Below are 72,089 nucleotides of genomic sequence, written 5' to 3' on the forward strand. Positions count from 1 at the left end.
TGCTTGTCGTCCGCTCTTTTGGAGGACACCGGCCCGTAGACCAAACGTAGGCCCGGTACTTTCGATAAGAAGTAAGTACAGGCCTCAAAAGACTTAAGTTTGAAGGTTGGTAAGCAGGTTTGACGTAAACAGTAGATACAAGGAGATGTTGATCATTGTTACCAGTGGCCATCACCGACTTGTTATGCCTGATTCACTAGGTTAGATTCTGCTTGCGATTTTCAGTATCGACGTCGACCATCTCAGTTACGGGTCACGCTTTTGCAGTCCGAGCGACGTCGCTACTGAAAATTGCGAGCGAAATCTTATCATGTGAATCAGGCTTTAGCGTGCATTCTGCGGCGTCCACGCGGAATGAATCGCCGCATGTCAGATTATTCACGCGAAGTTTTGCGGTGTAACGAGCCTCGTTAATTTCGCTGACGCCGCTCAAGTAGTCAGACATCGTTTGGAGGACGTAGAATCAACAATTCCAACGTGAAAAAGAGCGCGGGGACTCACACCGACGCCGACAACATCGCATTTCAATGGTTTGTTTATGGGCGACGGCGAGCATCTTGCCCACACGCGGCGCCGGTGGCGTCCGCTAGGAGCGCTCCGGGCGCTCCGGTTTGTTTGTAAACATGAGTTGGTGTATTGGCTGATATCAGAACGGCTTGTGTAGCCGGCCTCATGTAGTTCTCCCTCCCCCAACTTCTCTCCCTCAAATCCCTCTCCCCTTCCCTTTGGCGGCAAGGCCTGCAACCGGCCGTGAAGTAACCCTCCTAAACATAAATAAAACGTTTTCAACAACAAAGACTCTTCTAGAATGTCTGTCAAGCAGCCATTAAACACCACTGAAGATTACGATGAGTTGAATTTAGAATAAGGGGGGGGGGGGGGGGGGGGCTGTATTAGTGTTTCTTAAATATGTGCAACAGGCTCTTGAAATCATCGCCCACATTTAGTGCACACTTCACTAGCATTGAGGCGTGATTACTTCAATTTGAGCTTTACAGCCTCATAGACGCCGCACATGAACGTCAACATTCTACTGAAATCAGGCTACTTGCATGAAATAATATAAAACAAGAAAAAACAAACAAATTGGCGACGTCAATCTAAACTTGAATTGAGAACCCTACATTTTCATGCCTACTGGGCTTTTCATCAGAGGTTACTCTGGCGATAGCCGTTGAGTGGCAGTGTTTTTGTTTTCGTCTTACTTTACAGTGGTGCCATTATTATTTTTTTTATATTAACACTGCTCCTCAAGTGCTATCACCACAGTCACCCCTCAAGAAGAGCCGAGTAGTCATCAAAACATAGGGTTCCCAAATAGGGCTTGGCTGGAAAAGAGTGGGGATGTGGCGTAGCTGGTTCGCACTGACGAAAAGGCAAACAGCGCACAGTAAACGGGGACTAAAGAAAGTGCAAAAGAGGAAGTCGCCCATTTTTTTTTTTATTAACTGTATCACCTGCCGTGAGATTCGACATGATCTAAAGTAGGCCTGGATACACCTAGACACATATGAAGGCACCTTTACCTGAAAGAACGTTGAACTCAGCTTACATTCGTTCGGAATATAACACGTTACCTGAGATCCAGCGACGAGGTGTAAACTGGTCTATCAGGCACAAGGATAATTATTACGCGCTCATAATTTCTGAATTCGGCTCTGCCTGTCTAGCACAGACACTCGACATCATGACATAAACTATTCAATCAGAAACAGGCGTGCGCCACAGCAAGTTCTAAGCCTCTTATTATCACTCAATGGACAACGAGATTTCGGCATTAGTTAGTTAGAAAGCCACAATATGAAACCGCGTAGATATAAACATAAACATTGTAAGTCTCCCGCGGGATATTTATTTTTTTTGTTTTTAAGTTTGCACAACATATCTATTTATGCAAGAGGACGTAGGTTCTCATTATTTTATACTACAATCTCACCGGCTAGACAGCAATATTCATAAGCACGGAACTCGACACGCCGGGTGTTTCTTAAACTGTCAGCGACAATAAAAGAAGCGTGGTGCTGAAAATAACAAAATGCTGGAACTGAACAAGTTGCTTTCTCATACATCGACCTAAAACGCACACCTTTTGTTGCCCTCGGGTATTTTTCTTACGATACGCACTGTGCCCCAAGATACCGTCAATCGCCGATTACACTTTTGCTCAAGTTCGAATGCACAATACAGAAATTACTGCACGCCATTATGTTTATTGCAAAATCAAAGCTTGCAAAAATGAACACCTTAGGTGAGCCTGCAGATCTTCCTAATATCCCTCCGAGGCGTACGCGGGTCCATGAACGGGTGGATGAAGTGGTCCACGTAGTACGATGTCTTGGCGAAGAACAGCGGGTCCGCGTTTGAACCGCAGACGATGGGACCGCCGGTAACGATGCCGTGCAGGGTCCAGGTACCGTTGGCATTGTGAACCACGGGTCCTCCGCTGTCACCCTACGCAGATATCGGTTACGGATGTGGTAAGATTTATGGACCAGGTAACGGGCTTAAAGGTACGACGCTGGACAAAGTATTTATGCTTGCCGAGCTTTTCATTTGAATAGGGCCCATCAGAGCCCAACTCCTCATAACACAACTTGCCGCTCGAAATTCTTTCTTTTTTTTTTTTGGCGCCCAAAATGAACCGTTTGAAAATTGGCTGGTTTCAGTCGCTCTTAAGCTTTTTTTCTATGGCCGCGTGGTGTTCAAACAATGTGTAGCAACTATAATTAATGTCATGGGTCACCTAAGGAGCACATCCAATATTGAGGATGGAAAAGAATATTAACTTCATTCTGTGGCCTTCAAAAACTGCCAATAAGTTAATCGAAAAAAAAAAGTTGCACAGATCCATGGAGGTACGTGTACACGTCATTATGAATATGGCGACGTGCAGCGGGCTGGACGGCGCAATGGCGCTGCACGACGGACGAACGTTACGACGGACGTGGGACCGCTACTTAGGAACTGTCGTTCGTGGTACCGTCCAATCGATCTTCGAGCGCAGAACATCGAGCGGGAGGGATACATACTACAGCAGAACAATCGCACGATAAACGGTGCACGCAAATGCGCCGTCGTCGTCCTCGTCGTCGTCGTCTGCTTCCCAAACCGGAGAAGCGGAGGGAAAGAAGAACAATGGACGGGCGCAGCCACGTGATTTCTGGCCATGAGCTTCTGTGCTTGTGTTTCGGTTTCGGTTTCGAAGAGTCGAGTTTTTTTGGCTTTATTAAAAGATGCACATGACTCTGCAGCAAAATATTTATTGGGTAGTCTCCTAACAGTATATTAAATCGCTAGCAAAAGAAAATATAATTTTGGAGCTCTGCTGCTGTCCCCTTAAGAAGAGACCTTCGTCGCGCCAGTCTCTACGCCGTTTCGCATTAAATCGTACCGCAGCCTACGCAATGATTTGAAGGAGCGAATCAAGCAACACCAAATGTGTATCTTCACAGCGCTCGTCATTTTTGGGTGTTCGCAATCCTCGGCTAACCTAATTATAACGCATTAAAAACCACACCATATTCACTGCGCGTGATTTGCTTCGTCGGTGATAACAAAAACACTAAGAGGACGAGCACCATGAGGACGTACTTTTGATGCTGCTTGATCTGGGTTCATATGATCGCAGCGCCGGCTCCGGTCGGACTTGGAGTGAAACGGAGCAGAGATACAGTAAACATTGGTAGGATATAGAAACGGTTTTGAGAAACAACAGTTTTCACTAAGATTTTTAAACTTGTGATTGACTTCGCCTCGGGATGATGCATTATAACAAAAAAAAAAAAAAAACGGAAAGTAAAAGAAAAAAAAGGCTTTAATTAAGGTATTTATATACTTACTTAATTCACGCGTTTTTTTTTTGTATAGGGTGCACATAATAGCTCGATGCAATGGTTCTCCGCGTAATCACAATATATATATATATATATATATATTGTGATTATATTATATATATATATATATATATATATATATATATATATATATATATTTGTGATTATATATATATATATATATATATAGATATAGATATATATATATTATCTTTTAGTTTGCAGTTGCGGTTGGCGGTCACCATGTCCCGTATTCTGGGACACCAGTTTCTTGTACGCCATCTACCCGAACTAAACGAATCCATTTTCTTTCCACTGGCTACCCTTCCCACTGACCCGGGGCATTTTCTCTTTTGTCTGCACTACGGCCTTCCGCCACGACCTTTGGCGGTGTTGGGCGTGGTGCTTTGTACATGAAGCATACCTCGACATGTCGACACCCGTAGATTGGGGGTTCTGAAGACGAGTTTTGAGAACCCATTTTCATCTCAATGAAGCATTCCCTCTTCAGTTTCCATTCGATCGGAAAATAATAAAATTACTGGCTGTTCGCCGTGGTAGGTGTTGTATTCGGGTAAAGCGCTAGATATGCTATTTCATTCTCCAGTGCTTTAGTATTAAGGTAGAAAATAGTCAACCACCATCCCGGCACTTCGTCGCCTCAGCAAAGTAAGTGTTTGATTAGCCCGACCACGGGCCACGTACTTATAGGAACCGTGCAGATCTAATTCAAGCCCCGACCAGGGCGCCCCTAGCGGCAAACGGGTCCGTTGCATCGGGCATCTTCCGCCAGTCGCTGCGTTGGTTGTGCGTTGTAGTGGGTTAGCGCTGTAATTTCTGAGATGGCTATTCCGCACCAAGAAAGCCGCAACAATTGCTGCGTGGTCGGCAAGATCGCGCGTGGCACGAAGTACTGCATTGTCTCTTGAAAGCCGTACGAGGCGGAGTACTGCGCGACCTGGGTACGACTTATGCGTCCATACAGGTTAGTGGTGTCTCTTACCTTCCAGTTCGCGCTTTGTTTAAGCTGCTGACGAATAATACAATTAACTTTTTTTCTCTTCTAGCGACGATGGAACAGCATCGACACCGACGGCAAACTAAAGTATGCAGCAAATACTTCACCGGAATCGAGAAGCGGAATGCGGTCGCCCTCCTAAGCCTACCCTTGGATGTTTCCATCAGCCTACAGGAAGATAGTAAAGAGAATCGCGGAACGGCGCGAAAAAAAAAAATCGCCCAGTTATTGTCAAGCTGATTCAGAAATAAACGCACATAATTACCGCAGTCCACTCAACGCCAACTAAAGATTTTGCGGGCGCGCTTAATTTTGTTTGCAGAGTACGGCGCTCCGTGACATCCACTTGTTCGTCGAAACGGACCTCCTTCACGTCGAACATGCGGCCAGATTCGTGAAACAGTTTTCTCTTCGTTATATTGGCACCACGGAAGAAGCTTTCTGGATTCGTAACCGCCTTAAACCCCGTCGTAATCACACCGCGAGCACTGTCCGCTGTGCTGCTATCGCCACTGCTTCCCCCCGATGATTCTGCACCGGCTACAGAAGAAGCTTTCCGGATTCGTAGTCGCCCACTTTCCTCTTGCTGCTCGTTGCTATTACTTCGCGATGATTCTGAGCCGGCGGCACCGGCTTCCGAAGGAACTTTCCGAACTCGTAACTGCCTTAAATTCCGCCGTAATCACGACGGGGACACTGTCCGCCGTGCTGTTCGTCGCCATTGCTGCCCGATGCTCCTGCGACGGCTACCGCCAGGTCACGGCGAACAATAGGCGACCGCCGCGACACGGCCGGCTTGCTCGCTTCCTATGCCGGAATAAAACGCAATATACTAGAAATATCCCTCCTCAAATAAAAATAGCTCGTGAAGTAGATTTTCCCCCGTTACCAAACGACGCATGAAGCGAGCTGAAAAGCTTAGGTATCTATACAGCCTGCTTGGTCTCTCCTGCCCATACGCCGCATACGATGATGATGATAGCTGGTGAAGAGTCCTCTGTAGTACGCGCACCTCACAAAGTGTTGACAGTGACTAATTTTCCCGTTTAATTGCCCAAAGTCCGAAAACGCTGCGCTACACCTTCAAAAAGCCTTTCTTTTTTTTTCCTTTTTTTTTTTTATGCGAAAGCATTACATGCTTCATTAGGCGAAAATCCGGCGTCGTAGGCGGCGTACACGAGCGATGGTACCAAAAATGGCCGAAGTTGCCAAGAGTGAAAACAGGTAAAAAATGCTCAGATTGACCTCAAATTTCTAAGGGAGGTTCCTGTAAACAAAGTAAATTAATGCCTTGGAAAAGAAAACCGTATACATTCCGGTCTGAGTGGGAACCGAACCCGGGCCTCCAGGGTGCGAGACGAGAACTCTCCCCTGACGCCACGGCGGCTCCACGCTATTGGCTGACTAAAGCTGTGTCTAGTGCGTGCGTCATGCCCTTTAGCATTCCCACACATAAACAGTCTTAGATGTCTCTGCCGATTTTGTTTTTACTTCCAAATGTATTTACTTGACTTTACTATTTTCATCGTTTGGTGGAGCCAGGAGACTTCAGTACTATAATACAGAGTGTGCACGCACTCAAAGCCCGAGAGCGAGTGACTTACTGATATAATCATAAGGTCGAAGGTAAGCCCTGGATTTCAAACATGTGGCTGATTCTTACAGAAGATTATCAAGTGCAATGTACAAATCATAGATTATCCTTTTTTTACGCAACTGCAAATGTAGCAAGATAAAGAAAACTCACATGGGAAGCAAAAGGTGATCTTTGAGCCCGTACCTCAAGGCATTACGCTTCACAGCTCGGAGATATTGAGATACATATCGGGCAGGCGGTATCCTTCCCAGGCAAAAGGTAGTGCCGTTCTTGCAACACACCCTTGCCATTAATAAATGTGTGGGTGTGGAGCGGTGCGTTCGTAACAGTGCCAAGAAAAGATGCTATTTCGGGTGGACCGCCAATCGATCATTAGAGAAACGAGAATAGGTTCTGCCACAGAACCAATCTATGTTTCGATAACTAAAAAAAACGGTTGCCTCACTTCGTGATGATCGACTAGGTCCCAAACGCGATTGAGTCACAAAACATTTAGCCTGTGTAAACAGAAAGAAGAAGAAACAAAACCCTAAAACTAGATCATCTAGCATGGAGTTATAAAAAAATATATCGCAACTACTGAAAAGTGAAACGAAGGGATTCGAACAAATGGCGATTGGAATTATTCTTGTTAAAGTTATTCCATTCTACAGAACACAAAGAAGGCTGAAAAAAAAAGTTTATAATCAAGAATACGAGCATACAGGCTCGGATTCTGCTCCTATTCTGTTTTTATTTTGTACATGGTTGTATCCTGCTTGTATTTCTGCCCGTAGCAGCAGAAATACAACGCAAAAGACGAGGCGAAATATCATGCTAACTTACCGTTGTTTTTTTTTGCATTTGGAACATTTGGAGATGATTATCTTTCTTGACTATAAAAGCAGAAATAATTTCAGGGAACTATTTAATGAGCAGCACTTATGCTGGAAATATGTAAAAAAAATTCCTTCCTAAACGTTTTTTTATGTGTACTAAAAAAACTAAGAAAATTTTTACCTTGCTTGTAATAAAGGTTTTTCTTTAAGCAATTTCAACTTACGTGGAAATCGTACAAAGATAAAATATCTAAATAAAAAAGCTATTTATGATTGCTAGAGTCTTTATTCTACATATTCTGTCTCTTTTTAAAGCGTATAATTTAGGCGCCCATTTTGAAGATTTCGTTCTTTCGCGTAAATAGCCTGCAAAGAGTCCGGCGAACGGCCCTACCAGGATGCCCCAAAGGAAAGTGACTCACGTAGCAGGATGAACCGGAACGGTGGGTTCCGCAGAAGCGACTTGGGGGCGCTGGTACACCATCACTGTTCGAACATTCTTTGGTTGGAATGGCTGTTGTCAGAAGCTGCTTGAGTTCCAGTGACTTGGACTTCATATTTTTCGCTAAAAGAAAACAGTGACCACCGCCAAAAATTAAACAATTTAGACCGACTTTTTTTCAACGTTCAATTTTTCTGTTTTCGTCGATTGGATAAGGCGCGGAATAAAAAAAAAGTCAGGCCCATGCCTTACCATATCAAGATAATATACAGGCACTGACACCTTAAGAAACTCAGCGCGTGGCAAGTCTCGAGCATGTGGCTATTACTCCACCACCAACGATATTTGGGCAATACTTGATAAGGATGTCGAAGAACAAATCAGGAAAGAAGACGCGTAAACATAATGATCCAGGCCCTACCCTCCGTAAGCTCCCAGTGAATATAATATTCTGCACTCCTCACATTCAGCACGAGGTGAAAATTTCATACACCAAACGGTGTTACCCACACAAGCAGATTCAAGCAAATTCAAACAAAAAGGTAAACAAAAAACGACGCATAAAACAAATGACACAAAAAACTCAAAATTCCATACTGTAAGATGGTCCTATATAGAAGAGATATATTTATGACGCACAAAATAAAAAAGCCGATGTTGATTTCGCTCGTGCTCACAACTGGCCACATCTGCGATTTGGCTTAAACCATTTGAATGCACACACGAAAAACAAAACGCCCTACTTTCGTGTCACTAAAAATAATCTATTTTCGTACCCACTGCTTATTTTTTGTAGTGTAATTAGCAATACACATTTTAACTCGTTGTGCAAGGCCCGGAATCTATTATAACAAAGATAGTTTAATTACAGGATGCATAGCATTTCTATGATTAAAGCATGTACTCTGTGTTAGCCTATATCAGATGGCAGTTGTAAAATAAGAATTAAAGGTGTACATAAAAATGGCAAGCTCCTTCGTATTTACAAATTGGTAATACACTATAAAATAAACAAAGACAGAGAGTTAAAACGGCGAGTTCGGCTCTTTGGGTGTTAATTCTTAAAGTTAGACGCCAAAAACAACGAGGAAACAAGAAAATATGCCTTTATCATTAAACTCTCAGCTCAGCAGATTGGCAGCGGCGGGTTTCTGTCCCAGTGTGCTTTGCGATGTGTCAGAAACTCTTTTATATGAGGTTAAAAAGCAGAACAGATAAGTTTGTGAGGCAAGCATAAGGAGGGCGGTCATACCTGCGGTATTACCCTACACACATAGACTATCCCACAACTTGAAGAAGCTAGCTAATCTGTAAGGCATTCCTGTTTTTTTCTTTCTGCTCCAAATAAACTACTTGCATTGTGCAAAATAAATTAATTGAAACCCCGATGACTCAGTCGTGATAGAAGGGGTTTACAAAAAGAAGCACGTGGCAAAGTACCGCGAGTGTGTCACTGCCGTCATTCACGAGATTCCCCTGTCATGAGGGAGGGTGTATATTGGCCAGACGGGGAGATGCATTAACGATGGAATCAAAGAACACTATGCGACAACTAGGCAATCTCCGTCTGGTTACTTGACTGTACATTGTGATCGCTGTGAGCGTAACAGGAACAAAAATTTAGCGCGAAATTCTGGAAACATTTAAGGTTAGATCCCATGAAACCAATATCTGTATCAGTGCTCCCTTGTTATCTCTGACAGATAAGGAATATTCGTATCTTACAAACGAGCATGTCACATTGAAATACGTGCTAGTTTTCGCCACTTCCTTATCTGCATGGTGAATGCAAAACATTTCCCATGCGCCTACGCACCTCAACTTGTGTTCGCGCTTGTGTGTTTTTTGTTTCTTTTTTTATATATGAAGTTTAGTTGAAAGTACTCCTCGTCCAGTCAGCATCTCTTCTTGCGTCCTAGTTGGTTTTGGCGTCTAACTTTAAGAAATGAAAGGGAGCTGCATCATCAAGCTCTGAGATTAAACTAGCTCGCCTGCATCGACACTTTAATTCCTCTTCGCGTACAATCGATGCAAATGCCCTTTCGGCGTTATCCTCTCAAACCGTAGCATTGTATAAATACGAACCGCGTTTATCTGTAAAAGTTTTTCCTGATGAAGGCCGGACTCCGGCCGAAACGTCGAAGATTAAATCGTCCGTTGTTGCTGTTTTCACTAAGGGTTCTTTTCTTCTTCTCTCTCTCTCTCTATATATATATATATATGCACACTGCGGGACACTGACAACATGAAGAGAACTTTAGGCGTTGTTCACGTTTCTATCAAATGCTTCGAAAAGCAAACCTAAAATTTGACAGCGTCACTAGTTGTCCCAAATGCGCTAATTGTTTCACCATAACAATTTTGATGACAGCTGTTCACTTCCTAGAGAAACACGCAAAAACTGCAAACTGCTTGCTCATGGCACACACTCTAAAAATATCTGACTTAAATCTCCTGCAGAACACGACACAACGAATCAGAGCAAACAATACCAGTATCCCAGAAAGTGACAAAACTCCAAATAAGATTTTACAAAACAGAGAAAAAAAAAAAAAAGCGATGACCGGAGAGGAATTAACTTTTTGGACAATGAACGTTACATTTCGTTTGCTCATGGTCTCAGAGACCATTCCCTTATTTTATTATAATCATAATCTTAGCTTCGTCATTCGCTGCAATCCTTCCATTGATTGTCATGATTGACTATGTGTACTCTACAGGAAAGTGAACTTCCTGACCTTCCTCAGAGTTAGCAGTATTGCCCGTTGTACACAAGGTTTTGCAGAAACGCTGGTAGTGTGAATTTGTAAGCTGTTTCTCCGGAGGCTCTCGATGAAGCCATTGCATTTCACAGTGGGAAATGAAACGTCTTAAATCTTGACGAGAACTTTAAAAATGCTCAAATCTAACGAGGGCTTCGTACTGTAATAATAGTTTAAAGACGGAATATGCCATACCATTTTTCGGACAAAGCTAAATGAATGGGCATCCGGTTAAATGCATTGGCTTAAAGCTATTTTATAGCGAACTGTTGCGCTTAAATTTGTAAAATTTGTCATCAGTCAAAATTCCTGTTTGTAATTTTTCGCCTCTCAAGACGCCTGCCCGCCTTCATCGCTGCTATCGCTAAAACCACACATTTCAAGAAAGTTACTTCGGAAAATAAGGCCGACAATTTACGTTTTAATTAAACCACGTGCACTTTATGATATCTTCGGGACTTAATGATATCAAAAAGGCGTAACATAAAACAAGAAGTAGTTGCTTCAGTCTTGCGTGTAAGGAGGCTACTTTGCCATTGAAAGCTTAAAAACAGAGCAAGGGGTGTGGCGAACCCCTGGCAACTTAGTGTTGTTCCACAGCCAATAAAATTTGCGGCAAGTTAAAAAAAAGCTCCGAAGAACACATTGCAACGTGGAAAACATGAGTATAAAAAACCACGTCCTACTTTTTCTCGAGCTCTTCCTGACTATACTGAATTTCACACTAAGTCGGAGTGCAGCCGACTCTACCATCCGATGGGGGCCCATGCTAAAGTCCCTCGATATCTATTTTACAAGCAACGATAACCAATACGAATGACAAAGCACATTGCGATGGAACAAGATGGCGGCATTCAGTTGAAACTTCTGTTTTGCTCCAAGATTCGCTTCCTAAAGCCTGCACCGTCACGCAGACGGCGCTGCATAGAACCATATGACACTACTTGTAAGAAGCTCTTATCTAAGGACTTCAGGCCATGCAAGATGCGCCACCAAATGTGCGTCGACACGGAACTGATTGTCTTTGCGCGCCTGCTATCACCGGCTAAGATAATCGCGCACTGGAAAGAAGCGCGGGATCACGGCGTAATTTTTTTAGAATGCGATTGGTTTAAGCCGGTGATGGGAAACACACAAAAACGACGAGTACAGTGACGAAGCACTCTTGACGCAGCTTGATCGGTCCCAGCGGAACGTAGCGTGGGCAGCGCTCGGGCTTAATGTGAAACGGAGTATGCAAAGTAACCTATAATTACACAGGGCGCGTCGAGGCCCAAGCTGCCTAATTATTATCGCCCAACAACCCGTGGAACTGTGGCGTGAGTCGATAAGCAACACCGAAAGAAAAATCGGTAGGTAAGAAAGGTGAAGATAATAAGCCTCCGGCGGTTTTGAAGTCGTTCATGGCTGTCGCAGTGACCGCAGCATATTCGTCATGCGGTGAGAGTGATGTCTCGCCTTTCGTGGCACCCCAGCCCGTGATGTAGAGCTCCGATCCACTGGCCAGTTCTTGGCCGCTCGCTGGCAAGCAAACGGGCTGCACGGTTGCGCTGGTGTTTACAGGGCGGCTCAGCTTTAGGATGGCAATGTCCTCGAAGCCTGCCTGCGGGGATCAATCGCAGGATTACACCACGCCGAAACCATGTTAAGGTATATTTAATAAAAAAGCAGAACGACAATTTGCCACTGTAAGATCGTGCGATATTTTACTGCGAATGCGGCCGTATTTCTGAAAACATTTTGTACGCGCTTTCACGTCCAAGCCTAAGTGTGTGAACCACGAAGCAGGTGGCACGGATCAGTTATTAGCCCACATCAGGTATACGCATAGGACGCAATACGCGGCACGAATATGATATTAGGCTGAAGTACACTTTAAAAAGTTCTTGCACATCTACTTACCCGCAATACACTCAAAAAGCATATCTACAATCTGCGAAATCACTCTGCGAATAATGACGTGGAACATCTCTTTAGACCTAAAAATCAAGTCTGCGCTGTGACATTAGGCAAATGCAAAGCGTCATGCTTGCATTGCGTAATGAGAAAGCTAGCATTTAGGTCTAAACAGATGTTCCACCTCATCATTCGCTGAGCTGATTTCGTAGATCGCAGAGATTAGTTCTTTAAGAGTTCTTCGAATAAATAGACGCGCAGGCATTTTTAGGGTGTATATGGTTGTAAATTGGGCCAGTTGTCAGCACTCAAACATTGTGAAATACAGCCTCAATAAACGCGGACGACGAACGAGAAGCGAAAACGACAAGACAACGGCGGACTGGCAACTGAAATTCATTCTATGAAAAATAAACAACGGAAACTTCTTTAACAGATTACACACACACATAGATTAAAACGCACTCCTAGCAGGAAGCTAGAGGCCGCAGAAATACTGCCTTACAAATTAGCACTCACGTTAGACCGAAGGTACTTTATATCATTCTCGGATAACGCCACCGATGGTTCACTAACACAAATGTCTGCCAACGAAGAAAGGAAGGATGCTTTAATTATTTCTCAAGTCATTTCGTCTCGGTGTCTGCCCACAACTGCGTCTTTCAAAAAAGCGAGAAATTAACAATCCCTGGCGTGGTAGTGGTAAGTCCCCCGACCGTAGCCCTAAGGGAATAAGCGTGCTCTCTCAACCTTTCATTTAAACACCTTCCGGTCTGGCCTACTTAAGATCTACCACACGATATGGGTATCCGGTAGACGACAGCCGATGTACAAATCACAAACGATTTTTGATGTTATGTGCACTTAGCTTGCGGACGTTTGTCAGCGCTAGCACTGACTCGCGCGCATACGTGGCTCATCTTTCGTGGAACTTGTAACACAAAAGGAACCCATATCGACCTCCAACCTGATTTAGGTTGTGGCAAAGCAGATTAAGTAATGAAAATACCACCGTTTGACCGCTTTCCACACCTGCATTTCTCTTTTCTATGCATTTTGCTTGTTTCAAAAGGGAACCCGCTACATCAGTCAATTGGCCCAACGGAAACCCCAACATGCTAAATCAACTGCCCCTTGAAACTCTTTTATCCAGTGAACACACAACTTCTTGGGGGCCAATCGAAGGCATGAAATGGCAATAGCCCTTTTTACTTTTTTTGAGTGGGTGAATCTGTTGTCAAACATCGCCAGCCTTGAGAGCTGACGAAAGGAACAGCAAACGTGCTTTCCTCTTTTTGGGGGACAGCGACAGATGGACAAGCTGGATAACCCTCTTATTATGTTCTCTTTGTGTGTAATCTTTTCAGGGATTTTTATTTTCACAGAATAAACTTCAGTTGTGAGTCAGCCGTTGTCTTCTCGTGTTTGTTTCTTTTTCGTCGTCCGTGTTTACTGCGTCAGTATTTAATAATTTTTAAACAATATCATTTCCAGAATGGCAATTTCGGTGACCAAGGGTTTTGCTATGTCTTGATACATTTTATTTTTATGTGGATAGAGTAAGATAAATACATTTGAAATTGAGTAATGCTATAACAGAAGTCGAAGGTTCGTTGCCGAACTCCCGTCCGCAGGCCTCCCGCTGAAAAATTGAAGCTTGAGTTTTTTTTTGTTTTTTATCTAATTTGTAATTACTTTATTATGCATACGTATCTACCATAGTATTTTCTGTCAAGAAAACACAATTTATGGCTAGATCCTCAAGGTAACCTAAGTTTCAAATTTGACTTTCTGTGCGTTAAAATCTCCTTTCACAGTGGTTTGAAATCTGATAATAAGCTTAAAAAACACTTGACAGGCTTGAATATTTAAATTTGTTAATTAATGCTACACTCGTAACAGTTGTGTGCTACTCAACGAAGTGTTACCCAAGTCACTTGCATCTTTCTTAAGTGCGTCCGAATGTCGCTTCTCTCCACGAAAATATTGAATTCATTTGCCAAGGCACACTTTCGTTTCACATGTTTACCCCTTTAAACGAGCATGCAGTTCACACTTATCCTTGTGGGCGTAGATTATATAGATTTTCCATTCACTGTTTTATACGTCGAGAATTCCGAAGATAAATACGAGTTATAAGCACCATTAACATCAAACAAGAACGCAAACATATTGAAGGGTGTAGGACAGCCATTTCCAGCAATAATTATGTCACTATTTGCAACAAAAAGCCGTTGTAGAGACAACCTAAACATATTCTTACGAGCTGGTATCACATTACTTGACAATGCTGCTTGCGTTTCACCTATCCTCAAAGGAAATAGTTGTTTGTATGTTTATACGGCTTGAAGTTAGTCTGCCTTAGAGGGCGTCTGGTGTCTTAGATGTAGACGAGCAATTTAGTCAGTGCGCTAACCTGGCGTCTTTTGGCGTGCACCACGCTGAAGGGATACACGACAGCACGCCGGTAGGGTGCTCATCCAGATCAAAACGGGCAGGGGTGGGGATGGAACCCACGATCCCTGGGTTCTGCAGCGCGAGCTTTCGCTCCACGTGCTCCGAGCTAGTGTGCTCCGAGCTGGTGTGCTCCGAGCTGGTTTCTCCGAGCTCCACGTACTCCGAGCCACCTTGTTCCCCCCTCTTCCCAATCTTTTTTCTCTTTTCTTTTCTTTTTTTTTCCAATCAAACCGAAATAATTTGTAAAGATTCGGGTAATGCCCATGTTTTCTGGAGGTTGGGAAATCCTACGCCCGCGTCCTGTTTTCCTTGACAATAGATTCGATAAATACCGAGCTTTCGTCTGACACCCGAAATTATTACCCAAAAGCACGAACCCATAAATATAATGTGTGCCTAAACGAAATGTCAAGATCTTTTATATTAACCCCTGGTATTTCGATCTATTTTAAACGATCTATCTCTACCTCCTTAAAACTGTGAGAGGGCGGATTTGGTTAACAACAAGTGTTTTTTGTGCCATTGCAACATGGGACCGCCGAAGACTTAGGTGTGAATTCTCAACACCTATGAGAGTTCAGGCTGTCAGAATCGCAGCTAATACGTGTTTAGCATAAAAAAAATATCCTGTCATCTGAATAGGGGGATCGGTGTCCGAGTGGGCTAGCGCTCACCTAACCTTGGTATACACAATATATTTTTTTTAAAGTTGTTTCAACTTACGATATGTTAAGTTAATATGATTAGGGTTCTATTTTTTCGCTATATACTGATACTAGTAAAAAATTAATCACCGAGTCTGCTTGATAAAACTCGGGGAGAACCGAAAACCCCCAAAATGGAGATTTGTTTTGATGAGAAAAACCCAGGCTTCACGAAAAGAAATTTTTAGCCACAGCTTTATTGTATGGTTACCCGGGAAAAGGACCGCACTGAAGTTCCATCGAGGCTACGTATTTTCTCTTGCTCCCTTCTCGTCCAAATCTTGTTTTTGTTTTGCTTATCGCACCGATATGATTTGTAAGGATTCGGATCATGCCCATGTTACCTGGAGGTTGGGAAATTCTACGCCCCTGTCCTGTTTTCTTTGCCATTAGATTAGATAAACACCGAGCTGTCGTCCGACACAAGAATGTCGCATCCGAAAGCATGAAACCATAAATATAATGTGTGCTGAAACGCAATGTTAAGATTATTTATATAAACCCCTGGCATTTTGGTCTAACTTAAAAGATCTAGCTCTATTTATTAAGAACTGCTAGAGGGTGGGTTCGCTTTGCAACCAGTATTTTCTGTGTTATTGCAACATGGGAGCGCCCAAGACATAGGTGTGAATTCTGAACACTTATCAGAGTTCAGGCTATCGCAATCCCGGCTAACAAGTGCTTAGCATTAAAAAAAGATCCGTCATCTGAATTCCACTTGGAAGCGTCTGGAACAAAGTGCATCCTTTGAGTCACGCGAGTGAAGGAAGTTTTTGTTAATGTGTCTTTGCTCCTGCGGACAACCGTGGAATATTTCCAAAAGTTTTTTTCCAGGAAAACGTAACCTACGGTCTTTCCAATCGTGCGAAAATTGGGAGTCACACAGACATCATCCACTCCGACAAACACTTCGGAGCTGTCCATGGCTAGGCGTTGGTGCGAGCCAAGGTGAACATTGATATCAGTCGCCATCCTTTCCCTGAAACAAAAAGATGCTCACGTTTTCGGAGGTGAAATAAACCGAAATATGGTATTTGTCAAAACTATTTGAGGCATTAAAATTTCAAAAAGCCAGAGCGGAACCAAACCCGATGTCCTCTGGCTAGAGACCGAAAGTTTTGGTACGCGATCGACAAGAAAGCTCCAGGGTTAGGCTTCACTGTTTGCATATTCAGTTGATATATGGCTTTTTTGGGGTCCTACCTCAACTACCAAGTAAACACCTTATTTAGGCTTCACGGCATGGTAATTCGGTTGTTACTGGCATACTCTTCTCGTGAATCGCACTTTGGCACTCCTGTGTCGAATTAAAGAAAATCAAAAATTGGGCTCTTTTATGGCTTGTTAGTACGAATGCAAATCACTGTTGCAATAACTAGCGTGTTAGAGGAATCCCCTACTAGGCCCCACTTTGGCGCCATGAATGAACAAACTTGGATAAGTTAGTCCCTTTTTTTTTTCTTTTGCGTGTTGTCTGATCTTGTCATAAAGTCAAGTATTGGTGAAAAAGAGCACAGCAAAAAGATCTTTAAAAATACGCTAAAAAGTCCTGAATTAACTTTGATAATGTACATTTAGTCTAATTTTAATTCATGGTTTTGTGAAGATGTAATGGAGCACTTGTTTGGGTTTGGGATATGACAAATATTCATTAAACAAATCTGCGCTCGTATAAAAAAAAAGTGTGAAAATGTGTTCGTATGTGTGCATGTGTTTGTGCCAGTGACGCTGAAACGGGGGGGGGGGGGGGGCGTAGGAGTAAATGCGGGAACGTCAACATGAAGTAGAAACTATTTCCCACGTCTCCGCGGGAGATCTTTTAATATTTTCCTCTCGGTTTCTTCCACTGGAGTTTTCTGGAAGCGCCTTCTTTAGCATAGCGCTAGGCCGTCTATGGACGTACTGACTGAGTAAATAAGCTTGAAGTCATGATAGTGTTTTTTTGTTTTTTTTTCAGTGTTTGTCTAACTCGATTTGCATGTAAATATATACCATAAAAATACACATCAGTCACGTAAAATATTTTTTTTTGTTCTATTCTTTATAATTTAGCAAGCTGTTTAGACTTATTGCTCTTAAATTTCACGATTATTATGCTGAAGATATTTCGGAATCCCTTTTTTTTCTCCCGCGATTGTTAAATCTTTTCTATGCGTACCGCATTAAACGTGAGTGACGAGAGCTATGAGTTTATATAGTATACCGAAACTACAGAACTAAGAACCCCCATTTTTTTTTTGCAACGGAAGTAACAACAAAGTGTATTAAGAGCATTGGAAGAGCACTGATCTGCGATTGCAGCTGTTAACAAAATGCAGGATGTATAACCTTGTCACACTAATGAAATCGCAAGCATCTACGTGACATTAGATAGTTTTTTTAAGGGTAACTTTTCTACTAAATTTATAAAAGACATTATTTACTAGTCACATGGTTGTATTTAAAAGCGATGATGGCGACCTTACGCAGATCACTGGTCCTCTAAACCACCGGTCCCAATACTAAAACATCATAAAAAAGGCTGTCTGGAACTATGTCGGGGGCATGATTCTTTCTGGTACAACTAAGCTACATTGGTGATAAAAACACTGCCTGCAGACATGTTCGAAGTATGCATAGTTATGAAGAAAACATGCCTCGATCAAGCGTGTGGTGTGACCGCACAGAATTATGTCATCGTGTGTGCAACGATCACCTTGTCTTTTGTACTACGTATGAGAGGTCTGATTGCGGCTTAAAGACACGTTGCAAGAGAAAGTATCGGAACCTTTCTCACCAGACGCAATGGGCCGCTGTCAACACGTGCTGGTCACTGATGAGCGCGCCGCCGCAGAAGTGCGAGTACTTGGTCGTGTAGATGCCGACCTGCCATGGCCAACTTCCGCTTACTGCAGCGCGACCGCCGATGATCCTGTCTCCCTCGTCGGTGTCAGGCGGAATTTCAGGCTTTCCGCACTTCCCTGCCCCACCGAAAGGCAAACAATTTGAGCACAGGTATGCGCCTTTCCTTCCCATAAAAAAAGACAGAAGAAACATTCCGAGACTCCCGTCTACAAAGATATGGCAAAGAAATACATTTATTAAATTCGTTGCGTGCAATTTGCACCGATATTTAGGGATATGCGTACGTACATGACCTAAGTTCAGAAAAAAAATATAAAGAACAAAAATAAAAATAAACATTTCTGAGGCGTCATGAACGAAAAAAAACATTAAGTTTGCCAGAGGATTAAATTTTACAGTAATTTAAAAAAAAAAAACTGATAATTGTTTAACTTGAATAATATTCCAAGAATTTGGTCTACGACAAGTTTATACAGTATAAGGTTAATTCTCGAAAGAAGTCAACTCAAGCGCCGTGATGATCTTCAAAGGGAAACATCTTGTGTGTTATTGTTATGCCGAAATGTAGGGTTAAAGCGAAATGAATTCTACAGACGTTAGTTGATTCGCTGGGGTTAGTATATAAAAAGAACATGATTATAAAGGTTTGTTAGGTAAGTCGAAAATTCCCCATATTGGCAAGGTGAGGGAGCATACATTAAATAGATGCCTGTCTACCCCTATCTAGTCGTTGCAGACAAAAACTTTATGGAACGAAACGTCAACCCGCGCTGGACATCTGTTTCTCTTTTGCGAAGATAAATAATCGAGGCCAGCCGACCTCGACGAAAGGGGTCTTATTATGATAGTGAACACCAGAAGTGATTACAAAAAAAAACCTCAAGCAAATTAGTTTTTAACTTTACACAGGTGCAGCTGTCCTTGTCCACCTATTTTTTCTTTCGACGTCTACATTATTCTGGTCCGGCCTGAGTAGACTCAACTCGCAAAGGCATGTATCCACATCCTCGTTACGTACCTGACTACGTCATTTCTATTATTTCTTGTCATAAACGATAATTCACGGGCAGTGAAAATATCTGCGTTTCCTTTATTTATTAGGGACAATTTTTATTTATATGAAGCTAAGTTATTTCAATTAAAGCGCATAAAAAAATAAAAAGGACCCTAGAAAAACCTTTAGTTTCATTGAATTTTCAGTCCCTAATGCAACATATATGCTTCCTCTCTGTTACATTTAATCACGAAATCTGTTCTTGATGCGAGTTTGTAATAGTTGCGTTTTCTGCTTCCAGTTGGAGGCAAGCTGGTGAATAATTGAGGGAAGCTGTTACGTTCGAGTTAATTTTTGTATCAAGGAAAGTGTGTTCTTTTTTGCCATAAACATAACGAGTAATAAAAAAAATTTACCACCCTATGTGGGAGATTTCTTACCAGCGAGCTGGTGCATAACTCAATTAAACTTTGAACGTTAAGCCACGTCTTCCATTACACGGATTGAGCCCTAACGTAAGACATTCACAACCTTTATACAATATTGTGTACGACTTATCCATATGTTGCATCATATGAAAGACGAATGCAGCGTTGTTGGGTGCTGGCATTGGAATATCATTAGCTATACTGCATATTTACGTAAATAGTTCTTAGGCAAGAGGGCGAAACTATTTATTTATTTATTTATTTATTTATTTATTTACTTATTTATGTATTTATTTATTTATTCCAATTACCTTTGAACCCTATAGAGGGCGCATCATGTCTTAGTTCTTAAGCACAAACTTTAATCATCTGCAAAGCATGCATTAAGATATGACTTTTTTTTGCCTTTCCTGATCGGCAACGCAAAAAAACCATTTTAGCACACTCAAAGAACTCCTAAACTGCGGTAGTCCTAAACAAAAATAGCTGCTAAATTTGATTTCATGAGATGTTACCAATCGTCGTTACTGGCGATTAAAAATCTGGACACCCTTAGCGTTTAACTAGACAAATAAGCAGGAACACCATATCGCGTACTAATATTAAAAGTATGTGATTTTAGTATTTTAAAAATAAAATTAAATTAATTGCGTTTACTAGCATATTACAAATGAGTGATGGGGGCAGCAAAGAAGTTGCAGAAGTGCAGCATGACGAAGCCCATTTCTCCTTTCTGACAGGTTGGCCGACAGGAAAAATACCAACTTATAAGGCAGTAACAAATATCAGTGATATATAGTCAAACCTTTATCCGCAAGAGGATAATATTTTTGCGTATTGCTCTGTTATTTACTGCATCAACAGAAGCAATTTTTTTAAAAACATCATTGCAGAAGTTAGTGCGGGCTGAACAATCTGTAACCCCTAATTGGTTCGAAGACGCGGCACTCTCAAGGATCCGGCGCTGCGCACTCCTTATATAATATTACTTAAAGTTAGTTTATAAATCTTTTTGGTGAATGATTAAGAATTTCACGGTACACTGTCGCCAGCTATATACATGAAATATAATTTTTTTTGCGTGACTTCATTTTTAAAAGTGGTTCAGCATATGCGTTATACGAGGCATTAGCGACGATCGGAATTACTTTCTTCTGCAACGCAAATAATTTATTCGGGTTCGTATTTGTCGTTGTTCCCCAAACTAGGTCACAGTAGGATGAACGAGAAATGAATCAAGCTTTATATATTAGAAGTTTTAGACTAGTCGGCAAGGTACGACGATACGTGTATAGAATACCTATGATATTTACTAGTTAGGTGTAAGGTTTTATATATAAAATTCCCATTACATATGTTAGAGGAAAAACACGCCTAAAGTAGTTACAAATTCAACCTCAAAGTAGTTCACGATTTTGTGGTGGCATAGCATACTGTACCTTTTAGATAAAAAAGTATCGTTTTTTTTTTTACTTTTCTTATTAAAGAATTTAAGGCACTTAACGTACCGAGCTTTTGCTAGGCAGGTGTTTTCATCAGAAATTAGCCTGTCTGTATTATTCCTTAAACAAATAAACTAGTATCACCGACATAAATTAAAAATGAGGTATTCTTTCCTTACTGACTATATCATTATTAAGCAGGTTAAAAGGCAATAACCCTAAAACGCTACCTTGAGGTGCCCCTACCTGAAATGGTTGTCATTAAAGCGGCCCCTGGACTGTGTAGCCCTTGAATGATCCTTTTTTAGCGATGAAGCTTATACTATAGGTAACTTTTTTATCAACCAGGACAGGGATTTGATTGTACTATATTGTCATAGCGTTCCTCTTCATACCTTTTTCAGTGTTTTTATAGCAGAATGAGCGCCACGTCATACAATATAACTTGTCAAAGCTGTGTGTTGGGCTAGTTGGTATTGGTCTTGGGTTGCCAAAGGCATGGTAGCGCTTTTTTGGACGAGGACAAAAGAAAGAGAGACAAGACAGACACGAGCGCTCGTGTCTGTCTTGTCTCTCTTTCTTTTGTCCTCGTCCAAAAAAGCGCTACCATGCCTTTGGCAACCCAAGAGGAATATAACTTGGTTATAAATTCAGGAATTTTCGGAGCCAAGGACTTGAAACCATGGTGCGCTCGCGTAGTGTTGGGAGGTAATTTGAACACGAGCAAAGCTTATAAACGCGAAATTAAAATCATAGGTAAGGAAATAACTACAATTAAACAATTAAACGCATAAAACTGTTCAAGCTGGAAATTACAAATAATGTCCAAATAATTATTTTGCAAAACTTACCTTTGTATTTTGACAGGGTGGGCACCAGCAAGAGGGATAAAACAATGAATCGCTTCATGGCGACTGGTTTCCAAAAATGCGGCGTCCTTTTGCCCGAGTGTTAGTAAAAGTCCTAAGAGAAAATGAAACCTGTTCAAATAGACCTCTTGTCTCAAGATACCGTTCCTAGGAACACGTGGGGCAGCTGCAGTGCCTAGAGATAAATCGATAAGATTCCTCTCATGGAAAAAAAGATGCCTTCTCGCAAGGTCTGGTTGCCAGATGTTACTGCTTTCGTTGAATCAGCGTCCGGGTTATTAGACGGAATGGGAGCGGCATGTACTCACTACATGTTTCTTTTCCCCTCAAGCGTTATCTGAACCATTTGATGAATTTGTCATTATATTCCTTTTATTTCTATCTACGGTTCATTGCGTGCTCACATATTATTGTTCAGTTGGAGAGTTTGGTGAGTTTAAGGCATTAGACGGAGGTGAGTCTGGTGTTAGAATCTAAAAAAATTATTTATTATTTTCCAATGGGTGGGGTCAATGAATTCCTTCTCCGAGTGGTGACTAAATTAGTATTTAGTACTTTAGCCTGCGGGTGTCTCTCAATATACTGTACGTTTCTTTGAGGCTTTTCTTAACTAAGAAGATCCAGATTTTATGCAGATACACGGTGAATGACTCGCAGAACTTAGATGGGCGTTCTCTAAAACAACGCCCTCCTGAAGTACTTTAATAAGCAAGTCCTATTTAAAGGAACGTTTCAGGGTGTTTTTTCAGCAGTACTTTTCTAATGATCGTTTTAAAATACGCAACGTAGCACGTAAGTGTTAGCAACATCTTTACAGTCAATAAAACTATCCGGCTTATATTTCTGCGTAGCACAAAGAGGCAATTTTCAAGATGTATTATTCCAACTTAACAAGAAAACAAAAAGGCCGTTTTTTTATTTATACCGGTGGCGTCTTCTGTTCAATTTTTTAATGAGGTACAACTCTTACAAAAAATACATTCAGATTTGTTGAATTTGGTATTGTTTTATTGGCACTGACCCCAAAATTTCCCCGACATGCCATAGTACAGTTACTTAAACAAAGTTATGACACCGAAAAATTTACCAAATGCATCGGCTATAAATATTAAGCTAGATCGCAGATTTTCTTTTTGTCGGACTTTCCTTGTGAGTTTAGGTAAGTACTAATAAAATCGGTAATAAAATGAGAAACTTTTGTATTAATCAGTGGAAGGTGCTCAAAGCCTCCAAGGTGTGGGCCATCTGAGACGATGCCGTAGAGTGTCCAGGTCGTTCCGTTTCCGAGCCCCACAACCGGACCTCCGCTGTCTCCCTGCATCGCAAGATGGAGGTTGTTATACAACACACAATTTAAATAATGAGCTGAACTGGTACATTACAAAACGCATTACACTTTAGGTGTTCCGTTTGACACACATTACAGATTATTGAGAAACCTAAATTCATTCACAGATTTGCGTGAATGAATAAAGTCACCAGCTCGAACTTGGAAATTATCAACGCCTCGACATCAACATTCCTGTGCGTAGTGTCCGCATCTTAAAAAAAAGGACCAATCACTCCCGAATCACATACACTGAATAGAATATAGAGAGTATTATAGTTGTGATTAGAATGCATTTTGGGAATTGGAGTAATAAAATTTCATACTAGTCCTGTGCAATAAACTGACCAATCAAACATCAGCTGTATAAAATCTTAAAACTTACTGAGGGACGTAATTAATTCTTTCAGCCCTCCAGAGTTGAAACCACAGTGCATTCACTCAGTTATAAAATGTACCGCGTGACAGGTGATATATAAACTTACAAGATTTTATTTTGCGAAACAGTGATGACAAATCCAGCAGCAAACTTGATTCCTATGCATATTCAGACACAGCGCCCCCAGGAGGCAAGGTAACCGATATCGCTCTTTTCATATTTTGTGAAGTTTGTTTTTCACAAGTGCTTATAAAATCATATCAAAGATAAATAGTAACTTCGCTTTGATTTTCCTCGGAATACAAGTTTTCAGCCTCGGTGAATGTACGATTAAAGGAGTGTAGTCGCAGGAATGGGCAATTATTCAATTCATAAAGCGGAAAAAAAAAACAATAACTACAGAAGGAATTGAAAAGAATTCTTCCCGTTATTTTTTTTTATTTTTTTAGGCACTTTTCAAATTTAGGAGATACCAACTTGCCCAACTAGAAATTGTTCGACAATTCTGCTTTACACGAATGAATAATCAGTAATTTTTGTTTGATTTTATCCTTCTCGATTACATAAAACAACCAATGGAGATTTCTAAAGGTGAAGCACTTGTTGTTTACCCTAAGGAACAAGAAAACTGGGAAAATATATATCCTGTCGAGTATGTGCTTTTACGCTTTGAATAAGGTAACATAAAGTGGGGTAAAATGAGACTCGGGCCAAAATGCAGCTGTTTGTGTTTAGTGACATTGACTTCCTGGACAAACAATTAGAGTACCTTGAAACTTCACATAAAGGTGGCGTCACCTGTACACTTCGCATGTGTAAAAACCGAGAGGTATCGGCAAGAATGTTCCGGTCAAAATAAATGCGGACTTAAAGGACACCTGCAAGCACTTTTTTACTAATTTTTAATTTGCACCAAACCTGAGCGCATTGATCGTAGTAACTTAATGTAACTTTTCTTTTCTCGAATTTCGCTTTATTTTAAATGTTATAGGCAAATTAAAATTACAAAAACAAGCAAAAAATAACCTCCCTCATGACGTCCTTGGTTGCTTGAGTGGCCGTGAACTAGAGGAGAGATAGTGAGCTCAGCGAGCGCACACGGCTGCCGCACTCCCTGTCGACGGCGCGAGAGGGCGCCACTAGAGCGTGTTCTGGATAGGCTGCATACAGCGGGCAGCCAGAGCGGCTCTCATTGCATTTGCTGCGCGATTAAACACTAATTCGGCATGACACTTCATTGGCCACAAACGACAGCAAACACAGGGTAAAGATCAGTTCAGAATGGGAATCCCTTCGCGCTGCCGTACCGCGAAATGGCCAAAACGCAAGACAAAGCTACTCGCTGAAGACCTTCGGAACGCTCGGAGCCGGTCGGATCCTCCAGCCCGTAAACGACCGCAGGGCCGTCGCGCACATCCCGGACCTTTCCGTGTCGGCGCCTGATCCCACAACTCTTTTCTAGTATGCGCCGCCTTTTCCACCGCTTGGTGGCGGGTATGTCGACGGGTCATTTCTTGTTTCCGTACTTTATAAACTGCATTTGTTTCTTTTCTGATCTAAAATACTGAACAAAAACTACTTTTATCAGTAATTAAAACGGTTCGCGCCACTTATATTTTGTATTTCGACTAAGAAAAAGCTTTTAGCGGCTCTGACCAGTAGTAAGCCCAGGACCAAAGACGTCACATTTTGCGCGCTTTCGGTACAGCGGGTCGCCCTCGTCGGTGGAGGAGGTTTCCGCGTCGTCCGGTTAAAATATGATGCACTGATATTTAGTTACCCTCTCCGTGCCCGCTGGCTTGCCCGAACCCCAACAGACTTGGAATCCGCAAATAAGGTAGACGCTTAAATATGATTGCAGGGCCCCTTTAAGGTTGACGTGTTTAGCCCCCAGCCAAACTTGGCGCCAAATTCAGCGCGAGTTTTCGCTTCGGGACGTACACCCCAGTTGGCACCGACTACTATGTCAAGGTAAGCTCTAATTTTATTGGTATGCTTTTTTAGCTCCATGCGAGCCCAATTGTAGCAATCTGTGGTTGCGTCTTTTAACAAAATAGTTAGTTATGTAACTTGATGCGCGAGGGAGAATACACGACAATCTGGCATTCTATGACGCCCATATCAATAACGCCGAAGTATTCTGGTTGCTTCTGAGCCATGTTATTTTTCTCCCGGTGTCTTGGATAGTCCGAACGTATAAAAGAAAAAAAAAAAAAAGAAATCGTTCCGAAGACACCTAAGCACTTATGAGTTGTGACTGTGAAAGCATGAATGTCGTTTTTCCGCTTCCTTACTTCGCCTGCGGCGTAGTGGCGTGGACGGCAACGTTTCGCTACTGCTGAGGTATACCGGTCGACGGCCGAGCGCGCGCTCTCGTTAAGTGGCCGCGCCGCACTGAGCTCGGCCGTGCAGCCCCTCCGTAGTTCGCCCATGCGGGCTCTGCGACCAAGACCGCACATCTTACCGGCGGCCGGGCGGCTGCGTGCGCTGCACCGCCACGGGGAGGGCTTCTCTGGTGGCGTTTCTTGGAACCACGCCACGCGAGAGCCAATGGGAGCCTCAATCCTTGAAACCATAGTCATGCTTTCAAGGAACCATGACTTGGTTTCTTGATACCATCGTAAAAGCTATTGTAAAAGTATGATACTATCTGACGTAGCATTGTTGGCGTTTTTTCGAAAGCTTCGATTTGAATCATTGTTTACTACTAGCCACGAGGAAGACGTCTTGACAATGAAATACACTGGACCATAATGTTACTATCCTTGAATTTCTAAGGGCCATCTTCGTTGCTTCATCCTCTTCGAAATTGAGAACGTATCAAAGGAAAGACCAAAGATAAATTGGAAGGATGAAAGATATATTAAACACAAACACCAAGAAGGACAAACAAGTACATAAAAATCATGTTTAACCGACGGTACGTTGTTCATTTAAAGTTCAGACGAAGCCGACACTAGCTAGGTTATGGGACAAATCAAGGAGCGTCAAAAGTGTGAATCACTAGGCCTTTCCAGTTTATGATTTTGTGCAAAGATGATAGCAAATGCACAGAAATACGAAGAACGCCAAATGGTGCACTTTTGACATTGTTAGTTGGTCCTATTAGCTCGTAGAGTCCGTTGCGTATGGATTTAAAACAAAGTACATTGGGTTAAGCAGTTTCTGGACTTAACCTGAAAGAAGTATACCGCACCTTAACATTTTAAAAAGAAAACAAGAGATGTGGTAAGTTTAGAGGGAAAGAAACGAAGAAGCAAAAAAGCAAACTTAACTGAAGTGCAGGTAAATTATAGTTAGTACTATTCACTGTAATATCCGTTCTATCGAACAACTTTTATGAAAGAGTTTCAGAGTTTATTAACTAAGGTACTCCTGCGCGATGGATTGAAGAGAGAACTCCGGCGTGCAATGATTCACCTGCTTACTTAAGTGTGCGTCTGGTCTTTAAACGTTTCATACATTCCCGAGCATACAATGATGGAATAGTAGGCGCGTCATCGACTTTCAGTGGTATATAACGAGCACTTTACGCATTTGTTCTAATGGGAAGGTTCTGGGCTGGTTCAGTGTTGATTCAAAATACGTACGTGGGAAGTAGAGGCTACATCGGTTGAACTGCAGAGGATTCTCGGGTCGGCCCTCTTGTGAAAATAATCTAGGCAACGATTGTTCGCAATCGACTTTGTTGGCATCTGCTTCATGTACACGGGCTTCTTTGAAACAGCGTCTGAAATATAAAGTCGGTTAGAGCACTACCTCGAATCTTCCAAGAAAGACATGGTTTTATAGAATAACTATTTGGCTCCAAAGTTTGTTGTAAGAAGCCGTTATGACTGTTCTCATCTTATTTTTAGGAAACTCAAATAGCGCTTTAACGATTCGCTCTTGATTGTCTTGGGCTTTCTTTAAAAGAGTAATACTTCAACATTTTTTGTTTTGTTGACGTCCTATGCGCGAAAAAACACAGGCTCAAATATTGTCTAACCGGCCACAGGCGTACTTTAAGGCTTAAGTCTGAAGGCACGGAAGCTGTTACATGTTAACTTCGGAGATCCAAGATTCAATTGACTGATTAAAACAGAAAAGGCAATAATCATCTCTGTGTTGCTCATTCGTAGAGTAAGCTCTCCTGGGCCTCCAACATGAAGGAGTATCTCAAGCTTTAACTGTTCCGTATCCGTTTGTAAGCTACTGCTTTTAAAATCAGTGCAGACCAAATAACGCTTCATGGCGTCCCTTGAGGAGAGTTTGCTCAGCATACTCTACTTTTAACTGAAGTTAATAGCACATATAGTATATTTATATATTCTGTTTTTATGCTCCTTTTATCTAGTAACTTTTGACATTTATACGTTCTTACAAACATTGTTTCTTTGTTTACGCTTACATAACAAAAACAGGTAAGTAGATTTAATGTCACTCACGATCTGTTCGTCCCCACCCCATGGCAAAAAGTTCGGTATTATCGGGAAGCTCCTCTCCGCTCCTTGGGAGGCGAACTGGCTTGACAGTGGCGCTCATCTTTACCGGTTTTTTAAGCCGAATAATGGCGATGTCGTTCTGAAAAAAAAAAAATATTTATAATCGGAGTATCTTAATAAATGAAGAGGAAGAATTACTGAGGTTATAATTTTTAAGAACGGGCAAGCTACCTCTTTTTTAAAGCGGCTGCGCATAGTTCATAAAACAAATAAAAAAACAGAGCGTACAAAAAATACAAGTGGGACCAAAGAAAGACACGGACAACCAGCCTGCGTTCCTATGTCGGACGTGTCGTCTTTTGGTCCTAGCTTTTTGTGCTCCCTGTTTTTATGATAGGTGCAATACTGACATGCATCAAATCAAGCTTTCCCTTCTTCTACCAACCCATACTTATTATTACCTCCGTTGAATTCACATTCTAAACGGGTAAGGCTGTTTTCATTTTAATAAACGGCGATGAATCAATCTCAAGGAGTTCAGCGAAGAAAAATTATGACCATCACCTATATCTCGTCGGGTCAAAAATAACTTCAAGGGCAAACATTTAGGCAGCACAGTTCAATTTTCTGTCACACTTTACTCCCAAGACAACCCAACTGTCAGTATCTGTCTCCGTGAGTTTGCGACAAATTGTTTCAGCTAGCAATCGCGGGAAATGCGATAGGTAAAAACAAGGAGAAAGACGAACACGCAGAGACAATATACTTATATCCATTCAAAAAAAAAAAGAACCCAAACCCTGCAAGGACGTGCTTTCAGGACGCGTTGCCAAAGTACCATGTATTTCTGGCTATAGTCCGCACCATGTGCCTAGTCAATTGCGGACAATTTTATTTAAAAAAAAAACATTTCTCAGATAATCAGTACATGGTGCATATACCGCACGTAACATAATTCTCACACACGGCTGACCTTTAGATGTGCATGTTTGATAAGCTGAGAAAGAAACTTAGTTCACATATAAATGATAAATAACACACTCTGTCATTCAAAAAAAACACCGCGTGTCATAAAAATGAACGATATATTATTAATTATTGAATATTTCGAATCGGCAGATAGTAGGCACCCCGTAAAATTTTAACTTTCAAAGATATATAGTTTGCGAACTATAGTCCGGAAAAACCGGTATGTAAAAGTGAAGCGAAGATACATAACAAAATATATCTGGCGTGATTTAACTTGCCGCAATAAACATAAGTTTATTGTTGTGTGTGATGTGTCGTGAAATAAAATATGTAATTTGAAAAACGAACAACACAGCTAAAATGTGTGGTCAATAGAAAGTGGCATCCTTTAAACTCCAACCTCATCCTCTCCATGATAGCCTTTGCAGGCACAAATCTCTTCAGCTTCAATGGCTTGTTCTCCTTTGTCCATCCGGTTGCGAGCGTGGGATCCTAGGTGTACGCGCACTTCAGAAGAGATTTTGGTTCTGTGTGGGAGCGACAATATTTTTATTTTTATTACATAAACTCATGGCGGATGAGCGGAAAAATCACGAAATTGTAACAATGCACTATAAAAATAGCGGGTCAGGCAAAACAATCATGAGCAATTCCACACTGTGAAGATAGATGACCAGCGAAGCTGTTTAACACACGAAACAGGCGTGACACAGAATTTTGAACAAAGGTGCGGACACATGTACCGTCTTGATCGGTGGTCAAAGTGATGGATGGCACGCACGTACATTTATTGTTCTCTTGGTCGGCCGCCCCGATTACATGGAGGAAACTACAGACTCGCGACGGGACCGCCACCCCGGTAAAGCGGAAGGCAAGGGAACTAGGCACGCAAGCGCATGGAACGACGACAAAGAAAGAACGGTGCGAGCGTAGACATGTCCGACGCGGGTCGCACAGCGGCAAATCTTTGATAATCATTTATTATATACCTGAGACTCTACTGATCTTCAAAAAATGTGCCTATTGATAGCTAATTTACTGAACAGACTTATTGCTAAAATAACCAAGCATCAAGGAGAATGCATGGAATGTAAAGCCCCTTGATAAAAACGTGTTACACATCGAGTGGCTTTAATGGAATGGTGTTCCACGCGCTGCAAGTGCCTGCGGCTGCGGCAGTAACTCTCCTAAAGAAAAAGCCAAAAACAAATGGCATCTTGCACGCGCGTTCGTCAACGCTCTAGTTTGGTTATTTACTTCGCATCTTTTATGCGCGGAAGGCGTGCGCGCAAGGCGCGTGCGGCGGTGCCAGCGTGGAGTTTTTGTTGACGCTCATGAGAACTCTACGAAACCCTAGCCATAAACAGCTTCGCTCTACAATAACACCGGTATTACATAAACAGGAAAGTTTCACATTGATAAGAGTCCTCGAAAATAGACTGAACTTCCCCGACTATTTTGCTTTTCAACCAGAATGTAGTCATGTACTTCCTCTGTCAGATATGGAACAGTATTTTAAACATGTGGAGGTGTGCACACCTTACTGGGCAGCTGAACAACTTGGTATGACGTGTAGCCTATAAAATCACAGCTGCATCACCTCCTGAGATGTCCTAAATACTAATGTGTGGAGAAAGTGCAAAAGACAACCGGCCGCTACGAATTCCTGGTGTTCTCTGTCTTGAGGCGCGTGAAAATCATGCACCTTCAGAGCATCAGCTTTTATTTCTTTTATCTGATGTTGGGCGCGCTGCGTGTGCCTGAGCCACTACAGATACACCCCTTTCCACCTCCCGCTTCTTTAGGGGAGATAAGGGCGATTTCGATTATTCCTCCCTCGAATTTTTCTTCGTTGATGGATTTCGTTTAGGAATGAGTGTTCTAGGTGTGTTGGTTTGAGGCGTTGTATGCACACTGTGTCATCTTTTTCGTTAATATGGATAATGAATGTGTTCATTCTCACTGTATCACTCGGAATGATTCTTTTTATTGTGGATGTAGAGGCTTCCTCTGTCTTTGTCGTACGAAAACGTGTCCGGAAGTTTTCAAATCCTGTCACGTAAGGTGATTTTGCTGGACAGGCCCGGTGCCGAAGGTTCTGGAAGATCTAACGCGGAGTCTCAATTTAATCTTCAGGTCTTGTTGAAGTTGTTTTGTCCGCTTTAAAAAAAGTCCGAAAGTAACATGAGTGGTGTTTTATAAAACAAACTCGGCGGTGTAACATCCAAGGTCTTCTTTGGGAGCTGTGCGGATTTCAAGAAACAAAAGGGGTGCTTGAAGAACCTACTCGTTTGGATTTCCGTGTGCTACGAGTGCCGATTTTAGATGGCGGTGAAAAGTTTCCACAAGACCATTGGATTGCGGATAGTAAGCTGTAGTCCTCAGTCTGGTCATTCCAAGAATATGGTTGAGCTCTGTAAAGAGCGCGACGACTTGAATTGCCGTCCACGGTCTGTGATGATCTCGAAAGGGCATCGAAATCTGGATACCCACGTGGAGATGAAGGCGGTGGTGACAGTGGAGGCAGTGATGCCAGGAAAGGGTGCCGCCTCAGGCCCTCTCGGGAATCTATCTATGCAGGCGAGGAGATACCAATGTCCCTGCGACGATAGACGAGGCCCGATTAGGTTTACATGAACTTTGTCAAACCTGGCATCGGGTTGAAAATAAGTCCTGGTCAGAGGCACGGGGTTCTGATGTACCTTGGCCTGCTGACTCGAAATGCAGCAGCGTGCCCAGGTGCGGACGTCTGTCTTGATGCGAGGCCACACACAACTGCACGTCATGAGCTTCTGTGTTGCCCCAACACCCGGGTGTGACAGCCTGTGAGTGGCGTCGAAGAGTTTTCGTTGTAGAGGACCAGGGACAAACGGCCGCTGCTTTCCAGTTTTCACATCGCAAATGACGCTTATGTATCCTGGAAAGGTGACGTCCAGCAGCAGCAGAGCCTTGGCGCGCGCAAGGTTTCGAGCTCCTGGTAACCGACTTGCAGACGAGCGAGTTCTGACGGGTTGGGGAGCGGTGGTAGCGGAACGGTGTCGATGCTGCTTAGGACATCGGCAGCCACGTTGTCCACGCCTCTGACGTGTCGGATGTCAGTCGTAAATTCCGACAGAGGACAGCTGGTGTAGTTTTCGCGCTGAGTATTGAGATTCGGCGTTGGAAATGTCATTGGTCTAGGCCTTATAATCTGTCCAGATGGTGAATGGTCTTCCTTCAACGAAGTGGTGGAAGTGCAAAAAAACCTAGTACGAAGCCAGCAACTTACGGCCAAACACGCTGTAGCGCCTTTGTGCGGGCTTCAGCTTCTTTGTAAAGAAGGCGAGTGGTTGCCATTTGTCATCGATGCGCCCCTGAACTACCGCTCCGACGGCGGTAGTCGAAGCATCCGTAATAATCGAAGTCGGAGCGTTGTACATCGTATTCTGCCGAAGGGTGTTCTCTGCCAACACTCGCTTCGCTTCGCAAGACGCTTGCTCAACTACTTTATCTCACGGAAGAGGAGAAGCAAACCGTCCACACTTGCCGAGGTTGCCGAGGAGGTCAAGTGGTTGAAGCAGCTTGACACAGTGCGGTATAAAAGCGTATGTAAACGTTGATGACACCAATGAACTGCGGAGCTTTCTCAGTGACGTGGCTGCGGGAACTCTTGAATAGCTCTGACTTTTGTAGGCAGAGGTCGAACGCCTGAGCTATCAACACTGTGGCCGAGAAAGTCCAGTTCGGGCGCTCGAAACTAGCCCTTCGTGGCGTTGATAATGGTGCCATGTTCGGCGAGCCGTTCGAAGAGAAGACGGAGGTGTTCAGCGTGCTATTCTAAAGGATGACCTCGCGACTAACAGGTCGTCGACGTATGCGAAGAGACAGGGTAAACCCATTGTCAGTCGAGCGTCGTGTTGCTATAGAATAAATGGTCTTGAGGTGCACAGGGATTGCTCCCGCCATCCCGGATGCGGTGATGGATTTAGCGGGAGCGCTGGGGTTTGCAGACGAGAATGGAAGAATGGAGAAGTGCATCTTAAGAACCGAGAGGAGATTGGAAGTCTGGTGGAAATTATCTCTCTAGAATTGAATGATGTAGAACTAACTGACACAGCTGGGGACAGGTGGGACAGAGAAAAAATTGGCACTCCCTCCCACGTCGCTCCGGCCCAAAGTCTCTACCCTGTTTCCCAGAGGACCCGGTGCCGTGGTAACCGACTAGGTTCGACAAGAGGAAAATCGGCGACTCCTTCGCCGGGGAAAAGAGGCGGGGTTAATCTTTTCAGTTTTTTTGCCCGGTCCCCCCGAATGTCATCCTGGTAATATCCCACACCGCCTCGTGATAGTCACGAAATCGCAGAAGGGAAGAAACTGGCGAAAGAAAGAAATCATACTTTTTGTTTTTCATTTCTAGGCTAGGTGTCGCGAGCTATCGCCCGTTATGAGGAGTACATCCTTCAGCATTTACCCAGCATCCACCCATCCATCCCCTCTCGCTTTTGTTCACGCTGCAGCTTATCAAAACGAATACTAAACTCGATCATTTCCGTCAAGGGTATTCATTGTCAATTTCGTCGTTTGCGAGCACAGTTTGAGTAACACACTACTCGTATCCGATACGGAAGCTAAATCCAACTGACGAGCTCGGAAAATATTGAAAAAGACTCCGACACTGTGGATGTTGTGGTTGCTTTGCTAGGTCGCGCAAGCTAGAGCCAGTTACAAAACGTTTTGCCACGGTTCATTTATTAATCCACCCACTGATACACACAGCTTTGTTGGGAGCATTCAAGGGACAGAGTGTGAGAGATAATCCGAGTTTATTTGCCAAACTTTCATGGCAAAAATTGGGATTTAGCCCTCCTAATCTCGCGTGCTAGTTTTATTTTGATCCCATAAACGATATGCAGTCAGTAAAAGTCTGTCCAATATCGTTTCATGGTTCCTTTAAAATGTGTAGAGGAATACAAATATCTAGGCGTTTGTTATAAAAATCGAATCTGAAGTGGAATGCCCGCATAGAAAATGTTGCTAACAAATCACAAAAAAAGCATTGGATACCTTAACTGGAGTAAGAATGTGCCGGTTCACAACGCTTATTAATAGCATATAAGTCACACGTACGCTTCATGAACGATTGAATATGCAAGCCCAGTATAGTACGTGAACCATCCACGCAACAAACACATTACACAAATGCACTCATACAAAGTAAAGCACTCCGATCTATTTTCAATCCCTATCCATCCCCACACTCTAGCTCCACTTAGAAGACCGATGCGAAACTTTTGCTCATTGTACCATGCAGGATGATGTTGACTCGAATGAAATTATTTTTTTAACTGCTACATGATTATTGCTTTATCAATGTTCAGAAATATATTACATATGAAACTCGGATAATGCAACTAGAACGACACATTAAAGATTTACTGGGCCTCATCGCTTTAACAAGCAATCTTTTATAAACTATTTGCAGTTAAAAGTACCGATGAATGGAACTGCCCATCCACGGATGCTCTAAATAGTAAAGATGTAGTGGTTTTCTTTAAAAAATATTTTATACTTAAGTGCCTTTTTCTTTTCAAAATGCCTAGAAACCTTCCTTGGCATCAGGGCTGACATTATGTTAAATACATACTAAACATGAACAATAGTTTTCCGTCAGAGTATTGAAACAAGAATTCTGACTTAAATAAACAGATGCAGTGTAAATTGAGAACAAACATTGTAGGTATTCGGGTTGGTTGTTTCATTATAAAAAAATTGACGCTTTTGCTACGTTTCATGTATATCATATTGCTTGTTTAAACGCTTTATAGAGAACTTTCTAACGTGACTTTGGGAGTATTTTTTTTATCTTTCGTCTTTATTTCGTGCTTACCTAACCGACGCCTGTTGTCGATGTGCCTTTGCTATTTAAAACTGTAGAGGTTAGTACACCCTCAGTCAATTTCGAAAATAAAAATTACAGTTTAAGTTTACTGCACATAAAAAGGAGATTATTAGCGCTCTAAACAGTTACTTTAAAGTGAAAAAAAAAAGATTCTGAAATTGTTTTAAAATTTTTATTTCTAAAAAAACAGTTTACTACTACTAATATTACTACTACTACTACTAGTAATATCATTAATATTAATAATATTAGTAAAAATATTTTTTTTTTAAAAGCAAGGTGCAATGGGTGGCGAGCGTCTACTGGCAACACTAAGCAAATTAGTGAAGTAAAACCGAATATGATAAAGAAATGTATAGGAGGAAGGGGAAGATGAGATGCGTGAGGAAGGAAAGAAGGAGAAAAGGCCGGGACAACACGCCCTGTATGCTAATCCTCAACGCCACCCAGGACAGGAGCGCGCGAAACGCAAACTAAGTAGTTAAACGCAGGTGCCGCGCAGAGGCCGGTACTCGCGTCCCGTTCAAATGCGAGTCCCTGCCCGAAATCAGCGGCAACGCTCGCGCCTCATGCTAACCCCACACTACCCTAACCGAAGCGACGCAGAAACCGTAGCACAAAAGCCCCACACGCAGATGATGGTGTCAGGTGAAATTTTAGTGCTGCTGTTGGCGTGAAAACGCACAGCACGAAGCGGCTGATTCAGTCCGACTTTGAAGCAGAGGAGTTCGGATAAAAAGCTACCGGAATCCCCTGTACTTCTTTGTTGAAAGAAAGGTGTAATTGATGAGTATATGAGCTCCAAATGAACTTACGTGACGCAGTGTGCAGCTGTCAATACGTGCCTGTCACTGATGACAGCGTCCCCACAGAAATGACTGAGTATGGGAGCGTTTTTTATTTATTTATTTATCAATACTGCCAGCCCTTTTAGGGCCAAAGCAGGAGTGGATGATACAGAAATATTGGCACATTTTTCTCTGATAGAAATTAAAACAACAATACTTGTGTGCACACACTCTTCTTCTAGCGCACACAACCATATCAATAGCTTAACTTCTAACAAAGCAATATCACTTAATACAAAACATCGTCTCCTTATACAATTCAAAAACACAGCAAGTAGAACATTTTAACACTCAAAAACCGTATCTAAGGCATTTGAAAAAATGGAAAAAGAATCAAGATTTACTATTTCACTTCGAAGTTTATTCCATAATTCAATTGTACGCACAAAAAAAGACTGTTTGAATGCATTTATTCTAGCATTAATAGGTGCTACCATCTTCGAATGGTGTAAGCGCTGAGAGTGAAATGTTCTTGGCTTTAGGTATTTTGAGCCATCTATTTTTAGGAGGTTATTATATATCTGAAAAAACAACTTCACCCGCTGACATGCCCTTCTGTTTATTAAAAGCTGTAAATTTGCTTTTGTTTTAAGTCCCGTGACCGACGTGGTCCGTCTAAAATCCGAAAAGATTACACGTGCCGCCAGTGATTGTACATCTTCGAGTTCCTTAACAAGACAGCATTGCCAAGGATCCCAGACCGCAGACGCATATTCAAGGATAGGCCTAATAATGGTTTTATATGCTAAAAGTCTAACCGAGGGAGGAGCTCCGCCTAGCGTTCTTTTTAGAAAACATAGCTTGTTAGTTGCCCTTTTTCGAATGTATTCCACATGTTTGCTCCATTTTAAATCACTTGCGATAATCACTCCTAAATATTTATAACTCTCAACGTTCGTCAGCTTGAAGCCACAAACAACATAGTTGAATGTCAATACAGTTTTTTTAGTTGAAACATGCATGTACTGCGTTTTGTGAACATTAATCATCATGTTATAATCTTGGCACCACGACGCAATGCCTGATAATGTGCTGCTCAAATTTATCTGGTCTTCGACTGAATATACGGGTGTGTAAATTACGCAGTCATCTGCAAACATTCTTATTTTTATGGGGCCGCTAGTTGAAATTGAAAACAAGCTGTTTACATATATCAAAAAAAGTAAAGGGCCCAAAACCGACCCTTGGGGTACTCCAGAATGAACATCTAACAATCCCGAAAAGGCACCATTCACATCCACGAATTGCTGGCGATTTGTGAGATACGCATTTATCCAGCTGATAATATATGAGGGAACTTCAAGGTCTATTAATACTTTAACTAGTTTACGGTGAGGTACTCGGTCAAAGGCCTTTGATAAATCAATAAACACCGCATCCACCTGGGTTCTGTCATTTACATAGGTTGATAATTCGTGATAAAATTCAATTAACTGAGTCACTGTTGACAGTCCCACACGAAAACCACGTTGGCTGGGGTTAATTGTACCTTTTGATTCGAGGAAACAAACAAGGTGTTTATTTACGATATGTTCCAACAATTTACAGGATGCACATGTCAGAGAAATGGGACGATAGTTTTCAACCGAGTCACCTTTACCACTTTTTTTGACGGGAACAACTCTAGCTACTAGCCAGTCATCCGGTAACACGGCATCTTGGATTGATCTAGTGAATATGCATGATAGTTATTTGGCGACCCACTCAGCGTACCTTTTGAGAAATGCGTTAGGTAAAGCGTCCGGTCCGGGTGATTTTTTAGCGTCAAGTGATCGTAACAACGACAGTATACCCTGCTCAGATATAAGACTGCTTACGTTATCTCTACATGGGATTGTATTGTGATTACCTGACTCTCTTGTAAACACAGATTGAAAATACCGATTAAATTCAATCGCGATTTTTGCCTTGTCGCTCACTGAGTCGCCGTTAATGCACAACTGGGTGATGCTGCTTCTCACCGGTGATAGATAACGCCAGAACTTTTCGGGGGCAGATAAAAGAAATTCAGGTAATGACTTTGTGAAGTACGTTTCTTTGGCTGACTTTATCTTCCTTTTTAGATTACCAGCCTGCTCACAAACATCATGCGAATGGTGCTTGCGGAGCCTTTTCAATTTTCGTTTTGCGTGTAAAATTTCCCTCGTGATCCATGGGTTTTGGCGTTTAATCTTTTTCTATTTTTGAGGAATAAAATTAATAATGCAATGGTTTACAGCAGATCTAAATCTTAACCACATTTCATTTACATCGGTCATCTGATCGAAGCCGTCGAAATACTGCTCGAGATGGTCAACTATCGACTCGTCATTCGCCCTTTCAAAATCGTAGTACATTTTCACTTGAGCCGGGTTAGCGTGACACACAGACATGTTACACTTGAAAAATACCATTTTGTGATCAGATATGCCGTCATGGACAAAAACATTGCAGTCATCGAAGTCGTTGCTAACAAACAATAGATCAAGTAAAGAACGTGACGTGCCGGTAACACGCGTGGGTTCTGTAACAACCTGACGCAGACCACGACTGAAAGCGAGCTCAAGCAGCGACTCAGACACATTTGTACCCAGGCTAGCCACACCATCTTGAGACCAACTTACATTGGGAGCGTTGAAATCTCCTCCTATTACTAATTTAGTTCGAGCATTAGTGTTAGCGATTAAGTAATCAATTATTTCTGTTAATTCTTCTGAGGACGACCCGGGTTTTTTGTAGACAGTCCCGAGTGTTATCAAAGCCCCGAAAAAGTTTAACTTGCACCAAACACTTTCTGTGTTACCAACGCGTTCCATTAACTGGTAAACAAGGTTTTCCTTTATAGCTATAGCAACCCCGCCACCTCGGGAACATCTATCTTTGCGAATTAACCTGTAGTTAGGCGGTACCACTTCACTGTTTTGAATACCTTCATGCAGCCACGTTTCTGATATCATAATTACATGTGGGTCGTAAGTAAATATTAGCGCCTCTAGTTGGTCAGCCTTATTCACGATGCTTCTCGCATTTAGTGATGTCAGCCTTAGCTCCTTTTTTTCTGCCTCGTCACTTTGTCATGCGGCGGTATCGGACAGAGGATGGCTACTCTGCCCAAGTTTTACTTTATCATTTTTTTGGTGATCCCAGATGTAAACTTCGCCGTTTATTTTCAGCTTATCGTAGGACAGATACACCTTATCACCTTTTTCCCTGTTAGATTGCGAGCTGCCCCAAAGCAGCTTTCTGATGGAGCGTACCCGAAATGAAAAGTCTTCACCGATAGATATATTCGTGCCTTTCAGCTTTCTTGCATTTTGAAGTAATACCTGCTTTTCTCGGTAATCCATAAGTTTGAGTATGACGGGACGTTGGAAGCCTCTGCGAGGCTTTCCTAGGCGATGAATGCGCTCGATAGTGTTTATCGTTACTTCCAATTTTTGTTCGAATATTTCTGTGAGTACCTTTTCGTTTAGTGAAGACGGATTTTCATCTGAAGGCTCATTTAGTCCATATATCACTAAGTTATTTCTACGCTCTCTGTTTTCGAGATCATCAATTTTTTGTTCCAGAGTGTGAACATGTTTTTGAAATTCTTCTGCCTGGGCCTTTATGAGGTCTTCGTTTGACGTAACCCTAGCGGACAAGTTCTCTAATTTTTCCTCTAAACCATTAGTACGCTTCAGGAGTGTGTCTACATTAGCACTAATTTTTATCAATAGCTCGTGATCAGTTGGCCCTGGGTTTGACTCAACGTCACCACAAACAAGAAGACTTAAGACACATGCACAACACTTCATCAGAAGAAAACAACACTGTGGGCTCGGCACAACAACTAAAAAGCGATTACTAGTTCTAAACGACTTAAGTACCCTTTTCCAACTAACCTGATAGAAAAGAATGCATGGTTTAGCCATGGTATCTTGTCGGCGAGTGCCGAACCCACTGGCGTGCGTCCTGTCTGGCTTGGCTCTTATGGGCACCGCTTGCAGCGCTGTTGTTGACGAAGGTTTGCAGAAAGGCGTTTCTTCCAGTTCCGGCACATGTCGCTGTTCCAGATGCGATGACAGGCCGCAAATGCTGCTCCCTTCGAAGGCTCCGTAGTCTGCCTTGATGGTGCGATCCTTACGGCTATCAGAAGAGCCGGGTTCCGTGCACAACAGCAACATGGGGATGACCTGATAGAAAAGAATGCATGGTTTAGCCATGGTATCTTGTCGGCGAGTGCCGAACCCACTGGCGTGCGTCCTGTCTGGCTTGGCTCTTATGGGCACCGCTTGCAGCGCTGTTGTTGACGAAGGTTTGCAGAAAGGCGTTTCTTCCAGTTCCGGCACGTGTCGCTGTTCCAGATGCGATGACAGGCCGCAAATGCTGCTTCCTTCGAAGGCTCCGTAGTCTGCCTTGATGGTGCGATCCTTACGGCTATCAGAAGAGCCGGGTTCCGTGCACAACAGCAACATGGGGATGACCTGATAGAAAAGAATGCATGGTTTAGCCATGGTATCTTGTCGGCGAGTGCCGAATGCCGCCCAAGGCCAGCTCCCGGCGACGGCTCTTGACCGCCCGCTATGCGGTTCGTGTTTGACAAAATGGGCTTGATTTCGGCCTTTCCACAGCTTCCTGGAGGTAAACGGCAAAGACTACTTTTCTTATAATAACTCTTACAAAGAGTGCCACTCGTGGGAAGTGCTCGTTTACTCAAAGGTACTTTTTATATAGGATGTCCCAAGCCACCAGGCGCGACCTAAATGGACCGTAAAAATCGACGCATGCACGTAGTGGTCTAAACTTTTCTTCAAAGGCGTTTTCACAGGTCGTTTTTTTCTTGTAAAATAACAAAACATAGCTCCCTTTTTGCAAAAAAAAAAAAAAATAGGTCCAAGAAACTTGTCAAGGTCAACGGCGGGCGACGACGCGGACGACCAAATCGAGTAGCGGGCGGGTTTGGCGCTCGTATTGAGAGATGGCGCTACCTCCTTAACGAAACTGCTCGCGACCACCATGGTTTATTCAAACGAACATTATCTACTTGTAATGTACATTTGGTTAAGAAATAAATGAGGACAATAAAAGCAAACCTCAAAGGGGGAAAAGAAAACGCGTTTGCATAATGACGACGCTTTTGCTGCCAACGCATTTTGTCTGCGTGTCGTCTGCTTGCCTTCGCTGGTCGGCTACATCTTCGGACGCTGCTCCCGACGCCATCAATCAATACGCGCGCCAAACGTAGCCCGCAACTCGACTTATAGTCGTCTGCGTCGTCGCCCGCCGTTGAGCCTGTCAAGTTTCTTGGCCCTATTTGTTACAGAAAGAAAGCTACGCTTTGTAATTTTACATGTAAAAACCGACCGGTGAAAAACACCTTTCACGAAAAGTTTAGATTGCTGCGTGCAGGCGTTCACTTTTATCATTCATATTAGTTCGAGCCTGGTGACTTGGGACACCCTATAAATTCAAAGCATATTTCGACCCGAAAGAAACGAGTTAGCCTGTCTCTGCACGGAAACATTTAAAATGACAGCCCCGAGTAGTAGTACGTTATATTTTTCATCCTGCTCTAACAGCAATTGAATTAATTCCAAATGTAAAGCTTTTTATAATTTAATTCCACGTATATGCCCGGACCGGGTAGGCAAGAAAACAAATCTTGTGGAGAGAGCTGCAAGCTCTACCAATCAATACCACAATTTTAAATGATTACTTTCTTAGAAAAGGTATCAAATCACCTCAAGAAAAAAATGAAAGCCGCTTACAACTCCCTGTAACGCCGAATTAGAGCGCAGCTCTTGAGGAGGAGGAGGGAAGGGCACTGGGGGGGGGGGGGGGTTAAACTAACCAGGGGGGGGGTCACGTTACCTTGGGGGTCACGTGACCCCCAATGCCGATGATGTCATCACTGACGTCACTGATGACGTCATCAGTGACGATGACGATGCGGGTACCGATGACGTCATTAGTGACGTCACTGATGACTTCACCAGTGATGATGACGATGACGATGCGAATGTCGGTGACGTCATCAGTGACGTCGCTGATGACGTCATCAGTGATGATGACGATGACAATGCGGATGCCGGTGACGACATCAGTGACGTCACTGATGACGTCATCAGTGATGATGACGATGACAATGCGGATGTCGGTGACGTCATCAGTGATGATGACGATGACGATGTGGATGCCGGTGACGTCATCAGTGATGATGACGATGACGATGTGGATGCCGGTGACGTCATCAGTGATGATGACGATGACGATGTGGATGCCGGTGACGTCATCAGTGATGACGATGACGATGCGGATGCCGGTGATGTCATCAGTGATGATGACGATGACGATGTGGATGCCGGTGACGTCATCAGTGATGACGATGACGATGTGGATGCCGGTGACGTCATCAGTGATGATGACGATGACGATGCGGATGCCGGTGACGTCATCAGTGATGACGATGACGATGTGGATGCCGGTGACGTCATCAGTGATGATGACGATGACGATGTGGATGCCGGTGACGTCATCAGTGATGATGACGATGACGATGTGGATGCCGGTGACGTCATCAGTGACGATGACGTCATCGGGGGGTCACGCGACATCGGCGGGGGTCACGTGACCTCGAGGAGGGGGCCACGTGACCTCAGGGGAGTCACGTGACTTCGGGGGGTCACGTGACCCCCCACGAGGTCACGTGACCTTGGTGGGGGGCTCGCGCGGTGCATTATGGGACATTTCCCATGATGCACCGCGCGGTTACGCCGACGCCGACGGCGACGGCGACGCCGACGCCGACGGCGACGCCGCTCAAGCCGGAAACGGGCCCCTAAGAGCTGCGCTCTAAAACTAGAACGCCTATACCTTCCCGAAAAGTACTTGGGAGAGCACATCTCACCCACCTATGGAGAGAGCCCGGCATACGAGGAGGCAGAAATTAAATGTGGACCTATGAAGACGGTCTGCGCTGTGGCTATCAGCGTGACGTCCCTCCGTGTGTCACACCGCATACAGCTCATTTAGGTCCAAACATGCTTTCAGCCTCCTCACTTCCCATGTTTCCTCCGTAGAATGCAGCAACAGGTTCTACCAAGTGCGCTGTAGGAAAGTAGATGCGCGGGAGGCGCCATGTGCTCTGGGTACCTTAAAAGGAACTGTAGAGGTTTTCGATTTCTGAAAACAAATGTGAAAGTTTGAATGTAGGAACCTAACAAATTGTGCGTTCAAAGCTTTCGGTTTTATCGGAAGGAGCGACGTAACCTCCAATTAAAATTCAGCCGAGCGCATGCCGAGCGCAGGACACCGCGACAGCGGAGGGTAAAACTAGCGAAGGTGACGTAATTGGTGGGTTGAGATGACCCTTGCTCGCCGATAAGCCGGCGCTGAGATGCCGACGATGACGTCATGAGAGCTTTGACAGATAGCAGGCGGCATAGATGCTTGCCGCCTGCCTTATGGGAATCCTTGGGCGTTTTTACTTGCACAAAAACTTTTTAAGTTTACTTTCGCCCAATTTAACAAGGATAATCGAATTCACGAAACAAAGGAAAGACTCTAAGACTCGGCTCTAAACTATGTTTTCTCTACAAGTGCTTCAGTTTCCCTTTAAGCTGTCCTTGACTTTTGAACTTTCTAATTTTCATCCTGCCCTAACATAGACTGACATGTTAAAATTATCCGTCTCATTTATTTTTACTGTATTTTCACGTAAAATACTGTAAAAGGCAGCCAAGAGAAACTAATCTCCATACGACGTTTACAGTCTCAGTGCCTTAATAACACATTTTAATATAGTTACTCTTTTACAAATGGTATTCATAGTGCATCGAACATGTTCTTGGCTGCTGGAAGGAGAGGAGTATCGGTACGATTAATTTGTTCGATGCGATTTTCTTTCAATTTAGCGCTGGCGAGACACCTACACACAATATAAAACATAATGTTATTTTAAAAGTCGGTTTCTTAATGTGAATTAACAGTGCCTCATCAAACGCGTAGAAAGTTCACATCGTGCCTGTGTTCCACCATGCACTTACTAGGAACACTGAGATAAAATTGGTCAAATTTTATAAAAAAAATTGCCCAAAACTCAAAGTTCAGATTCTAAAGATATTTATAAAAAGATTTATTCCATGAATAAAAAAGAGTGCACAAACATCATCTCACCACCGTAATGAGCTGTAGTCCGTAGAACTTGCAAAGCCGCCGTGAGGACATACACGAAAAACATATTTAACATTTATTTGCGTCAACGCTACTACAAAATAACGCGCTGTTCAGCCAGATACTTGTTCTCTAGGGGGTGGCAGACTGCAGTGAGATAGAAATGGGAATGAATCAGGTCAATCCGGTGAAGCTTCGACGCGGCGTGATATCCCTTCCAAGGACAGCGGATATCAAGGAAATTACGTCGCCAAGAATGGCTCCGGAAACTGTTTTTGTCACGTATCTTATCGCGCACGACACAAAGCCTCTGCTGCGCCAAGTGTGTATAGTGTAACTCGAAGGCATCTATATCTAACGGGGAAAATTTATTCCTCCAAATTAGCGGCTAATCACAGCCTCGTAACATTATGACGTCAGTGCCACGCCACGTGAGGTTACATGTTACAAATTTCAGCAAAATTCATCCGCTAATTAAATTCGGGAATTTCCTCGCTAAATTTATCAGGAAACTAGTGCCACTCGTCATCATGATAGTTTCACACTAAAACAGTCCACTAAATCTAGGCGGATGTAAGAACAAAGTAAAATTGGGGTGTTTTACCTGCTAAACCAAAGGCGGGCATCTGGCACGCCCCAGGCAAGGAGTCAGGATTCACTTTGACCACCTGAGGAACCTCGGCGGTGATACTTTTTAAGTACGCGCTACTCACTGCGCGCTCTCACGCAAACAAAAACAACGGCCAATCAAAAGCGGCATACTCGTTCCGGAACTTCGGTCATGTTTAGTTTTGTTTACCTCCGTACACTCTGTAAGTGCCTCGACAGAAATAAGCACTGTCCTTGCACGGCAATGCGTGCTCCACAGTCTGAGAAAAAAACCTACATTACGACAAAACAAGACACGGCGCTCGTTTTTTTTTTTTTTTTTTTATGACGGCATTTGGTAAACTTTATTATTGATTTAGAAAGACTTGCAGATCTTCTGGAGGGTTTGCCTACTAGACTTGGGGTTTATGTAGGGTAAGATGAATTTCGTCATGTAATAGGACACCTTCGTGAAGTACATGGGCTCATCATCTTGTCCACAGACCTCTGGTCCCCCGACCACCACTCCGTGGATGGTCCAAGTTTCGTTCGAAATGCGCACCACTGGTCCGCCGCTGTCACCCTGAAAGGACACGTTAAAACAGGTCCAATGCATATTCAGCAATTATTGAAGTATAAGGCAAGAATTAGGACTCCGAGGAACGAGTAAAGGCGAGCACTTAAGTGCGTTTTTTTCCTCTGGTACACGTCGGGATTATTCAAGGGAAGGCACAGTTTTAGCATTCAACTTAGAAATTGGGCGTCGAAATGAAAAAAAGAAAAATGCTGTCGCCATTTATGTAAGTCGTCAAGTTCTTATTCACCAACTTGCTCAGCGTAAGCACGTACCACTGTTGTTCCCAACTATCAAGTCTTTACAAATCAAGTAACTACAAACGGACACATTCTTTCCCAACTTCTGCATTTCGTGGATAAAATTTGAGCATAAATGTTTACAAAGTACAAGTTACTCATGAGTGGGAGGATGAAACTGCAGCTTTTCACGTTGATGGATTGATTTGTTTCAATGCTAACCATGCTATTAGATGATTGGCGTATTTTCGGCATATATAAGTATTTTATACTTTTCATCCTAACCGATTCGGAGCACAGTAGCTGTGGTACTGTTAGACATCACTCCACTGCAATCACCTACTTTCGGAAAGTAATGCGAAAATTGACATTTCACCGTTGCATTTCCGTCATTTCGCTATTTATAACCATGCAAAAGCGTACAGTTATTGCGCTAAATATTGTAACTACTCCTATATAGAATCTTTGCCACGAAAACAATATATTTTTAGCCGCCATAAAGAAAGGAGGAGGAGCGAACGACAAATGTGAGCTAGAGGACCTCAATTACTGAGAGTTGCCAACTGCTCGATCGGAGTCACGTGGTCTATGGGCCGCATTTGCTATACGAGCTGCGAGGTGACGACGAAAGCGTTGGTCGTCTGGAAGTGTCTCCGCCTTTCTTCCCGCTTTCCTCCTCCCCACCCTAAAGCGCAGCGCATGCGCACTTCCGACCGATCGGTGCATGAGGTGTCCGCCACTAAATTGCAAACGCTACCCCATGGTTTAAAATGGACCCTCTCTTTTATCTAGGCTCCCTAAGGGGAACCTTTGATACTAGCACCATACGACGACCGAGGTCATTCTCCGAAACACATATTGTCGTCCGGAGATATGTTTCAAACTGCGTTACGGAAACTAGTCGTGGCATGGCGCTAATTTTAGAGATTGTTTGGTCATCCTTCGCTTCCCCGATCTTTGTTACGGCTGTAACCACTTTTGCTGATGTTGCAGGCTTCCCCAGGACGGTATGTGCGACGCCTGTTTGCATACGTATTTTGCCGAATCCAAGCACTTTAAACTTTCATTTTAATTGCTTTCATGGAATTGAATGATTCCGCTGCCTTCTTGTTAACGTAAAATACCATATTTCTATGTGAAAATAAAAGTACAAATGGACACACAGCTATAGAACGCTTTATTATACCACCCCTCTAATGTTCGATGCGTTGTGGTCAATGAAAGTGATTTTTTGTAAAGTGCATGGTCCGAAAAATGCTCACGAAATTATTATTTCTATACGTAAATCTTTCAGTTTGATTGCTACTTATTCCAACATTAGGTCATTTTGTTTCATGTGAAAAGTACGAAACGAGATAAATCTCAATTGATATGAATTGGACGTGGAATCAGTAACATTTCGAAGAGATGAACATTCTAAACATGCGTGTATGCGTTTGTAAACTTTTTAAACATATGGCTTGTAAATGTATGGAAAGGTACGCTAAACAATATAAACGTTCATATACATGTACATTATCTTTGTAAACGTATAGGAACGATCTCATGCTTGTGTACAAAGATAGTTAGGAAAGCAGACAAATAAAGGATAATATAGTTTTAAGATTTCCTTACTTCACACGAAGATCCATAGTCATGGATTCCGCAAAGTATACTTGGTGGCAACATTCTTCCGCTGTGACCTCGGCAGGCTTCGTTGCTTATCACTCTCGTCATGGCTTGCTTCAAGTGATTCGATTCACTTTTGACCCTAGCTGTCTTAAAATAAATATGGATTGTAATAATTACAATCAAAACATAATCATATCAATTTTTTTATAATGAGATAGTCGACATTACAACAAGAAAATTGTGATTATATAATTTATACAACAAAATCGTTTGATCACAAAGACGAGAGGGGTTATTTTGCCGTTGAGGCCAGAAAAGCTTAAAGCTACAATTACGGGCAGGTGATATTACTCTATCACCTTATTTTACATAAAAATATTATAATTAGGGTGATGATGGTGAGGAGAAGTTTATCAATGACGGGACAGGTTTTCTACGAGTGAAAAAATCATATTACAAATGTACCTAACTTTTACCACTGCTATATTTTATATAACATCCCAGACAAGGTTAGCTTTTAAACTGGTTCTATTATCTCAAAAGTCATAATATTGTTTCCTGCAGTGCATTGTTTCAGTTTTTTCTCGGTCTCCGCCATCAATGAATGTAAATGAAGTGATGCAATATTATTATTATTAATTGGTTGCCTATATGGGAATATTTATATTCAGGTTTCCTTAACCAGCATTCAGGTCTAAAGCTAGCTGTAACATATATCGCGGTATCTAAAAGTACTAAATGTTTAAACAAACCTATTGTTAAGATATATAAAATAAGTAATACTTTCTTTGAATTCAAAAATATCCAGAAGTAATTCGTTAATATAGGTCTTACAGTTTCATATTCGAAAGGAACATAATAGATTACGACGCCCTAAATATAATGCACGAGCTGTTACACTCACTTAACGGCGAAACACGCTAAGGAGCGTAAAAAAAAAGCGACGTACTTCTGCCGGGTGACGCTAGCAGATAGTGCGAGTGGTTTTATTGCCTGCTATTCAAACGTTTTACTTCATATTTTTTACCAATGTACTTGCTTCAATTAATGAACGGGTGTAGTGAAAGCATTCCGAAAGCGGTGGCAAGTGACAGCTCGCAGCGCTTACCATCGGTGTGCCCCCAGCCTGTGACGTAAACTTCAGAATCTTCGGCAAGTTCTTCGTAATTCCGAGGCAGGCACACCGGTTGTATTCTACTGGACATGTTTACGGGCTGCTTGAGTTTGATAATTGCAATGTCGGCCTTGAGACTCTAAAGCAGCAGGCGAAACGTCAGTTTTAATTATTTATGGCATATTACAATTGGCAACGTGATACATTGTAATACGATTAACTTAGAGTCGTCCATTCTTCCCATACTAAATTGTATTTTAATCAAACTCATATATATATAGGAGACCATCTCACAAAAAGACACAAAAAACGTCATAATGCAGGGATCATCTCAAAATCCAGAAACATTTTAATTTCGGCCAGCAACAATTGATTTGGTTTCCAGTGTTTAATTATTGTACAAAAACACAAGAAGACCACTTTTCATAGACCTCACTTTTCAGTTCAAAGGAAGTAAAATCTTCATCATCCTCATTATTTATTTTCTTTGAGGGCCCTTGGGCATTATACAAGGGGATGGCAATAAAACAAAAGTGCTGGGAACACAAACATAACACTGTAAGTTAGTTAGCTAAGTAGATAGAAAGAGGATAATGGATTCAGCAAATTTATTAGGGTTATTTGTAGAAACGATGTTGTGTGGTAGTGAATTCCAATCCTTGATAGCCAGAGATAGTGTGGAAGTCTGGTAAAAAACAGTCAATGATCGCATTCAACGCAATTTACATGGGTGACCTAAACGAGGGAAAATACGACAGGAGCTGATAGTAATGATTCTCTGAGGTAGGTATTGTGATAGAAAAATTGATGAAGAACAGGGAGGCGTGGCACTCGGAGGCAAAGGGAAATTAAGCAAAGGTTAGTTGATTAGCGTAATCTTGATGTGCTGATAGATGTTGAGTAGTTATTATAAATAAAACGCAGGGCTCGGCTTTGAGCGGATTCTTTGTGTTTTGTGAGGTGTCACTGCCATGGAGACTGTAAGGTGAGGCATATCGAACTTGGAACTTATAAGAGTAGAATATGCTAGTAGTTTTAGGGAGGGTGTAGAAAGTTTGAGGTTAAGGCGCAAATACCCGTGAGTACGGTTAGTATCAGCAATAACAGAGGTTATTTTAGTAATCCATGATAGGCCAGAAGTGAGATAAACACCCATGGAGGTATTCAGGAGATCAGCAGGCTGTTACTTGAGTGTTAGCAAGAAAAATGAAACCGAACCGTTATGAAAAAATGTTAAGCAAAACGTTTCAATTAATTAAAGACGATAAAAAAAATTATTGAATGTTAAGGAAATATAAATAAAATAAACACTCAAATGAGTGAGCATAAATGGTTGAACACAAGTAACAAAATACTGTATAAAGAAAATAGCGATGCGTGGAAACGGCAACCCATTAAAACAACTGGTAAAAATAAAGGATCAGAAATATTTCAGGTTGAAACAGGTGAGGTCCAACTAGCAGATGAGTCAAAATAAAGTTTTCTGTTCACAAAAAAATAAATCAGAGAAGATGTTGAGTCGGCTGGAGTAATAAGTTTGCTGAGATATTGCGGTTTCTAATATACACGCCAGGAGGAAATAATACAACTGCTCGAAGAGGGTAACACGGTTTTCTTTTGAAAAAAAAAAAAATAAACACGTAGTATTTATTGGGAAGTTCGAGCAGCTACATTAATGCACTAGTTCAAAAATAGTTTTTTGTGCGTTCATGAAACAAGAAATGGGGGGGGGGGGGGGGGGGGGGTGGCGGATGATTAAACACAGAAACGACGCGAAAACAACGACAGGGTTAATATTTAGATATTTTTTAAGCTGTAGCCAGAGTAATAAATTGATTATCATCTCACCGTTTTTCTTCTCTGGTTGTAGTCTGCATGAACGCATATCTCATCCACTTCCGCCCAAACCTCGCCCAGTTCATCAACGTCGTTTCTGTGGTTTCCGATCTGAACCTTTATTAAGCGCTGTACTTGTAACGGCATCCTGACAGAAGAAAGAAACATCAAAACAAGTTGTTTAAATCTTTGACTCAATAAATAGAATATATATGTGTCCAAAAAGTACTAGCCTAATTGTGAGTCACGCCATTAATTTCTTATTTAACTGAATGCCGATATCAGAGCAAAAGCCGCTTCCACTTACATCGATCATTTTCTACTGTTACATTACTACTCATTTTCCTGAGTAACGAATTGCTTTGAGTTAGCCACGCGCAATGGGCACCAAATTAAACAAAATATATATTGCGGTCATTATTTACAAAGTTTTATCATGCACAGGAGGCAGTAAGTGTTCGTTTAAATTTGCTCGATATATTTAAGGTCTAGTAACGTTACGATTTCAAGTCTTGGTGCCACGTGACACAGTGACGACACGTGACCTGACGTCGCGCTACGTGGTTACGCAACACCGCGACGTCACACGTTATGGAGTATGGGCGGAAAGCAAGGACGGGCCGATGGACACATCTTGATGCAGTTACGGACTGCGTAAGAAAGCAGGGCGTGGTGGTTCCGGAAGATCTATACTCCGTTTCAAACATAGCGTGCAACGTAGTCAAAGCTAGCGCGCCGGTTTGCACAGCCGACCGCGGCTACGTTCGCTCCACAGAATAATGCGGCCCCTTAAAAAAAAAAAAAAAAGTCGAAAAGTGTACATCTTTGTAGCTAGTAACTAATAGTGGCGTTATGATTTCGAGGGAACACCGATTCTTTTTCAATAAAAAGGAAAAGATAATGTAAACTGCTCAAAATTATTTTCCGTTTTCGTTCGTGCGGCACTCGCACTCGCTTCGGGTTTTCGGGTTGTGCGGCTGCCCCTGCCTCGCCGGTTTCGTGAAGATGGCGTCTTACGCGGGAAGCTTTCTTTTCCTGCTCGGATATTTTCGAAGATTCGTTCTGTGAAGATCTCGCAAAAGTGCAAGCAGGTGATCGCCAACGTGAACGCGAGTTCAAGAACGTGTTTCCCGGGGACATCGGTCCGTGAGGTCCTGGAGACGGTCAGTAACGACACCGGAGTGTCTGGCCAGGTGGCGTCCCCGAAGCGAAGACCTCGCAACGTGAAAGTTCCGAGCACGCGAACAGTGTTGTGAGCTGCCACCTGTTATTTCTGTTGTTGAAATCGGCCTTATGGCTTCAAAGTGAAACAAGCCTCAAGAAGGAACTGTGACGGTGATGAATCGTGCCTACGGTACCTGCTTGCGGGACCTTACAGCAGGCGGTGCCCGTGATCGCATTCCGAAGCGTCTGGGTTCTTCTGCCTGCGGGACCGTAACCTTGGTCGGCTCCGTCTGCCTGAGGCACCTTAACCTTGGCCGGCTAAGTAAACGACGCACATGCCCGTGCCTGTATTCCGAGGCCCTTGCTTTCCTCGAAAAGGAAACAACACTAGATCCTGATCTCGAGTGCCGTGTGTTGTGTACGCGTCTATTGTGAATCACTTCCGGTTCATGGGGGCGCCAGCACCAGAGCACCGAGATACTGCCGTCTGGATGACTTCTTCCATACACCAGCGAGTATTCCGACTCTGAAGGAAACTTCCATGAAGTCACATCACGTGAGGGAATGCCAAGCCGTCTGACCAATGGCAGTGCGGTCCCCTATTCACAGTATTCGTTATATAAAGGACCGTCCACCACAATCTCAAGGTACTCTCTAATTTTCACGCTACCATGTAAATAAACGGCTTTAAATAGAGGCGCCCTGGATCTCGACCGTTCTTCCGTTTTGACGAAGCCGGCGCAAGTTCAAGCGGAACACCAGCCCCTAGTCTACCTTCTTATAAATAAAAATCAACAAGAAAAGAGGAATTGAAATATGCACTTCCGCAATACGCACAATCTTGCACAAAAACTAGATCGAGGAAAAAAAATAAAAGAAAAAACCTTTGCGCCCTAAGTGGATTCGAACCACCGCCACCGAGACGTCGGCATCGCCAGCGCAGCGCCTTGTACCGCTCGTCCACGAAATCTCGCGGAGTAACACTTTTTTTGTGTGTTTTTTCATGCGCACTACTTCAGTAGCTTTCCCAGCGTTGCACGCGATGTTTGAGAAGGAGTATAGTTATCTCTGCGCAGTCAGATTGCGGAATTAGCCGATAAGAATACCCAAGAGCAGATCACAAACTGACTGCTTAAGATACTCCATGCATTTCTAAAGCTGTCACTGACTGTAGTAGGGGCTCCCATTATAAAACCAGAAACTTTGTTTCATTTTCCGCTCTGGAAGTTGATCGTTCTGTTTTTGTTGTTTAAAACTTGTCAAACATGCGTCCTGCCTATGAATGTTAAATTTCAGCAGTGTCTCACGTACCATACGCAGTGTGCGGCTGTGATGACGTGCCGTTCGCTGATGAGAGCCCCACCGCAACTCAAGCCCTTGTGTGGCTTGTGCAGCGCAGCCTGCCAGGGCCAGCTACCGGGCACCGCCTCTTGACCTCCGATGATCCTGTCATCCACTTCCAGCGACGCTTTTATCACGGGCTTGCCGCAAATTGCTGCAAACATTAAGTTCATTTGTCATCTATTTGAGACTCCTAAAGTGCGGTCCGCCAACTCGAGTAAAATGGAAGCTTTACGTTTACTTATTTTGGTCTTCCTTGTATTGACTTACGCCTTCAGGGAAACTGCAGGTGATTTCAGTGAGTAAAGTCGCAAGACAACTTGAGAAACGCAGAGCGCGTCCACTTACAAGCATGCTATGACCGTTTTGCAGCAACTGACATTGCCGCATTGACAGATAAGGACCCCAGAGATCAAATCACTAAGCAAGATAATCGTTCTAAGCCAGGCACTGCGTTTCTTAAGCAGTCATTCCGTATCGCATTTTTGGACTATATTAATTCCTTTTTTTTTTCTGCTTCTTCGGTGGCTTTATGCCGAAAATTAGAATTGGTACGGCTAAACTCGTATATAAAATGCTCATCCTAAAGTCCAAACAAAGCCGCCCTTGGACGAGTTTCTTCTTAGGTTCTAGTACGAATTTCAGATGTCTCGGGTGGGAAACCGGACCAAAAGAGCTTTCGGCCCAAGAGAAGGTGTATCTCTTGAGTCATGCGAGCTGGAGATGCTATATGTCCAAGCACCGATCGTTCATCCTGTGCGTTTTATTCCACAGCCTGCTTCAATTTCTCGCAGAGTGCGCCCTTTCTACGAGGTTTGCGTGTTAAGAAAGGCGCAGACACTTTTAAAAGTCTCATTTAGGCTTCCTGCACCTGACGTCGCTATCGGTTAGACTCCAAATTGAAACAAGCATTGTTGTCTGCTATCAGTGCCTTGGCGCCATGTTGAGGGCATTCGGCGTCTTATTTCACCAGCAGTTGTACCGTATAGTCATAGAGCCCTCTTTGTATAACCACATTTCAGAATATATTCTTGTCCTAGTCAATCGCAAAGATGTTCTCTCACATGACATGAAATGCAGTCCACAATTTATTATTTAGGATACGAAGCCTTTACTGTCGAGATCATGGACTTATTATAAAAATTCCGACGACACCTAAGCACTACTTAGGACTTGTACATTTGAAAAGATGAATGTCGTTTTTCCGCTCCCTTCGTTTGTCTGCGGTGTATTGGCGCGGACGGCTACATTTCGCTACGGCCGAGGTTGCGGCCGGCGACGATATAGATGCCTCAGGCGCCACCGTGTTCCTCAGCGCAGAGAGGAGTATAAGCGGCCGCAGCCCCCCCCCCCCCCCCCCCCCCCCCTTTATGCAACGCCTGACACGAAAGCTGCGGCGTTGCGCGCGCTCTCGTGAAGCGGCCGCCAATGGCTATCTAGGAGCCGTTTCGCTTAGCCAATAGAATAGTGACTTCTTTCGCGTTTTTTCTGTTTTACGGGATTGTTAAGGCTTTCGCATTAATGATCTACAGGGTGACTCAAATAGCGGCCACGCTCTTCAAATCAACCGCAAAAATTGGTTTCTACCCCGCAGGGCGCACCTGTGAAAGCAGGTGTTTGGAGAGTGGCGTCTCCACGGACCCCGAGTCCCGCAGGGGGCGCTTGCACCTTAGGTGCTAGGTGCTGGGTGAGTAGCATCACCACGGACCCCAGCCACGTAGGTCACCATACCCGCACGCAGGGGGCACCTACTCTAGTAGGTGCTTGGTGAGTGGCGTCACTACGAACCCCGCGCCATGTGGGTTCGCCCACCCACGTCTGGCTGTGCGTGGCTTCACCCGTGTCATGGGAAAAGGGGACCCTGGTTGTTGAGCTGAGCTCGGAGTGTGTTTATTTATTAATTTATTTATTTAAAATACCCTCAAGGCCATTGGCATTACAGAGGGGATTGGGAGTTAGCGGCAGTAGTACACTTCGCAGCTCAATCTGAGCAGTATAGATTATTTATGGCAGTCCTAAATAAATGGTCAGGAACAATTGTTGCGATAGATGCGGGAAGGTGGTTCCAATCCACTGAAGTTTTCGGAATGAATGACTCTTGGAATGCATTAGTGTTGCATTTTAGAATGTCTACTTTATACATATGATCAATGCGAGGTGAAATATAAGAAGGTTGATTCAGCAGTCGGTTGTGAAGTAATGAGTTAGTATGGTATATCTTATGAAAAAGACATAAGCGAGCTATTTTACGACGTAAATTGAGGTTAGGCAACAATAGGCTAGTTTTCATTGAGCTCACGCTTGCGGTACGATGGAAGGTATTAAGAATAAAACGAGCAGAGCGATTCTGAACTAATTCCAGGGCGTTAATTATTTTGGAATGACCGCGGTACCAGATAGAAGAAGCACATTGTAATTTAGAGCGTACAAGCGTTTTGTACAGAGTTAGTTTCAAAGATGAAGGGGCAAGTGAAAAGTTTCGTTTTAGATAACCCAGCATTCGATTAGCGTTATTAATAACATACTCAACATGCATTTGCCAGGAAATATCTGAGGTTATACACACGCCTAAGTATTTATAAGAAGAGACAGAATGTAAGGGGACATCTTCGAGAAAATAAGAAGGAAAATTACATTTACGCGATACTGTCATGGCCTTGCATTTAGTCGTGTTAAGATCCATCCCCCATCATTCACACCACTTTGAAACATGGTTGATGTCAGTTTGTAAATTCAGAACATCCGAGGCGTTAGTAACTTCTCTGTAAATAACACATTCATCAGCGAATAAACCAATTGGAGAATAAATCGAATTCGGCAAATCGTTAATATAGATAAGGAACAATAGCGGGCCTAATACAGAACTTTGCGGTACTCCAGAATGGACTGAGGCGAGCGGGGATGTTTCATCGTTAGCGGTTACAAACTGGGAACGATTAGTGAGAAAACAAGTTATCCAGGACAGAACATTTGCGTCAATGTTAAGACTGTTAAGTTTTAATAGCAGCAGCTTGTGTGAAACTTTATCGAATGCTTTGGAAAAGTCCGAAAAAATGCAGTCTACCTGGGACCCTCGGTCAAGCGCTAGGTGCAAATCATGGTTGAATGACAAAAGTTGCGTTTCGCAAGAAAAGGATTTACGAAAACCATGCTGAGCGGTGCTGAAGAAAAGGTTAGATTCTAAAAATTGAACTAGTTGTGAGTAGATGATATGTTCTAGTATCTTGCGTGGAATGCTTGTAAGCGAAATTGGTCAATAGTTATCCGGGCAATATTTATCACCTCCTTTGTGGATTGGCACCACCTTCCCTCTCTTCCAATCAGCAGGCAACTCTCCAAGTGAAAGCGACTGGGAAAAAATTTGAGATAATATCAAAGAGCAATACATTTTTGTGTTTTTGAGGAACTTTGAGTTAATGCTGTCGGTGCCAGCAGAGGAAGAAAGTTTTAAGTTATCGATTATCTTAACAATACCAAATGGGTCGACAAGAACGGGTCCCATAGGCAAAAAATCACTCGCGGCAAATCTACAAATAGGCGTGTTAATAACAGTCTGAAAGGACTTAATAAAACATCATTCAAAACGCGAGAACATTCATCGCTATTAATTACGTCTCCATTCGCGGCCTTGAGTGAAATTACGAATTTTTCTTTTTTACTAACAACATTCCAAAACTGCTTTGGGTTAGTGGCTAACATAGACGGTAGCTTAACGTTAAAATACTCGTTTTTTGCATCCTCAATAGCACTTTTGTACACTGCATTGGCGTTGTGATAAGGTTCCCAACGGTTACAGGTACTGGAAGATTTCGCGGCACGAAACAATCTCTTTTTCTTGTTCGATAGCCTCCTCAGTGATTTGTTATACCATGGTGATTGATGGTGAGATGTTACAGATCGCAGTGGAATGTACTTGTCGGTGAGAACAGCGACTTGACCCCTAAACATATTCCAGTTCTGCTCAACAGAACGCTCGGAGCAGTTAACAAAATAGTGATCAACGAACTGACTCAGGGCATCGTTTATAGCGTCGAAATTAGCTTTTCGGTAGTCACGAATAACTTTTATCTGCTTTCTACTATTACACTTTGGTATGCTTAGAGAGATAAGTGACGAGCAGTGATCACTTAGTCCTGGCAGGTGAGATATTAGGGATACAAGGTCAGGTGGGGAGGTTAGAACAAGGTCAAGAATATTTGCTGACGTGGCTGCAATTCTTGTGGCTTCTGTAACTAGCTGCGACCAGTTAAAATCGGAACACATGTTCATGAAATCAAAACACCCCGACGAAAATGGATTAGGAAACGGGCTCTCATGTGACCAACAGATGTTTGGGTAATTAAAATCACTTAGAAAAAATATTGGACTGTTTGGAAACCTTGTTACAACTATATTGATAGCATCATGAAGTTCGTTTACAAAACTAGAGGTACACTTCGGCGGACGATAGCAAACACAAAGAATAACTTTTTTATAATTCACTTCAAAACAAACGCAGAGAAACTCAATATTTAACGCCAAGTTTACACAATAGGAAACTATACAGTCGGCTACTGCAATTAGTACACCACCTCCAAATCCAAACTGCCTATCGGAACGATACACGTTAAACCGCTTTTGGCAATCAAATATTTCACTAATCCGTACTGTAGCGGAAAGCCACGTCTCTGTGAGAACGACAAGGTCAGCCGATGACGAGTCAAGCACAGCGCATAACACATCTCGCTTTTTTAGCACGCTCCTTATGTTAGTAAAAAAGATAGACATATTTTCGGAAGAATGACCATGATCGTTTCACGGTTGCTATGACGAAGGGGGTTCATTCGCTGACTCAGCAAGGACGCCAGCGGCTGTATCGGCGAGACTCAACTCAGAAGGAGCCCCGAGCTCGCGCACACTATCAGTTTCGGAGCAGTAAACATATATTTTTTTGTCAAAATAAAGCTTGTTGTACCGTAGTCTAAAGTTAATATTAGGATTTAATGCCTTCGCAAATTCGATTAATTTCTTTTTAGCCTGACGTGGACCCTTCGGGGCCCCCCGGGCGAGGCAATACACCGCTTCGGCCCCTGCTTCTTTTAGACGGGTGTCCTGGCTTGGCCCGACCAGGATGATTCAGTCAGTCGCCTCTTCTACCCTCTTCTCCCTTCTTTCACTTTTCCTCCCACCTCTTTCTCTTTTCTTCTACACTCTCTTCCTTCCTTTTTCACCTCCTTAGGCAGCAAGGGCCAACCTTGAGTGGAAGCAGGTCCTGTCCCTGCAACCACACTAGGGTATAGTGCCCGGGCAGCACTGGTAGAGTAAGTGCGTCAGCCAAGCCTTTCTTGCTGTGGCACATTACCGACACCCTTTCGGGGCTCCGTGGTGGGCGGTGCACCCGGGCACTGGACTTTCCTTCCCATGTTACAGGTTCCCGTGCTAAAACCTTTCTCGATCGGCCCCCCAAAATGGTCTGCACTGAAGTTCCAATGACAGTCAACACGCCATCTGCCCCTGCTAGGTTCCCAAAGTTTTTGTTCCTGCATTGTAGCCAAGGTACTTGAATCTACCGTCGGAAAGAAATTCAAGGCCAAGGAAATGCCTTCTGGTGACCTGCTTGTTGAAATTTAATCAAGCCAGCAGAGTGCTGCCCTTCTTGCTTTAAGTGCCATATTTGTCCACAAAATCACAGTTGCACCTCACCGCACCCTAAATACCATCCAGGGGGTTATTTCTGAGGATGACCTCCTTGACTCCTCAGACAGTGAAATAATTGAGGGACTCTCTGATCAAGGCGTTGCAGCTGCAAGGCGTATCTCCTTGCGCCGCGATGGCCAAGAGCGGAAAACGAAGCACATCGTTCTTACATTTGAATCTACCACATTGCCACAGGATGTGAAGGCTGTGTACCTTCACTGTAGAGTGCGGCCCTACGTGCCGAATCTTCGCAGGTGTTTTAACTGTCAGAGATTTGGTCATGGATCCCAGAACTGCCAAGGCAAAACCACTTGTGCGAAGTGCGGTCAGGCTGACCATCAAACAGATACATGCTCTAACGATGCCAACTGTGTCAACTGCAACAGCCTCCATCCCGCATATTTCCTCTTTTGTAAGACATGGAAAGATGAAAAAGCCATTCTTACTTTAAAAGTGAAGGAAAATCTCTCGTACCCAGAGGCACGCCGTCGCTTTGCATTCTTGCAAAAAGGCGGCTTCGCGGAGGTGGTGCAGCGGGGCCCGCACCACTGAAAGTGGCAGTGGCAACCCAGATTGTCTTGTCCAAGAAATGGGAAGCCACTGCAGTTCCCCACGCCCAAGCTGAAGATTCAGCTTCCTGGGCATGCACTTTCAGCAGGTCGGTCTCCCGACCACTCCATCCAGAGTGCTAACTGCCCGGCACCTTCAGAGCAGCAGCCTCTCCGTTCTGGTGGAGAGTGTGCAAAGGCCGTTCCCCCTTCTCAGGATGGGCTGGCAGCTGCAGCCGTCGTACCCGTTCCCACTCCGCGGTCCCCTTCCAGGAAAAAAAGCCGACGCTCTCGCCCGCACTCGTCGGAGAAAGCGTCGTCTTCCAAGGAGTGGCGTGGCTCTTGTGTAGCTCCAACAGTGACAAAGGGGTAGGAACGGGTGATTCGCCAGAGCCCTGCCCAATTCACCTCCTGCCTCTTCTACTGGGTTAGGCCGTGGCCGGGGCCTCCAGCCCCGTGCCCCGAGCCTACCCAAAGCTTTAACCAAAGCCCCGTCCCAAGAGGCGGAGGCAATGGATGATTGCAGTGAGCTGTCTGCGCCTGCGTCTGATCGGGACGACATGGACTGGCAGATAGCTGAATCTAAGCACAAGAGAAAAAAAACAATAACCCCTCCAAAGTGACGTTGTACATTCTTTTTTGCCCTGCGCGGCATATTCGAGGTTTTACTTCTACTTGTTCTTTCCTACTTTTACTGTTTTACTAATCTTTTAACTTTGTTTTAGAATAACGGCTAAATTTACTTTTATGCAGTGGAACCGCCGCGGTCTTTTACGAAATATTGATGATGTTAATTTTTTTATGGACGAATTACGTCCTATAGCTCTCTCTTTACAAGAGACGCATCTTAACGATCATCATAATTCAGTGTTACGTCGCCATCAGTTTTTTTAGAAAAGATCGCCCTTCATCAAAGGCATCAGGTAGAGTAGCTGTGGCTGTTCAAAGTGGAGTCGCATGCTTGCAGTTTCTCTTTGCACACCTCTTGAGGAAGTGGCTGTGCGCCTTCTTTTGGACCGCCTCATCACTGTTTTCTCCATTTATATTCCACCAAACATTCCACTACATCTTTATGATCTCCAAAGACTTGCTGCACAGCTTCCTCACCTTTTTGTTCTTTTAGGAGACATTAACGCTCACGACCCCTTGTGGGGTAGCACCCGTCAAGACTCATGTGGTGGGCTCCTTGAGCGGTTTTTTATTAACATCTGAGCTGTGCCTTATGAATAAGGAAGAGCCAACCTTTTACAGTGCAGCTCACAATTAATTTATATCTATCGATCTTGCCATGTCATACCATTCAGTGTTTTCTTTATTTACATAGAAAGTTTTGGATCATCCTTTTGGAAGTGACAACCTTTCAGTCATTCCGAAAAGTCTGGTTTCTGTTTCAATCCTAATGAAATGTACCCCTCGCTGGAAACATGACAAGGCAGACTGGGGTCTGTTCAACCTAAATGCAGAGCTTAAGCCTTGCATGTTCTTGTCCTTAATACACGATGAAGCCACCACATACATTATACAACAGATCAATATTGCCGCTTTTCGCTCCATCCATCAGACCTCCTCTAGCATCCCCAAAAAGTGTAAACCATGGTGGAATGATGATTGTTCCAATACTAAAAAAAAACAGGACAAGGCATAGGGTATAATTCGCAGATATCCGACATTCATGAATTTAATATAGTTGCAGCGAAATAGGGCCCAAGCTTGTTGTACCAGGAAGCATGCCAAGAGGAAATCCTGGAGAGGCTATTGGTCTTCTATCAGCTACTACGTCCCAGCAAACGAAGTGTGGGACCGACTGCACAAGGTCGAAGGCAAACACCGCTGGTTTACAGTCCCTTTTTTCACTCTGTAAGCTCGCTACATGACCACGCAAATGTGTTGGGCGCACATTTTGCAGCCGTTTCAAACACCTCCAACTACTCTCCAGCGTTTCTGAAGTTTAAACAGATGCAGAAAGAACGAAAGTCAGCTTGGCAGGAAGAGCCTCTGCACCATATAATCAGCCGTTTACAATGGTTGAGCTTCAAATGGCTCTCAGAATTCGGAAGCGTTCATCCACAGGTCCTGATCGGATACATTGTGAGGTGATCCGGCATTTATTGGAGGAGTCACTCACAGCCCTTTTGACATATTTCAATGAACTATGGAACGATGCTAAGATCCCCGCCGATTGGAAGCAGGCAGAAGTAATTCCGCTGCTGAAGCCTGGAAAAGATCCTTCACTTCCTTCAGCTTACAGGCTGATCGCACTGACTAGTTGCTTTGGGATAACGATTGAAAGGATGATTAATAAGCGTCTTGTTTATTTCCTGGAGCAACACAATATTTAGAATGTAAATCAATGTTGGTGTCGGTCAGGACGTTTCACCATGAACCATCTAGTCCGGCTGGAGACTGTTGTATGTGAGGCCTTTGTGAATAGGCAGCATTGCGTATCGGTCTTTTTTGATTTAGAAGGACCTTACGATACCACCTGTAGACATGGCATCCTGCGTGACTTGTTCATGTATGGAATACGCGGCAGATTGCTTCACTGTATAAAAAACTATCTTAGTGGACGTTTCTTCCGTGTGCGGTTAGGCGCGACAGTATCCAATTGCTTTGTCTAGGAGAATAATGTTCCTCAGGGTAGAGTACTTAAAGCAAATACGATATAGCTTCGCCAATACTGGAAACTCCTCCGAAAACACATAGGAGCGGCGGCGAACGTGACAGTGGCGCCTCTAGCGGACTCGGAGTCTACGGAAGCAGTCGTCGCAATGGAAAAGTATAGGCTCCGCTACGTCCTCGAGCTTTACAAGCCCCGTATCGTCACCCTAACAGCAGAAACAATTTATTACGGTCAGTTCGCTTGCAAAGCGGAGTCCACTGATCGTAACTGCAACGACAATCGAATAACAACGCGCTCATAAACAAAGATAGAGCAGTTTATTTAGCGGTCTCAAACGCCTCTCAGGGGATCACACGCGGTTGAAACGCGTCTGGAAAGCGGAAAAAAGGCGTTTAGCTAGCTACTCGAACTAGGTCGTAATCGTTAAAACATGCAAAAACGACATGTTAATATTACCAGAGCAAGCGCACGAGCTGCTGGAGCATAAAAACAAAACAAAAAGTAAGGATAAAAATGAACGTGCAAACACCTACCGAACTTTACAGAAAAAATGGTGTCGCATTCCCGACGAAAATAAGAAGAAACGGGAAAGAGAAGCGAACAACGGCGAATAAAACAAAGAAGCTAGCAAAAAACTATTTCAACGACGACGATCGTTGCGGCGCTTATAGAAAAAAAGAAAGAAAAATGGAAAGCAGCAAAGTAATAGCTGGTGGTCGCCACCGGTGTTGAGTTCACGACAAACAAAGCGGAAGCAACAGACGAAACTAATGAAAAAAGAAGAAAGCGACCTTTTTTTTTTTTTCAGCTGCTTGTTGTACATTTTTTTATTTGCTTTCGCGGCGTAGGTACGAACTAAAAACAAAACAGGGGAAATAAATAACGTAGTGCAGCTCACACTCAGACTCAGTCGCAGAAATGTTTTGGTCGCAGGCAGCAATCTTCTATATGTGCTAGCAGTGAGTAACCTTTTTTTGCTTTCGAATTTCTTTTTCCAGTGACTTTGACGGGTTGTGCATTCGCTCGCTTGACGAAGCAGTTTAAAAGTGCATTCAAGTACTTGTTGACGTTGGTGTCCGTAGGTTGACGTAGGAAGCAGAAGAAAGATTTTCCACCACATCGCACAAACTTGTTCTTGCAATGGTAGGCACCACATCGCACAAACTTGTTCTTGCACTGGTAGGCACCACATCGCACAAACTGTTCTTGAATGCGGCCGGTTGATCAACAAACGATGACCCGTAGCAGACGTGCCGGCCGGAGTACACAAATAAAATTCGAATAAAAATGGGTAACGAGCTTACACTTCTTAATATATTTAATAAATATCAAAAAGCACGTATGACGATTTTGGATTAGAAACTCAATCGAAGGCGAAAATAGGAGGTTATCGCAGACGACAGTGGAAGAAAACAACAACAACAACAACAGCAAAGTTGCAGACGGCCCTCAAAATGCCCGGGCCTAGCGCAGACGAACCGGTGGTAGTAAGCGCCGAAGCGAAGGAAAGGGAGTAAAAACTAAGCCAAACAAAGCAAGGATACGCGATTGTTTACACGTCGGGAAAAAAAAAAAAAAAAAAAAAAAAAAAATATACACAGCAACATATAAGCAGGAGGAAGAAATAACGCGGCAGAGTGGCGTCGCCTCAAAAACACAAAAGAAAGAAGACTCAAAAATGGAAAGAGCGGAGACGGTTCAACGGGTGTCGGCCTTTATCGTAGAAGTAAAGAAGCAGCGAAGCAGAAGATGTTGGTCGTCCCCGCGCTAACAATCGGAATTTGTGCACTGTAAATAGCGTGACTGAAATCATCTTTTTTCGCGGGGCTACGACGCTCTCCCCTTCTTTCTTTGCAAGCGCGAGAAGTCTGCTTTTTTCGTAACTCCGCTTTTGTTAATCTATGATCGCGTCAGATTTGCATATGCACAATGCCTTCTTTCGGAGCATACTGACATCGCCGTAACGTACGTGGTTCGAAATTGACTTCTGCTTCTTCATCCGGAGACGATCTTAACGGGATTAGCCAGCTCGCCTGTTCGACGAAACGGTTATAAGCAAGACACTCATGAGAAATTGGAATTGCAACGACAAAACGAATTGACTGATAAGAACAATAAAGTTGATACGAAGCTATGTTCTGAAATGTTTCTACATTTCCCTTTTTCACGAAACAGCGCGAAGGCATACATTCGTGTTTTGCTTGGCTTACATAAGCTGTGACAGAATGTTTTCTTCGGGAGAACTCCGAAATTGCACCCCGAGAGCTGTAACATCTTTCCCACGCGAAGAGAATGTCTTTCACTCATGAGCTGGCACCCATTTTATAACTTTCAAAGCAGCGAATGTCCGTGACAATTTTTTTTCGTTGGTCACCTCGCACGGAGATAGGCAAAACCAATGCATTTCGGAGAATTTGTCTGCCAGCGGAGACTCCGAGCTCGCCAGGGGCGCTGCAATCACTTTTCGCCCGTTTTCCGCGGGAGTTGCCAGTATTGGCTTCCACGGTATTTGCTTAAAGTCACCCTCTTCGCAATAAAAATTAACTCTCTCTGTCGTGTCGTACTTTCCTCAGTATCATATTCGTTATATGTAGATGACATTAAAATCTCAGTAGCATTGTATAATATGTCTGGCTGTAAAAGGCAGCTACAAATAGCCATAAATAAAATGACTAAATGGGCTAACGAGAATGCTTTTAAGTTCTCTCCAGAAAAAAAAAACTATTTGTGTCCCCTTTTCTTTGCGGCGGGGGCTCTGGCTAGAGCCCACTCTCATGCTAAATAGAAATGCCATCGAAGTTGGAACTGAGCATAAGTTTCTGAGGGTGATATTTGACAGTAAGCTTAGCTTTGTTTCCCATCTCAAATGGCTAAAGCAGAAATGTATGCGGACATTGAACATTCTTAAAGTCCTCTCCCACAAGTCTTGGGGTTCTGATAGGAGGAGTCTACTTCGTGTGTACCTCTCTCTTGTACGATCGCGCCTTGATTACGGGTCTGTTGTGTTCGCGTCTGCTCGGCCGTCTGCCTTAAAAATGCTTCACCCTGCGCATCACCTTGGGTTGCCCCTTGCAAATGGTGCTTTTAGAATAACTCATGTTTTAAGCTTGTATCCTGACTATAATGAAATGTCACTTGAAAAAAGACGGCAGTATCTAAGTCTGGTTTATGCCTACAAGGTGTTATCAGAACCCAGCCATCCAGCCCACAGTAGTATTCCCGAGTCCAAGTTTTGTCGTACTTTAGAGCATGAACCAACTGTTGTTCGACCCTTGAGCCTTCGGTTTGAGAACTTCCGTCTCTCCCTTAACCTGCCACGTGAGGGTGTTCATTTTCTAGAAAGTGCATATCATGCTGCCCCATGGGATATGAAACCTAAAGCTTGCAATTGGTATTTTACAACATTTAATAAACATAATGTGTCCCCACTCATTCTACAACAGGAATTACTACCTTCGCAAGAAAAATACAGACATTGCTGCCAGTTTTATACTGACGGTGCCACGTCCTCAATGTACGTTGGCTCCGCTGTTTATTAAAATTTGTTTATTCAGGTTACTCGACTTAAAAATGCCTCCGGCATTTTCACTGCCGAACTATATGGTGTTCTGACAGGACTTGACTATATAATCAGGAGCAAAGTGATGAAAGCCATTATATTTGTAGACTCTCAAAGTGTTCTTACTGCAGTATGTTTTGTCACACCAACTACGAATAACCTGACTCAACCCGTACGGGCCAGAGCTCAACAGAGACTCGCTGGTGGGAAGGACATTGGTTTTTCTGGACCCCGGATCACAGGCAACGAGGCTGCAGACAGACTAGCCGCCTCTTCACAGAACCTTTTGCCATTGAATATCTGCATACGTTACCATGACCTTAAAACCTCGGTAAAATTTTCACTCTCGCAACTATAGCAACCTGAATGGAAGTTAGCCTATAACAATGAGCTTCATGCCATCAAGCCAGGTATTGGTGCATGCGAAACCTCACATAATAAAAGTAGTTTCCACGAAGTCCTCTTGTGCTGGTTCAGAATCGGCCACTCGTTCCTAACACATCAATACCTGCTTATAGGTGTGGAACCGCCAATATGCGAGCACTGTGGAGAAGCTTTATCTGTTCTGCATATTCTCTTTCTTTGCCGCGGCCTTTTATAACAATACAAGACCTATGTCTCTGAGTTTTCCAAGTACAACATCCCATTTCAGCCTGTCTTAATTCTAGAGGAGCAGCCTCTCATATCATTTGAACGTCTTTTAGCTTTTCTCAAAACCACAGCTATCCTACATAAACTACAGTAAAACCTCGTTATAACAAAACGGGATATAACAAACTAATGGATATAACAAAGCAATCATAATTCCCCTTGCTTGCTAATAGTGGGAAGAAATGGACATTGGCTATAACAAACTAATGGTTATAACGAAATAATTACGACCGCTCCTTCAACTTTGTTATAACGAGGTTTTACTGTATAGCCAAGTTCTAGTCTGGTCAGTGTACTTTTGCCAATGTTTTTTTAGCTTACCTAGTATTGCGCAGTATGGCCATCGGAGCTCTTGCACCATTAAACCCGCAAACAACAACAAATTGGTTTCTAAACCGATCGCGCTACGATGTTGTGAGCGTTGACCACAAGCAGGGATGGGCAAAATGCATGCAAATATGTATCGAAATACAAATACAAAATACTTCATCAAAATTGTTTTTAATTACAAATCTAATTACATTTAGGAAAAAAACATTTAAGTTCAAGATACAAATACAACCAAATGTATTTGGTCTCCTCCAAATACGTTTCCAAATACATTCTTCAAAACTTGCGTCAGCGACTTCAGGGCACCTGCAACGGGTTTCTAGGTATCTCATTTTAATTTTGCATCACACACTCGGGAGTTAGTGTGCGACGCTCTAGTAACGTAATAAAAATATAATCACAAAAAAATGTAATCAGCTTGGACGTAATAGGTGAAAAAAGTACAGAGCTTCAAGCTGCTTTTTTTTGTCGATTACATTTTGGTATAGACCAACAAACAACCGAGACGACCAAGACGCGCAGCACTAGCTAGAGAATTTTTTATTGTTGCAACTCGCACCAGTCACGAAAATCTAGACGACCCGCGCATTTAGATGGTTCCAGGCAAACATATGGATAGAAATCAGGCTGGAAAGCATCACAAGTTCTCACAGGCGCTTATTTAGCCAGTCTGCCTGTGAACGTCGATTTCGTCACTATTCTTGCCCTGGACTAGCACCGTAATCACAAAGTCACTAAAGGCCTGTGCTTGATTGAGAGGCACTCCATTCGGTGCAGGACGTAGTTTTCTTCCTGTTCTGGACACGTCTTAGGATGAGCAAAATGAATCGTGACAATAAATTTGAGGGATGTATTTTCGCCCACAAAATTGTATTTAATTACAATTGTATTTGAAATACCCACGTTTTAGTATTTAAATACACACTTCAAATACAGTACCCAATTTGTAATTAGATGCAAATACAAAATACACAAAGTGTTTGAAATACGTATTTCAAATACTTGTATTTGAAATACTGTCAATCCCTGACCACAAGTAATGCATTTTTTCTATAAAATTTGCAAAAAGCGAACTTACTTGAGGACAAAGTACAAAAAGAGAAAGTCTTAACTCGTTTGGAAACGCAGCGAAGTCACCGATTTTTCAACAATGGGGCGCCATTCGGTACGGTTTACAAGAGATGGTGCAAGCTGTTGCGACGGCAACTGCCCGCCACAGAAAAACCATAGGGCGCCGAGAGCCGGCGTCATTAGCAGATGATCTTTTCGACTCAAAAGCGGCGCGCGTTTCGCAGGCGGCGTCATTCGCAGAACCGAAAAGCCGGCGCGGTACCAGCAAGGAACTGCAAAGCAGACGACATAAGTAGTCCGAAAAAACCAGTCAAAATAACTACTGGGTGATATCAAGGAGCGGCCAGTCTCTTTAAAGCAACCGCAAAATTCGGTTCCTTAACCCATCGCGTTTGGATTTTGTACAGCGTTGGCCACAGGTGGTGCATTTTTTCTATAAAATTCGCAAAAGGCGAGCTTACCTGAGGACAAAGTAAAAAAACAAAAAGGCTTAACTCCTACGGAAATGCAGCGAAGCCACCGGTCTCCAAACCATTGGGCGATTTATGGTTTGAAGACCGGTGGCTCCGCTGCGTTTCCATAGGAGCTAAGCCTTTCTATTTTTCCTCAGGTAAGCTCGCTCTTTGCGAATTTTATAGAAAAAATTCACCACCTGTGGCCAACGCTGTACAAAATCTGAACTCTATAGGTTAAGAAACCGAATTTTACTGTCGATTTAAAGAGCATGGCCGCTACTTGAATCACCCAATAGACGAACCATTTATTTATTTGATTCTATGTGCATTTAATGTGTTTTATTAGTAAGGATGATAAAATCATGCATTGACAACTGACACCGAAAAAGCTCGCACCGCATTTGAGTAGAAAATATGGTCTACTATTTGATGCCGACTCCCGGTGCCGTAAGCTCGTTGGTTGGCTGCAGATGGCGTCGCGACCGCTTGCGCCATCTCTTGTCTCCCGTGCCAAACGGCGCCCTATGATTTGAAGTCCGGAGGCTTCGCAGAGTTTTCATAGGCGATAAGCCTTTTTTTTATTTTTTTTTTTACTTTTTTTTCAGGTAAGTTTATTCTTTGCAAATTTTATCCAAATAATGCAGCACCAGTGGAAAACGCTACATGAAATCGGAGTGTGATAGGTTGAGAAACTGATTTTTGCGGTCGATTTGAAGAGCCTGGCCGTTATTTGGGACATCCTGTAGAGTGAAATGTTCCATGCATTTGACCGCTTTGGAAAAGTGGGGCATAGACGAGGACATCGGCGGCGGTCCCAGTTGGCGGTACCGCTGAGCCCATATCGCTGACGACGCCTTAATTTGCAGAAACAAGGAGCAAAACATCACGTATAATGTATGTACCTTGTTATTTCTTATTAGTTTGCAGAAAACCACCGAAACCGCGCATTGCCAAAATTAAATAAAACTGACAAGCGCTCGAACAACGTCAACTTATCGCGGCAAAAGGAACACGCCTAACCCTTTTTCTGCTTTCCTATTCTGCTCTTTACTCGCTTTTTTCTTGTTCTTTATCTCGGGACCAGAGTTATTAGGTCCCAGGGGTTGCCGCTTTCTGCTCCCGCGTCTTTACCCGCCTGTTGGAGGTTGTGTTGGCGCATCCATCGGAGCCATTCATGACGCCGGCGAACCGATTCCTCGAGCGCTGCCTTGCCTTGGTTCCTATGATTTGAGGAATTCTAGGAAAACCAATACTGCTGGCTGTAGCTCCGTTTTCTCGCCGACTTTTATGGCTGGAGCAATAAATTACAGTGCAATTGACCATTATAAAAATCGAGTGAAGTGACAAACCGCAGTGCGAACACGGCCCCAAGAAACCCAGCAGCCACAAATGCCTCCAACACAGACTCCGGCAGGTTCAGTGAGACTTACGATCCGGTAGTTCGTTGCATCAGGGTCTCATATAAGAACGCTATGCAGAGCGCAATTTCGTCTGCTTCTTTTGCAAGGTCTGTGGTGACGTCAGAGAGACGCCGAGCTCTGATTGGCTCTGATTGAAGGATAGTGGATAGACCTCAAAGCAAGCTGCCTTGAGGTGTACCTACTATCCTTCGAATCGAGCCAATCGGAGCTTGGCGTTCTGACGTGCACCACAACCACTGCGAAAGAAGCAGACGAACTTGCGCTGCGCATAAGATAAAGCTGGCAGGTTTTATTGGAAACAAATGCAGTATAGTATGGAGAAGGATTCGATAAGGTATATAGTAGTTACTTCAATCTGTTGGATAAGAGTTAGCGTGCGATACGTTGCGCTTCATCTGGCATACCTAGGTTAATATCACCCGCACCACAGCTACTGCTCATTAGGATATTTTTGGCGGATTTCAGGCTCGCCTCAAGTTGCGAACAGGCTGACACTACAGTCAAGTACAACGGAATTTTACCGGCAGGCTTCAATATCTTGCGGCTGCGCGGCAATATTGCGCACGTCGTGGAATGCCTCTAAGCAGATTGGAACTGGTTCGCGGCCACGCAGGAACGAGCTGTAACCTTTCCAGCGTTTGTCATCCGGCAAAAATTTCCGATTCCGTGCGCTGTGGCCATACAACTTAAAAGGCAAGGCCTGCGCATTACGTCATCATTAGTGATCCCCGACGCGCCCAAAGTGGCAAACAATCTGAAGGATGACGAGAGTCGCCCCCGAAGCGGCCGACGCGTCCGTCGTGGCGTCCCCGCGCGCCAGCGTCTCACGAGCGCTCGGCTACAACGCGGCTACGCCACGACAAACGCGTCTGGCGGTTTGCGGCCATGTCGTCAAGCTTCAGTCTGCTTCTTAGGGCTGATCGGGAGTCGTCTAACAATGACGTAATGCACAGGCCTTGTCTTTTATGGGGTGTTGGCTTTGTGCGCCCGCTCGGCGTCTGATATTGTCAGGGATGGAAAAGAGCAACAAAGGACAGTGAGGCCGGAAATAAGCGTTTAATAAAGGGAAGCTTGAGCCTGCAAATTGAAAGTCTAAACGTACAGGTTACAATACATCTCGGTATGTCGGTGATGGAAAGGCGACTGTCCCCAAGGAACACGCTAATGCCGTTTCTTCACAAGTGGCAAGTTGAAGAATGTTTCGAACCAGAACACACTATGACAGCCGTGAATGTGCTGAAAGTTTCAAGGTCAGTCGATAATTATAAGAGAGAAAACAAATCTGACCGAGTGGAGTTCGAATTCTGTTCTCCGCGTGGCAGGTGCATGCTTCACCAACTCGTCCACGCACGCGGCAATCCGTAGAAGAGACCTACTGGGCATGCTCAGAAAGCGTTCCATCGCCCGATAGACAGCGATGCCAGGACGCAAAAAGCCATCATGGGAATGGTCTCTCTTCGCCGACCGTCTGAGAGACACAATGGTTTGGCTTTCTGTGTTTATGGTTCTTGTTTCATGATGCGGTCTTCGGCCTTCTCATCGTCTCTTGCCGCAGACTCATTAGCTGCAGAGTGACACTAAGAGTCCAGGATGTCGCCACTCCATGCATTTCTCACATTGCCAATGTCCGGGGCTATAGATGGCTCCGCGGGGATTCACTTTTAAAATACAAGAAAGGGGACAGGTGCCGGCCTTCTGTTTTAGCTGATATTGCTTCAGACTTGGCGCGATTCCGTTTATTAGGGCATGTTGACTACGTGGGGACGAGATTCGAAACGTAGTTTATAGTTCATAAGTTTGACGTATTTGAATCAGACCTTCTTAATTCCTTCAGGGAAAGTTAAGTTCTTTCTGGCAAGTTGTCACGCGAAGAAACCTTTGAGTGAGAGCTCCACGGTCTGCGGACAAAGAAATGCATTTACCCATAGATGGCACAACTCCGTAAGACCCTGAATCGTCCCGTATCAAGCCTTTGTATTTTTAGACACTTCTTATTAAAGTTTTTAACATGTCATTTTTACGTCTATACGAAACATTCATTTGAAGTGGAATAGAGCGAAAGTCATCACTCACCCGTCCAGTTACTTCCCTCTGCGAGGCGAAACAATAATGCAAGCAACAACACCCGCGCACTCATAACAAAACGTCGGAAAAGCATCTCGGTTACGTTGCTCAGCCTAATGACAGCAGCCTGCAAACACTCGCTGGGAACGGAAGCCTCTGCTGCCGGTCCGATCTCTATTTACTTTTTCTCTTGACGCAACGCGATATCCCCGTGGTCCCCCTTGAAAGGAAGGGAAGATAAGTTAACGCTATTTGAAAAGACATCGGGGTTTTCTTGGAATTATCTGAGTTATCTACGTTTCCAGAGCAAGCATTAAGCAAGAGAAGCTTTGAACCCTGAAACGTGGTATGAAGGGTGTTTTAACGCAAAATGAAAAGCAGAATGGCGTGTGACGATAACGGAATATGCCGAACATGTAATTTGGCAGCGTTGTGAAGAGTACTAACATAGTGCAATGGCAAGGGCCCGCTGTGGGATACCCTAGATATATGTCTCTGTTTCTGGAAGAAAAAGGGCGGTTCAGCACGCACAAAAAATTACTAAAAAACTTATCTAAAACAGAACGCTGTCACGGCGGCGAGCGAAAATGCGACCACCTCTACAGACAGCGAGAAAGAGATACCACCATTGACTTTCATACTTTGTTTCGCATTAAAGTCCGCCTGCAGCCGACGGTTCAATCCGATGCAGCATATGGAGCAGCGAAAAATTACAGGAGGACGCTGAAGCCTCGCCTTTAAGAATGGAACGCGATAAGTAAGCATATGAACCTCCGTTCGTTCCCAAGCCGGGCTACCGTGTCTGCGTGGCCTAACATGTTGTGTAAACTATCCGAGACCGTCGAGCACGTTTTTTTTTTTTTAATTTTGAACGTCCTCCAGCGTACGTTGAAGAAAGAGTTACGTATCAGTCCATCGGGCACACGTTTTGTTGAGCGTAAGCAGGGACGATTGTGCACCACCTGATATGTTGTTTGTTTTAGTACTGTGCAGCCCATGGCGTTCGCGCGTGGTGGTACTTCATGCCGGCCCCAATAGCAAAAAAGTTCGATTTTGTTTCGTTGACTTTGTGAAACAAATAGAAAATGTCCCCCCCCCCCCCCCTTCATGAGCCCAAGCCCGAGTGCCTAGACCTTTCCAAAAAGCTATTGGAAATGAAAGCTTT

General features: G+C 43.4%; 2 protein-coding genes across 2 annotated transcripts; both read right to left on the minus strand.

Annotated features, from left to right (window-relative positions):
• Positions 1–2,190: 2,190 nt before the first annotated feature.
• On the minus strand, positions 2,191–22,190 carry LOC115309196 (chymotrypsinogen B). Its single transcript, XM_029967387.3, has 6 exons — positions 22,087–22,190; positions 18,304–18,487; positions 16,377–16,506; positions 11,929–12,073; positions 7,689–7,831; positions 2,191–2,451 (listed from the first exon to the last, which is right to left on the minus strand). The coding sequence occupies exons 1-6, from the start codon at positions 22,142–22,144 to the stop codon at positions 2,245–2,247; spliced, it is 867 nt and encodes a 288-aa protein (XP_029823247.2). The 5' UTR covers positions 22,145–22,190; the 3' UTR covers positions 2,191–2,244.
• A 22,786-nt stretch (positions 22,191–44,976) lies between these two features.
• On the minus strand, positions 44,977–71,076 carry LOC115318289 (chymotrypsin-like protease CTRL-1). The gene is made up of 6 exons (XM_029977999.3): positions 70,934–71,076; positions 52,500–52,683; positions 50,037–50,172; positions 48,183–48,327; positions 47,078–47,217; positions 44,977–45,233 (listed from the first exon to the last, which is right to left on the minus strand). Exons 1-6 carry the CDS (start codon positions 71,016–71,018, stop codon positions 45,027–45,029), a joined length of 897 nt encoding a protein of 298 aa, XP_029833859.2. The 5' UTR covers positions 71,019–71,076; the 3' UTR covers positions 44,977–45,026.
• Between the last annotated feature and the right edge of the window lie 1,013 nt (positions 71,077–72,089).

Source organism: Ixodes scapularis, unplaced genomic scaffold, assembly GCF_016920785.2.
Source record: "Ixodes scapularis isolate PalLabHiFi unplaced genomic scaffold, ASM1692078v2 ptg001990l_1___fragment_2___debris__unscaffolded, whole genome shotgun sequence".
NCBI lineage: Eukaryota > Metazoa > Arthropoda > Arachnida > Ixodida > Ixodidae > Ixodes > Ixodes scapularis.

Excerpts from the sequence above, each read along its gene's own strand:
- LOC115309196 (XM_029967387.3), bottom strand. The coding sequence starts at position 22,144 with ATGAAGCGATTCATTGTTTTATCCCTCTTGCTGGTGCCCACCCTGTCA. Across the intron at positions 7,832-11,928 it reads GGGCTGGGGTGCCACGAAAG|CGAAAAATATGAAGTCCAAG; the intron begins GCGAGACATCAC and ends GTTTTCTTTTAG. Across the intron at positions 2,452-7,688 it reads GTTCCGGTTCATCCTGCTAC|GGTGACAGCGGAGGACCCGT; the intron begins GTGAGTCACTTT and ends ATATCTGCGTAG.
- LOC115318289 (XM_029977999.3), bottom strand. The coding sequence starts at position 71,018 with ATGCTTTTCCGACGTTTTGTTATGAGTGCGCGGGTGTTGTTGCTTGCA. Across the intron at positions 52,684-70,933 it reads AGAGGGAAGTAACTGGACGG|CAATTTGCGGCAAGCCCGTG; the intron begins GTGAGTGATGAC and ends TAATGTTTGCAG. Across the intron at positions 48,328-50,036 it reads ACAACCAGAGAAGAAAAACG|AGTCTCAAGGCCGACATTGC; the intron begins GTGAGATGATAA and ends CTGCTGCTTTAG.